At 30.6% G+C, this 72,089-nt stretch overlaps 1 protein-coding gene and 1 long non-coding RNA gene across 2 annotated transcripts; one reads left to right on the top strand and one right to left on the bottom strand.

The window, feature by feature from the left end:
* Positions 1 to 3,780: 3,780 nt before the first annotated feature.
* LOC119603679 lies at positions 3,781 to 5,539 on the bottom strand. Its single transcript, XR_005231417.1, has 3 exons — positions 5,406 to 5,539; positions 5,298 to 5,357; positions 3,781 to 5,239 (listed from the first exon to the last, which is right to left on the bottom strand). It is a non-coding gene; the product is annotated as an uncharacterized LOC119603679 (long non-coding RNA).
* Positions 5,540 to 20,907: 15,368 nt separating this feature from the next.
* LOC119603889 lies at positions 20,908 to 51,777 on the top strand. The gene is made up of 5 exons (XM_037956176.1): positions 20,908 to 21,431; positions 40,369 to 40,579; positions 41,434 to 41,545; positions 48,370 to 48,687; positions 48,745 to 51,777. The coding sequence occupies exons 2-5, from the start codon at positions 40,376 to 40,378 to the stop codon at positions 48,909 to 48,911; spliced, it is 801 nt and encodes a 266-aa protein (XP_037812104.1). The 5' UTR covers positions 20,908 to 21,431; positions 40,369 to 40,375; the 3' UTR covers positions 48,912 to 51,777.
* Positions 51,778 to 72,089: the final 20,312 nt, after the last annotated feature.

The raw sequence follows: 72,089 nt of genomic DNA, 5'->3' as shown, positions 1-72,089 counted from the left end.
AAATTAGTATCAAAAACTAACAATAAGTTGTGTAAGTTACATATCGTCACCTGAAATGCAAAAATGCGTAACAACCAAAGAATTGAAAATCGACTTTTTGATTGAAAACGTTCCACTGCATCAAAATACATGTTATTGCAAATTTTAAGCACCCTATTATCAAAAATAGCGACTTTATTGAAATGAAATTCCAAAGGGCGTAACAACAAATTAGTCAGTTCCACGAATAAGAAAATCCTAAAAAGCGACATAATAGACAATGTCTGGCGGTACAGTTATATTCAAACGTATTTATCGATGTCGGTATACAATACTTGCAAGAAAATGTCGTTTTATTAACAAAACTAGCATTCATTTTATTTAGTTTTTTTTTGCCTCTCCTATAAAATTTTTAAAAGTGTTGTTACTCTTTTTTCCATTTCAGGTGACGATATGTAGAATATAAGTTATGCTTACCTTTGGATACACCTATGTAAATAATTTAACAGTTTTCTATTATACAAGAAAACCAGCGTTACTTAGGACACAAATAATGCTATTAAGGATTTCGACAGTCATTTTGCAATCGTAGTTGTAGATAACTGGTTGCTTTTTTAAGCCATGAACTATAACCCCCTGAACATAATTTGCAGGTTTTCGGATAATGAGTCATACTCGAAGGTTCCTGCTACCTTCATTTCATCGCACTCTATTACACAAATCCTATCTTCAAGGGACATATCGGTAGCTTGGCGCATGAAATTTATTGATGTGGATAAAATGCCTTCAGTTAGGTTTATTTTTCGACACCACCGTTATATAGAAACATTAGGAAGAAGATATCCTCTCTTATAAAGCTGAATGTAGGCTCGTGGCCCAGATTAATGCAAACATATTGCACTAGAAATATCAGCCCACTGGACTCCTCCAGGTTGTTTCAATTTTCTGTAAAAATTTGTCTCATAGCTTCAATAGCTAAATTAGTTTGATTAGTTTTAATTTCAATTCTTTGTTTTCATTTTCTAACTCGCGAATTCTTTAAAATATTTTGTCTTACTGTCTGCAAAATGTACTGGGCTATATGCATGAAAGTAGTTGGAATTTAAAAAATAATGTTCAACACTTTACAAAGTGTGTATTCCCTTACTCTGTTTGTGTTTCCCATTCATTTAAGTATTCCACAATTATAGAAGTTTCTTTCATAGCGGAAGATTTGGGTACAGATAGGTCAATCATTGAGGTATCAATATTGATAATAGAGAGTTGGAGTTCTTTACAAAAAGGGGAGTCAACCTCTGAAACTTGGGGATGTTCTACATCATCAATCACATTTGGAAAGAGTTGATTGGAAATGATGTTCGAAACTTGAGAACATCTTTCATGTTCGAGTGATGCTGTTCTATAGGTAAATAATATCACAAATAACTCTTTAAAAAACATTTCAAATTTAGCGTGTGTGAAGTTAAATTCGAATTTAAAAAGCAGAGACACAAACCACACTTTTTAACATTGCTCATTTTGCAGCTAACGGTGCACTGTTAAGTATTGTCCATATTTGTATAAATTCTACAGAATTTTAAACTTTGCCGGTCCACACTAGGAAACTTTTTTTGGGAAACTTTTGATTTTGCGTGAGAGAGAAAAAGAAAGAATATCATTCATCAAAAGTTGCCTAGTGTGGACCAGGTCAAAGACAGTGGGTTTTGGTCAGCGTTGCCACTAAACAAATTTTAATCCAACAAAATTTTTGTCAAAAAACTACCAAAATCGCTTAAAACCTACCAGCTTTTTAAATAATGAAAATATATATTTTTAGAGAAAAATATGACTTTTTATTAAAAAAGGTATTGGATATAATTGTACATGTATTAATAAGCAACGAAACACAACAATATATAGTATTTAAAATTCAATTCTAATAATATTTTTAAACTAAAAAATATACTAAGTGCCATTTTCTATTTTCAGTAGAACAAAGACAACAAATCATATAATCAATATAACAAAAAAAGTATATAATTCATTTCTATTAACAATTTGAAACTAAATATTTATATTTTCTGTAAAAATTTAACATACAATGTTGCTAATTTCTAATTTGTTTCTTAATTTTGTTTTTATTAAAGGAAGAAACGAAAACTTACGTTCAGCAGCTGCAGAACTACATACAGTGTCTCTCATAAGTATACGAATTTAATGTATTGTGAAAACAGACGTCATTTTATAATAGATTTTGTGAAAAAAAATAAATAAATAAATTTATTTTGTAGTCCAGACAGTCCTTAAATTTTATATCACATTTTAAAAAATGTAAAAAAAATAATTTACTTAAACTAATTTAGCTTTTTTTAAAAAAAGTGCAAAAAATAGCTTCACAAAAGTATTCGAATTTGTTGTATACATCATATTTAGATTAGCATTATGAAGTAAAAATAAATGATTAAAATGAAATTAATATTTTGTATAGTAGCCTTTGTTTTTAAAAACAACTTCCAAGCGACGTGTGACCGTTTCTACCAATTTATGGAATAGTTCTGGCGTTATTATGTCCCATTCTTCATGCAAAGCAACCGTATGGTGGTTTTGGAGGATAATGAGTGATTTTAAAGTTGTTCTTGTAAATATAACCACAAATTTTCAATGGAGTTTAAGTCCAGACATTAACTTCATTGAAAATTTGATGAAAGAAGATACTTAGTGTTGTAAATGATCAACATTTTCACGTACCAGGTCGTGTATTTTGGAACGTTTTTCTGTTGATAATAAATTGAATGGGTTGTAGCCCCATTTTGGTGGTACTAGCATGCAAATTCTGCTCTAAAATTGACAAGTGGGCCTTCTAGTCTATAATTACAATAATAAATTTTAGCAGTCCAACACCGTGGACGGACACAGAACCCCAAAATATGACAGAGCAACTTGGGTCCTTTACAGTTGGATAATTCCAAGGCATCTCAAAGCTTTCGTCATATCATTTGACGACCATCTGAGCCAAAAATATTATATTTGTTCTCATCGTCGAAGATAACCTCCTTCCAGAATCCAATATTCTTACTTATGAGTCTATTTGCGGAGTCAAGACACTTAACATCGATTAACTTCGATATGAGCGGTTTCCACCTTAGTACTTGACCATGCACATTGTTGCCCCCTAGTACTTTGCGCACAATTTCGACACTAATTTTTATTCACAGGACTGTCCTGAGTTCGTTGTTAATTTTTGGAGCTGATAGATGAAGGTTCCTTCGGTATTTCCTCAGTATTTCTATGTCGTCCTGTATTGACAGCAGTTTTGGACGACTTGATAATGGTAAATACTTGATGGAATTCTTTGTTCCATGCGTGGAATGACAAAATATATTGTCGATGGGAATCTATCAAACATTTCCTATATGTATTTAATTGATCGGCCTTGATTATACATATATAAATTTATTTTTTAATTTGAATTGATCAACTATTTTTCTTTTAACATTTTAAGCGCTTACACATGAAAGATTTACAACATAATTATGCAATTTTCCAAAAAATATAATGTTAAATATTCCATATAACCACTACCTGAATAATGGGTTAATTAATGGGCAATAAAACACGTGTTCAAGGATTCTAAAAGAGTTCTTAGAAAAAATTCGAATATTTTTGCGCAGTACCTGAAATGACCCTTTTTGGGTTTTTTCCATTTTTTTGGAAACCATTAATGAGTTTTTATTACTTTTTTCTTGTATTTCGTAAAAATAATAAAATTTAATAAAATTTCATTAACAAATTTTAAGTACTATTATTATTTTTAAAGTAGCATCATAAAATAACACAGTAATTCATAAAAAATAATAAATTCGAATATTTATGTGAGACACTGTATGTGGCAATGAAAGCAAATTAAAAACAAAGTTAGCCAAATTAACATAAGTGCTCTCATTTAAACCATTTTAATTGAATTTATTTGATCCCAAAATAAATCAATATTTAAATCAGTTGAAAGATTGATGTCCGATAATCTTATCAAATTCCACTGAGAAATAATAATATCAGGATCACAATCTATGAGATTCGAAAATTTTAGAACAAGGGACAATATTGGTAAATCTTCTTTAGAGAGTACTTTTGATGAGGTAATTATTTGTAAAAGTTTGATATCTTCACGTTTAAAATCAAATCTGGAATTAATTTGGTTTAATAATTCAATTTAAGTTTTGACTTTATTAGACATACTTTCTGCCAGTTCTGCTGCTCTTATACCATTTACCTCATAAAAACGTGATATAAAATACAATTTTAAACTGTCCCATTGTTCAATAATTCTTGAAATAACACATTCTAAAGATAACCATCTCGTTTGGCAAACACCTAATATTTTATGAGATTTCACAAAACAATATTCTTGAAATTCTTTTAGTTCGTTAATTCTTTTGGGACTATGAGAGAAAAAAGTGTATATATTACGACAAAGAAGCTCAATATTTTTTTGGCAACATTTTACATGCGTAACTAGAGCAGAGGTGGAGTGAGTGACATGTACATTTAATCTAAAACAAGTCAGTTTCATTAGTAAGTAATCTTTTAAGTCCACCAACATCACCAGTTATAACGTTAGCTCCGTCTGTTGCCAACCCGATCAATTTTTTAAAGGAACGTTATGTGCAGAAAAAAAAATCTGTTATAATTTGAAAAATTGAAGTTGCATCTGCCTTAGTGATCTCTAATAAAGCGATAAACCTATCTTGTACAGAACCAACACCGTCGAAGTAACGAGCAACTAAAACAATACATTTCCTCATATATACGTCTGTAGTTTCATCCACAATTAATTAAAACCTTTTACTTTTTAAAATTGACATTTTTTTTCACTTGCCTGTTTAGCAATGTAGTCAGCTAATTGAACAGATTTTGTCCTACCACATTTAATTAGCTTAGATATTGCCGAATCCGGACAACACTCTGTCAATAACAATGGCAAGTAATCCATCAACAAAAATGGTAAGTTATGTGTTAAGGGTAAGTTCAGCATTTCTGACTTGTCGGCTTAGACTTTGTTGATCGTTGTTGTAAAATTTGTATATTGATTTTTCTGGCTTTCATAGTTTTGAAGATGGAAAGTGATTTCTCGTGCGCCTTAAGGTGGCTACAATTGCTCACTATCTGTCTTGAACATGCAATACAATATGCATTACCATTCTTTTCCCGAAGCCAATCGAAAGAATGTAATCATTCTGCCCGAAATTTTCTTTTTATTGATTGATTTTTAGTTTTTTCATTGCTGCAAATAACAAAAACATTTAATAATGTTTTAAATTAATTTATAAACATTTTATTACCTAGTAGAAGCGTCTTCAGTATCATCTGCTTCACTGGGTTTTTGTTTTTTGTTTAAAAATCTGAAAATATTTATTTTTCAATATGAATTTATGTATAAAATATCTTACCTATCCATTTTATATTATTTGAAATATTATTAAGTTATTGTCAGTAAAAATCACACTTATTTAACTTTTACACACGTTTGGCTTTCTTCATTTACTTTTTGTTGCACAAAAGAATTATCAAAAACCGTTATAATTGGTTTGCACATTTTCTTTAATTTGTTGTTTCGTTACCCCGTGTCTATATTAGACAAATATTTATCACGGCACTTGACAAAACGTCGGCAGAAAATTGTCAGTTTTTTGTTTATGTTAATGCATAGGGGTAACAAAATGATGATTTTATCACGACAACTCACAGATAATTTTATTGAAATAATGCTAAATTTTATAAAAACAATTAAAATGAAATGCAAATTTTGTAAATAAAAACTAATTTCACTAAATCTTATGTTAAAAATCTATTTTAATTGCACAAAAACAAAATTCTAAACAAATTTTACAATAAAATGACGTTTGTTATCAAGACAACGTTGTCTAAACAATTGTTTAGAAAACACTGTCATAACGACTTTATAACGCTAATAAATGCCGTCCGTACCTGCTAATTTTTTATCATGATAACAATTTGACGTTTAGCATAATAAATATTTGTCTAATATAGACACGGGGTTAGCGCAGCTTTGACACTGTCAAATTGACAGTTGAATTCACTAAGACCTGGTTCACACTGGTATACTTTTGTTGAGAAACTTTTGATTTTGTGTGTGAGAGAAAGTGATCGTTGATATTTCTTTCTCTCACACACAAAAATCAAAAGTTTCCCAAAAAAAGTTTTCCAGTGTGAACCAGGTCTAAGCAAAAACTCAATTCATGTGGTTTTAGTTGCTGTTGTAAATTTTGTACAACTACACCACCAATTTGAAAAAAAACATTAACAGTGAATCAATTAAGTAATTTGCCTATGTAAAATTTTATAAATTTTAAGAAAAAACTTTATCTGATCAATTATTTTAAGCAAAATTGTTTGTTGTATTTTTTAAAGAATATCTTATATTTGAATTTTCTGCCATAAAAAGTAAAATCGTGATAATAATTAACGAGATTTTTGATAAAATGTGAACGTATTGTTAATTTTTTAGCTCAATAAAGTATTTTGCTATTTTAGGTTTTTTGTTTATTTTTTTAATATTGCTGTATTATTTTATAAAATTTAACATTTTTATTACCCATATATATTAAAATAACAATTTTTAGATATTTTAGTAGTGGTACGACTAAATTTGGACATTTCTTAACTGATTTATTATCCAGTATACCTATAAGAATTTATCAATATTTGACTTAACAGGAAATCTATCGTTTCTTTGATTTTATTTCGAAAATAATAAGTAATTTTGAATTGGATACATGATATACTAGAAAATTAATAGATTTAGACCTAGAAAAAATGTTTAGTGGGGTGTAAAACTATATATTATAACAAACTAATCTGAGTTTTTGGACTTTTTGTATTGATAAACAAAAACTACATTACGGAAACCCCATCTACTTGGGGAGTACTGTGTGAATTTTATTTAGAATTGCATAATATTGATTCTTATTCAATAAAGCTAACAGTACTATCCTAGCCACTCTAAGTATGGGGACATTGCCGTATACCACTATGCAACTATTACATTCTAAAATCTTGATTTTCTACCTCATATTTTGAATGCTTTATTTTATGAATAAAATACAGTAGGCTTATTTGGATCTGGAGTGTTATTCTTGATTTGGGTTCTAAATATATATAAGTGTATGTATTAGCTGAAAAATATTGCTTTTGTGGACCTTAGGTGATGATAGCCACCTCTATTGGTAAATATCTAAATTAGGTATTTTTCTTGTATCACACGACAGTTCACTTTATATTGGTTCCAAGCAACCTAAGATCTATTTGGAGGTCTAAATTTAAACATAGAGTTCTTCATAGTTCGTATATGGACTTTGGAGAAGATAAATGAAGAGTTCAATGGTTTTCCTTGGCTCCCCTTTGGTAGTTAAAAATTTTGAAAGACCACTCAGTGCTTCTTTTCTAATAATTCTTTTGGTCATTTCATCAATTATTCTATTTTACATTTTTTTAATGATATTGATTAAACATCTCATATTTGTATTTCATTGATTTACACTTGTTGTAAAAGCCTAAACAAATTTTTTATATTGGAATTTCCTCATTATTTTCCTTTAAACATTTTTAACGCAAATAATTTCTCAGTTTCACACAATAAGGATATGATTTTTGCAAATTACATTTGAAAAATACTTAACACGTGTCCTTGTAACAATAAAACAATAAATTCCAAAAAGTAATTAAAAAATAATTTGAAAAACCCAACAAAATTACTTGGAATTCTAAAAATGCAAAATACTTAATTGACGTGCAAATTCTGATGAAAAATAACAAAATGCAACAACAAATGCACCAACATTTGTTGTTTAATATTTTTTCACGGTTTTTCCATTTTACACAATCTCTACTTTTAATTGGAAAACAGAAATTTGCTTTTTACTTGTTTTTTCGATTTTTATTTATGAACAAAAAATAAAATTGTCTTAAAAAAGGTATGCAAAAAACTTAGTTGATTCACTGTATGTATTTTTGACTCATTGAACATACCCTTTGTTGACACTTGCTTTGCTTGTTTTTCCTTCGTCTATATGCAAAAAGGTTACAAAGTACTAAAAATTTGTGTTTTGATTTCAGTGGTTTCATTTAATTTGCGTCTTTTATTTAACTTGATAAATGTTTGCAAATACATAATTTTTGATCCAACCTACCAAAAATCAATTTAACCTACTGTACCGTGTGACCATCCTTGGTCAACGAAAAGTTAATTAAATACAACTCTTCAGATCGTTTTGAGGCTGGAAAATACAACACTGGCACAGATGTTAGTGTAAAGTTGCCACATCAGTGATTTACTGAATGTAGTGGTGTATTTTCATGTGTCAGTACTATTTGCATCAACCGATAAAATGAAGTTGGCTGCAGTTGCCCGCGAACATAAAAGGAGCCATTTTCAAAAATGTCGAACTTCCTCCTTTTTCGTTTGGGCGTCGACCGGAGTGGACAGGTGGAGAAATCTCAGCCGAGATAATCCCAAATTATAGAAAACTTAGCGAGGTGTGATCGAAGGATATTGCTTAGTGGAAGAAAAATAAGAAGTTTGTGTACGATTAGTGTCATGTTGGAACTAACATTAAGACACTATCGCACAAAACTCTAAATAGAGACTCCATCGTCCACCGAAGTTCAACTCCGCGGCTTTGGCATAACACCAGCCAACGACAGCTTTGGCATAACACCAGCCAACAACAGCTTGGGCATAACACCAGCCACCCCAAAAGTTTTCCATTTTTTATCTGATATTTTTAATCATCCAATTCGTCCACATCAATAATCAATTCGTCCACATCAATAACCAACTCATCCACATCAATAATCAATTCGTCCACATCAATAACCAATTCGTCCGCATCTATAACAAGTACCCAAGTCATCCACATCTAGAACAATCATCCAAGGCATCCACATCTATAACAGTAATCTGATTCATCCACAACTATAATATCATCCACAACTATAACCATTCAGAAACATATTTTCACATCATCCATAACATCATCCAATAATATGTAACTCATCCATACACCAGCTAGTGACATCTACACACTCAAAAATCAGTAACATCATCACCATACTCATCAATAGATGGCACCATGTAAACACCAACATCAAAAATGTCAGATAAGTAAAAAGTGTAGTAGATATTTGTGCGTCTTATTTAAGATTTTTTTTAATAGTTTTTATCTTGGAAAAAAACTCAATTGTATTTTTTTGTATAACCTATAGTTTTTTTGTCAGTTTTTCTCTTAAAAAAAAAAAAAACCTTTTTTACCACGCATGTTTTGGGCATGCAAAGCCAAACGTGAGTCTGTAGTGGATTTATTGCGACTCTTGGACGAGGGAGGACCTCTTCCTAGGGACGTTTTAATGAAACTACAAGGTAGCTGAGGCATCTAGCAGCTTTTAATTAAGCTAAGCTCGATTTGGAGCTTTTTCGGCCCTTTAAACCCTTCCAAATTTTATTAAATTCCTGACCTACAGATTTTTGAGAACATTTACGAAAAGTTTTTACATCTAACACGTAAATTTTCTCTAAAAATCCATAAAATCTTACAAACATAATTAAAATTTTCCTGATTTACCTTAAAATTTACCGGATTTAACTTAAAATTTACCTGATTTGTCATTACCTGATTTGTCGTAACCTGATTTGTCGTAACCTGATTTTCCACATATATAAATATTTAAGAAATTAATTATTAATAATTAAGAAAATTCCATTATACTAATATTTATCTAAATTTAAACTTGAAAGAACAGAATTTGTTGTCGATTTTTTTTTACACAAATAGTAAAGACAGAATTAAATAGTAAAGACACAAACCAAGATTACTTTCAAGCCTAAAATTAGATAACAATTGTAGTATATTATATTAAAATCCTGAAATATGTCCATTTTGCAAAAATTAAACACTATTAATACTATAATATTATTAACTAACTACTTTTAAGAATATTTAACTATTATAAGCGATCTCATACCACATAAAATGACAGTTTTATCCAATTTTGTAATAGTTCGAACTTAGGGACTAGTTTTTTTGCCAAATGGCTTAAGTCACCAGAATTGTATAATTGTAGAATACATGAAAATAATTGAATATATTGTTGAACTTAATTTGAACCTAAATATGTCTTGCTAAAATCAGGCTAGAAAGGTAGGTATCGAGTGGTGATGCATAAAAGGGGTAGCCTATAGAATTTCAATAGCTACCATGGATTAGGGGAGGGTAAACTAATGGTAGGCAATAACACCTTGTTCTACAGGAAGGAAATGGCAAGTTAATATTTTTGATACACTGGTACAAAAATTTTATATCTAATTGTTTTCACTATTACTCCAACGTACCACCGCCCAAGCCCGACGAGCCTTAGCCGTGCACTAGTGCTTAAGTTGCCAGTGTGGAAGTAATAGGGAAATAACAAAACACGATTTCAAACGGTCTGGCAATCTCCTTTGGTTGCTTGGGGAAATATTAAATTATATTGAACAAATTCTGAAATCTCGGTATGAAACTCGAAATAGATATAGAAATATTACACTACCATCCTACCAAATTAAAAAAATCCCACCAAATTTGGTAAGAAAAGCCCAAAACGGCAACGCTGGTTTTGATATACACGTTTTTAATACATTTTCCTAATATTAGGGTATTTATATAAAATTCGACATAAGACCCGAAAATCATTCTAAAGTTTATATTGACATTGATATATAATCACACAATTACATAAATCTAGTAAATAATTTAACCGTTTGTAATAAATGATGATCCTATCCACTAAGAAATTAACTTCAATATAACTTACACTGGTTTGCGATGAAATGCATAATCAACGACAGGTTCAGCAATTGGCATTAGCATTTTATTTTTACCCGCTTTTATAATATGCTCCGCTTTAAAATGGTCCTCATATATTTTGTCATATTGATTTAATTCTCTTTGGCAAATATTGCTCCACTTCTTTCTCTCTTCTCCTTTTTTGGTATAGCGAAAAAACTACCTTTTCCTCGTTCTAACTTCTTTTTACAAATGCAACAGCTACGCATTTTTCCTATAATGCCGGCCGGATTTTAGATTTTTTAGTGGGATGTTTATTTTTTACGTTAAATTTTATTAATACTCCTGATTATTTTTTTATCTTTTATTTATTATTTTTATTAACTTTGTTTTTAGCAAAATTTTGCTTCAAAAATTTGCTTTACAGAATTAAAAATATTTTAATTTTTGTTAGAATTATAAAATTTTTTATTTTTTTATGACAACACATAATAAATTAACTTTGACAAAACCGTTACCAATGTAAACACAAAGTTTTAGTAATTTTTGCATATTTAGTAAAAAACGGTTTGAAAAATAACAATGGTTTATGCAAAGTTTGTAATGCAAACTTAATTATATAAAATCTTTTTATTTAAAATTATAAATTTTAGATTTTATTTTAAAAGAAATTATAATTAGTTTTCGCTATCAACTTAAAATTGACGAAAAAGCTGAGATCTGAGAAAAAAATGTTAAAAATCAACTTATTGTTGGCTTAAAGTTGGGTTGAGCCTACATTAAAAATCTTATATTTGTCAATGGTTTAATGATGGTATTTTAAGCTATTTCACTTTTATGAATTAATAACATTTTTTAATTTACAAAAATAAATATTGATCAAGGTTTTAAAAATTAAATGACAAAGGATGACATATGTATTATGGACCGGGTGCTCCGTAACTGTTGTTCCAGTTACATGCTAAGGAACAGATGGATAAGCTGCGGGATGTACGATATAACTATCAGGGAAAAGGTATTTCGCGGTATACTACAGGGTGGCATTTTGTCACCTTTATACTGGGTTAACACGATTAATAGCCTCCTAAGGACCCTAACCGAGGAAGGACTTAGACCTGTCTGCTATGCAGACCACTTTACTTACTTGTGTAGAAGAGCTGAGGAGGCTCTGAATACGGCTTTGTGCTGGGCTCAACCGAGACGCCTCAATGTCAACCCGGCGAAGACGAAAATCTGTCTTTTTACAAGAAAGACAAACGTTTCTACGTATACTGAACCATGCTTCCTGGGCAAGAAGTTACCGGTGACAAAGTTAAGTACTTAGTGTAATCTTTTACCGGAAATTAAAATGGAGACACCACATAGAGGATAGGATCAACAAGGCACATCGGTACTGGGCGATATGTAGGAGAACTAGAGGCATGAAATCGGGTCTTAGTCCTACTATGAAAAATTTACTTCAACAAAAAATTTACTGGAAACGCTGCTAGATATTCCACCCATTGAAACATATTTAAGATATGAGGCGGCGCTTATAGCCGAACGGCTCTTTACTTTAGGCGAACTGGCCAAAAGCGGTTATCGGACACGACATCAATGTATACTGGACACATTGGAAGGTTATACACAATCATCGGACGTACCTGATCGCATACCATACACAGAATATGTCGGAAACTTTGAAACGCTGATCCCAGATAGAATATCTTGGTCAAGCGGAACATTAGAGCAAATACCAGTAGGAATCCGTTTTTACATGGATGGCTTTAAATTGGGGGACATAGTGGACCTGGGGTTCTATATTGAAGATCAGAAATATAAGTATACCACTGTTTACCTAAACATAACAAAAGCTTCCAGGCAGAAGTCCGAGCAATAACGGAATATGTTAATTGGATTGGAATAAATATGGCGCCCACAGTGCTTAATATATTTATCGACAGCCAGAAGGCGATATCAGGTGAATTAAATCTAAGACCGTATTGGATTGTAAGAAAGCTTTAACTGATTATTCTCCCAGAGGCAAGGTTTATATCTTATGGGTACCAGGCCACTCGGGAGTAGTCGGCAACGAAAGGGCGAATGTAATAGCTATAAAAGGAAGGGAGCTCGAGGTAGTTAACCTGACGAACGCAAAACCTTTCGACACAACAAAAGTTAAATTAAAATTATGGGTGAGAGAATCCCATAAGGCCCTTTGGAATAATGAAACGGTGGGTAGTGGTAGAACAAAGATCCCATGGAGTGACCCTGACGAGAACAAGACGAGAAATCTCCTCCAAAATTAATTGTTTACATCATTAATTAAAATGGCTAGAGTTAAGATTTAAAACCCAAAATAATTAATGATTTTAATACTTTACCCAATATTTGTTGATCTGTGAAAATATTTAATGAATAAATCAACACTTTCAAAATTATAAAAATATTTCATAAGAAAGATACAGCGAAATCTCAACATAAGGGTTAAAGTCCTAATAAAACAGCTCTAATATAGGATAATTTGATGAAAATGGAATTCGAAAAATTCCAATAAATTACTACTCTAGGGTAGTTATTAATATAATAAACAGTCGTATGGCACTCTTCATTTTTTTAAATGATTCAAAAAACAAGCAAGTCGCATTAGATCAGGGATGTATTTTTATGTAAACGTATACAAAAAGGTAAAACGCTGTTCCCATCTTACTTTGTTATTGTTTAATACAAAACACAAAAAATATAAATCATACTACTCAAAGTAAATTAATAAAGTAGCATCACTTGAACAGCTGACTATTTTTTTTAAACTAGATAAATGAAGCAAATTGTCAAAGTTTGTTTTGAAAATTGTTAACATTGTTTACGTCGCCATTTTTAAATTGTGTTTTGCTATTTGTTAAAATTTGTGAAAAGTTGAAAAAGTGAATTAAAAGTGGTTTTAAAGTAGTTTAAAAGTGTAATAAATTGTATAATATATAATAATATAATTAAATCGTTAATATTTTTAACTTAAAAGTAATATTTTTTATTTATGTTTTGTTCACATTGTTGTTCAAGGAAATTTTATTTTGACACAATCTTAAATTATTCCAAAAACAAAATACATGTGGTTGTTGTAGATGTTGTTGTACAACAAGAGATGTCGCTACTTTATTAATATACTTTGATACTACTTTTATTCTCTTTTTTGTCATACGGATGCAATTTCATTCCACTTTTTCATTAGACTTTACGTACTTTTGAGTTGTAGTCGAGTGGTTAGACTCGAAAGTGATACGTGTATTGAAGTAAAATGTATGTACTGCAACATTTTTAATACAAAACTGGAAATTGTTGATGTATAGCTTTGTCATTGTTTTACCACGGAGAAAACTCAAGGATAGGGGCGGCGGTTACACCCTTTCAAAATTAGCTTCCAAAAATTTATTTTTACTATTAAAAATTCATGAAAATTTGTTTGTGAATGGTTTTATACCCCATTTACACATACACGAAATCTAGTAGAATTCATTTAAAATCTTTTTACAAATCTAGACCGTTTACACTTACTTTTCTTGACATCATTTTTTCTATTATTTCTCGAAAAAGTGTGTGATATGAAAAACTAGAAGGAAAAATGGGATATTTATTAAAATTTTATTTATAATAAAAAAATATTTAAATATAACATTACTTTTTATTTTAGATAAACTTTTCATTCATGTTTTTCAATTTATAAAAATTTTGTCGACATTTAAATTTTTTGTTTGTTTTCTTTTTCTCTTTTTTCTCGTGTAGCGTCGTATTTTTAGTATAAAATAGGGAAAAACAGTTGCATCACTAAAAACTATTAGATTTTGAATAGATTTTAATGAAATCTAGTTACGAAGTAGATTTGGCTCGAAATCTCATTTCTAGGTGAAACATGCGTGTCAATGGCGACCATGGGTTCATATTTAGAAAAATAGTTCGTCATTAAATGAGTGCTTATTAACCAATGAACATTCGATGCTATATTTATTTTAAAATGCATTATTGAACTTACTATAAATTTATTTTTTAGCGTGATATTATTAAAAATTATATATGAAATCAAAATAAAACATAACTTATTTTGAATTAAATTAATATGGAAACAAATTTGTATGGACTCTTATAGATTTTAATAATTTGAGATTGAATGTGTTTAAAATCAGTCCCCATGGCCCTTATACATAATCAGAGTCTTTCAAAAATCTTTAGAGTCCATTTAAATATCATAAGCATTGTACCACAGATTTTGTAAATGATGCATATTAGTTAGTTCTGATTCATATTGACCAGGTTCTTTTTAATAATTTTAGGCTTAATATCTATCTTAAAGCAAAACTAACTCTCTATAGATTCGGTAACAGCACCTAGGAACGAAATCGGTAGTTCGAAATACGAATCCATAAAATAAGCAATGGTGCTTAAACACATTATTGTAAATTAGGATAATACATTATAGTCTTAAGTGTTCATATGTTATTTGTTTAAAATACTTTCATTGTATCAAAAAAGAGTCAATAAATAGAAATAAAGCAACTAGCAAAATCGCGAACTTGAAGCAAAAGCAATGTCGAAAAAAACCCCTCAAATTACGATTCTTGCGTGTCTTGCTACTTCCCTTTCAAACAAAACAAAATTAATTTTTTTTTCATGAGCGTGAGTATTCACTTATCACTCACGCGAATATTTGGAACCGTGATCTTAATGACATCTAAAAATGCGATTACATATTTTTCACTTTTATAAACCAAATATTTCCTTACAAATGGAAACCCAGGCAAAAGTGAGGAAAGAGATGTAGAGAAGTCATTACAAATAATATATTTGAAGTACATCAAAGTTTGGTGAAAAAGCAGTGAAAATTACATAAGCGTATCATTAAGAGAATGTGTTTACTTTTTGACACCCAAATATCGAATTTTTACTGTTTTTAAAAATATTATTAGATGTAGTTCAAAGTTGCCAAAAATGTACAACACCCTCCAATGACACGCTAATGTAAAATTCATAGGTTTTTCACCCGAACTTGAAGCACTTCGGGTTACTAGTTATGATGAAAATACACAGTATGTATGTATGTATGTATGTATGTATGTATGTATGTATGTATGTATGTATGTATGTATGTATGTATGTATGTATGTATGTATGTATGTATGTATGTATGTATGTATGTATGTATGTATGTATGTATGTATGTATGTATGTATGTATGTATGTATGTATGTATGTATGTATGTATGTATGCATGTATGTACGTAGTATGCATTAATATAATTTCTAATCTTAGTTTCAACTAAATTTTTACTCATCTAATATAAGAAAAATCCTGACACCATAAATAATATTCTTTCTTCAAAATATATAAAACCATATGAAATACATTCTTTAAAACGGATCATATTTTTAATACATAGAGCGTGTAGCAAAGTTTTGTAGTGGGAAATTGGTAAGAAAATGTTTCAAATTTGTTGTGCCAAAAGAAATCTTTTAGAACACGATACATTTTGACAACTGTCACCAATAAAACTTTAGAATTCCAATCAAAAATACATATTCTATTTATTTTTTAATTTTTTCACTTTATTTATAAATTTTAAGATTTAAAATCAGTTTTAAATTTATATTATAACATGTTTAATACCCCATTTACACATACACGAAATCTAGTACTTATGAGATTTCGAGCCAAATCTAGTTGATTTTAACTAGATTTCTCTACTCAAAATCTAATAGTTTTAGTGATGCAACTCCTAAATAATACTAAACAAGTAAGAGTGTTATATTCGGCTATGCCGAATCTTATATACCCACCATCAAACCTCGTTTGACTCGAATGAAACTTACTTATGTCGAATTTCATCTATATACTAGTATATTTAGGCCAGTTATTAACGCTTATAATTTTCTGAAGGGGACCATATATAAGGGGGTCGGGTCAATTATGGGTCGATCCTCATAAAATTTGGTAGATAGAATTTGGTTCGTATTAAATTTATTTGTGTCGAATTTCATCGCTACACTCGTATTTTTAAACCTTTAATGAGCGTTGCAGTCATTTTCTGAAGGGGACCTTATATGGGGGGTAGGGTCAATCATGGACCGATCCTCATAAAATTTTTTAGATAGATTTTGACTCGTATGAAACTTACTTATGTCGAATTTCATCTATATACTAGTACTTTTAAGCCAGTAATGAGCGTTAAAGTCATTTTCTGAAGGGGACCTTATATGGGGGGTAGGGTCAATTATGGACCGATCCTCATAAAATTTCGCATATTGATTTTGGGTCATAAGACACTTACTTATATCGAATTTCATCGCTATATTCGTATTTTTAAACAAGTTATGGCTGTTAAAGCTGCTTCTCGAGGGGCCACTTGTATGGGGGCTATCCGAAAACGTGGACCCATATTGCCCATTTTCAATACCAAACAAACCTTACCTATAAGAAATATTTATGTGAAATTTCAACCCTCTAGCTCTTTCCATTCGGACTCTATCGTGCTTTCAACAGACAGACAGACAGACAGACGGACGGACGGACAGACGGACAGACATGGCTAGATCGTCTTAGAATTTAATGAGGACCCAGAATATATATACTTTTGTGGGTCTATGACCAATATTTCTATGTGTTACAAACGGAATGACAAAATCAATATACCCCCCATCTTTTTTGATGGAGGGTATAAAAATACGATGCTACACAAGAAAAACAAAACAAACAAAAAAATTTAAATGTCAACAAAATTTTAATAAATTGAAAACATGAAATAAAAGTTTATTTAAAATATAAGGTAATGTTATATTTAAATATCTAATTTCAAGAAATATTAAAAAAATGAAATCTTCCTAAATGCCAAAAATGGCAAGTGTAAACGGTCTGGATTTTTGAAAAGATTTTAAATGAAATCTACTAGATTTCGTGTATGTGTAAATGGGGTATAATTTTCTTTTAAGGATTTAATTTTATTCGAACTGTATGAATTTATTTTTGATGGATAAATTATTGTTCCCGGCTCGAGTTCAACTACTATCTCCTATTTTCTGTATTTTTCTTTGTTTATTTTATGTTTCTCAAATTTTTAAATTAGTTTATCAAAAATTTGTGTAGTCCTAGGAGTTAGTAAAATTTTATTTACTTTATTTTTGTAAAAAATTTACTTTCCTACGTATTTTTATACACTAAGAGAAAATTCGTGAATTTAACTAATGAATCGCGTTCATCAGATGTTCTTCATCGAATAAATGAAGTATTTTATTTGTATAATGAGCACTTTCTTAAGCGGAATGAAATCTTTCATTATAAATTTTTTTCGAAATCTTCATAATTCACAGTTCATATGAAATTGATATCATTAAAATTACCAAGTTCAAATTATTGCAAATGTTGAGAAAAATAAGTATCACAAATAAATTTGTTTATAAATAATAGCAATTACCTTTCATTACGCGTATAATTAAATATATTTTTATTAATATAATTATTATTTAGTGATCTTTTGAAATTTCCAAAAAATTGATGAAACCGCATTCCAGAATACAATGAATTTTCTTCATTTATATTTTTTAATTTTTCCTCTTTGCCCTTTATTCTTATACACCCCTTGTTCTCATTTTTTATATTTTTACAAATTTTAAATGTGCATGAACATTATTCACACATGCAATGAACATTTTTCATAGATGCAGTGAAACAATCTTCGTTATAGAAATTTGAACACTATATTTGTTTTTGTAGACGCACGCCTTTATATTAATAGTTGTTATACCACTTCTTTTAATTTTTGCTGACCACAAAAAACTGTAAATTTAAAGTGCAAAGAGAGACTAGAAAAATCAATCACCAATTTTATTTAACTTCATTAATTTAAAGTGCATGTGTTTCTAGTTAAAACATATATGCATATTTTAAAAATAAAAAAAAAACAATTTGTATACATATTAATAAAACGTTGTGTATTAATAATTAAAAAAAATTATAGTGAATATAATAGTTGAATATTGTTTTCCAAAGGCGTATCATAATAATAATGGCAAATTGAAAGTGTTCCAAACTGATCAACCATCTTCTAGTAAAGTTCTGGATGCCAACCAAAAATTCGGTAATACTACTTAAGTTACAAACTGATAACTTATAATATATGCATGTATATTTTTCCCTACAGCTCCTGAAGACAACGGTGGAATTTGTTTACAAAGTTTAAAATACGATAACCTCTGTGTCGAAAATTTTAAGGCAACATAGTCTGATTGTGTAAAATTTCATATAAACCAAATACATTATGAATGCAAAAATATTAAGGAAGCTGCTACACAATGGCCACAGTACAGAGGATCGATTGATTCATAATTGGTAAGTATCTACAGTCCAAAAATATACTTACATACATATATGAGAACTTAAATATATATACATTAGACCGAGTCACAAAAAATGGTGCTTGAGTTACCCCCCTCAAAATATTCGCTGTTATGTAATCTGATGTTACCCATAATATTTTTGGTTAAGTGTTGTCCATTCGTGAGCTAGACGGTTTTCAAGAAAATATCGAATGGGGGACACGATTTTTCATGTTAAATTCAATATTTTACCCAGCTTCAAATAATCTTTGTTATGTTTTATAATGGTTCCCAAAATTTTTCTGGTCTATCGAAACCGTTTAAAAAAGTCTCTTTTTAGTTACTTTTTTTAATTTTACAGTATTTCTTAAACAAAATATACTTTTATATATTTATTTATTTGTAAGTATGTAATTGTCTATTTTATTATTAAATTTAATTTTTTTATGTACAGAAATACGTAAAATAAAATCAAAATATATTATTAAAATTAAAAAAAATATGTTTTTATTTAATAGTTTTGAATAGGAAACAATTTCATAACAACAATGAAATATATATCATAATATTATGATATAGTTTGATAAAATGTGAGAAAATTAGTCATTCATAATCATTTTACTAATGCAACTAAGTTGTCAGGTTGGCGCAACAATTACATGATTTTAATGGAATAAGATAATTTTTGCAACGAAATTACTTCATGACGTTTATGAAATATATTCATTAAATTAAATTAAAATATAATTTCATTTTGTCAATGAAATAGTTTCACTATTGAAATGAAAATGCTTCATGGCGTTTATGAAACATATTCATGGAACAAATATCAAATTTAATTTTATCAATGAAATCGTTTCACAGTGAAGTAAAAAATGAACATGCATAATTTTTTTCCATTAATCCAGTGAAGGGCTACGTTAGATCGTAAATAATGAATAATTTCATTGATCAAGTGTTGAAATTCATGTCTGGAGTGAAGCTTTTTCTCTTAGTGTATCGATTGGCACACATCAACAGTTCAATAAGTCCAAGTTATTCCAGTTTTTAGTAAATGGGCGATATTATATACATACCCAGCAGTTAGGTCGGACAGTCCCGAACTCCCTCTTTAAACTACCACATAGGGTTACACCTAGCCACCAACTGTCCAGGTGACCAGCTATTTTAATATGTGCTTGTCCTACGAGGGTGTCAATCGTCACCCCATAGGTTACGAAGAGGTAGACAAGTGCTTTTTAAGTGTCCCCTCTCTCGCTTACAAAGGGGACACTAAAGTGACGATTATCTTCACCCTCGTTTACAAAGAGTATATCCGTGACGAAACACAAATTAAAGCCAACCAGGTGGTTAGACATTACTTCAAATCACACTTTTTCGGATGCATTGACTCTTTGTCGAACTGCAGGGTATATGTATGTATGTATATATACATACATATGAACATAGAATTTCGTGGTAGTTGAATCGAAACCTTAATGGTAGCTTACCCTAATATTTTGTTATTGTGAATTATGCTTGTAGTATGTATTTATGAAAATTGTAACGTATCGATGTAAAATTGTTTACATATGTATGTGACTAAAAGTTTTAGAAGGTTTTTGACCTGACTAAACGAAACTATTTTTATGTACACTGACATGACAAAAAGCTTTTAAACATTATACTTCCAATTGTGACAGCGAACAAGGATAACGAAGGATTTGTGCACCAGCAAAACAAGTCATCATTTACATACAAACACACACATTTTTTTGTCGCAAAAATAAAAATATACTTGCATTTAGTGTTGTGCTAAATATTAAAAAAAAAAACAAATATATATTAACAAATCAATATAAATTTAAATACAATAATAATTAAAAAAAAAAACTATATAAACTCGGTAATAAATAAATCAAAATGAAATTATTATTGCTAAAAAATTAATAAAAACTACTTCGTTTTTACATCTCACAAATTGCCCAGTGTACAAAATCGATACACAGAGTTAATTCTACGCAACTACTCCCTTGTAAACTCATTTCATTTTCGTTGTTGCCGACTGTTGATGCAAAACTATGTGAACATTTACTTATTTATAAATGAAAAACTGGACTCAATTTGACAAATCCTTAAAATTTCAATAAAAATCTTTAAATTACATACACACGCGTACCATATACACATATATGTTCGAGTACATCTGTATGTATAATGAAGTAGTTAAAACAAAAAAACTAGTGAAGAAACAGTAGGTCAGGGCAAAACGTATTATTAATATTTTTTTTTTCGTTTATTATTAGAAGAACTTAATAGGTAAGTAGCACTTCTCTGCATTATATACAATGTATATATTTAATTATTCAGACACACAATATTACTTACTACATATGAATGAATTTATAATAAATAAAAATTATTTAATATAAACATTTATTAGTTTTTATTAGATACATTGTATATGTATGTCATATTCATACATACAGATACGCATGTACATATCTAAATATTGTTGGGACTTATTAGTCATTTCCATACTCTGATTATTAAAAATAAACCTGTTGAGGAAGACATAGAGAAGAAACTCTTAAAAATACAAATTGTTTTTTTTTTTTGTTTTCAGGATATTATTTTTAAATACATTCTATATTTTGTTAATACGAGTTAATAATAGTGTAATAGGGTGTATTCCTTCTTCATTATTAGGTTAATGATGAAGAGGCGTAACAAAATCTGTCATGATGCCATATTCCATTATTTCCCCAACATCAAAAATGGGGTTATATAGATTTTGTCATTCCATTTCTAATTCATCGAAATATTAGTCATAGAACTACAGTATATTTTCTGCATTCTTATTATATTTTAAGATATAAGAAGTATACATCCCGCTAACCTACAATGTAAGAACATAGGTACCCAGCAAAAATAAAACGAAGTACTTCCAAAAGAATAACATTTATCACCACTTCAAAAGTAGCACTAAGTGATTTTTTTTTACTTTCTGAGGAGACTTCCAAAGAAGCGAAAATAATTTTATTTTTTCAATGCTGAAGATATATTTTTAGGTCTTACATTTTTATAAGATAAAAAATGTTTTTTTTGGGCTTTTGTATTTAATATGTCTACTGCCTTATTAATGTTAATATTATTTAAGTAAAATTAGAATAGAATACAGCTCTATATACTACAATTTCACTTCCGAATAACTTCAAAAAAAAAGAGCAGAAAAATTACTTCTTGAGAATGACTTCAGAAGTAGTGAATTTTTAATAAAATAGAAAGAACATCCCTCCTTTGACAACTCTATGTTAAAACCATCATTTCTTCACGTCTTTTTCAGTACTTTCATGGAGTAAATTATACTTATTTTTCGCTTCTTTGGAAGTTCTTTTTTGGTGAGTATATACTCAGCAGTTCGACGGGACAGTCCCGAACTAACCACTTGACATACCACATAGCCACCCGACTACCTAAGGTAGTCAATGGATGGTAATCTTCAAATGGGTCCTTGGGAGTTAGACACATTACTACCTCTTTTACTAGTTACTTTACTAGCTACTGACGTGTCCTAGGGGAAAATCAAGCGTCCTCAAGTATCTTGTCCTATGGACAGGTATTGCAGTAGGGTTAAATAACCAGTCCGTCGAAGTATAACTCTAAAAAGTTATGAAAAATAAAAAAACACTTCGTCCCTGTTATGAATATTAGTAATATGTGGGTTTTAACAAAGTTTTCAGAAAAGCAAACAACAGGTTAAATTAGCTGTATTTTTGTTGTATCGCGTTGCTTTAGAAATGAATTTTGAAAAATAACCGAATTTTTAACGCGTTTTAGTGCAATTCAAAAAAACTCCACATAGGACTTTTTGGAAAACAATTTTTATATTGAAATATTCTTCCCATTTTATGTACAGATTTTAAGAATTCGTTCGAAATTTGGGTTTAGAGACTTTAAGGGGTATATTTGATCAAATGTAATACCATGCAGCAGATGTTAGCATTACATCCATAACATCTGCGATATTTACCTTTGCAAACGTATTCTATCTAAATTAGCGGACAAATTGACCAAATTGTAGAATTTAAGACGTTAATATAAAAACAGGTATACAGCGTCATCTAAACAATCTAAATTAAGACCTAAAAGTCTCGGTCCTAATGAGATAGTGGAAGTCAAAGTCTATGATTGTTCGTCGTACTACTTTTGATGTTATTACAACTTTTGTAAAGAATACAGTTTCCGATATTATGCTTAAAATTATTTTCGCATTTTCTTCAGCAGTGCTATTTAAAAATATCAATTAGATCAACACTAATACAGATATTGTAATTACTATTCTTGCATAAATTATCAGAAAATGCTTATTTAATTCTTAATTAATCATTTATCTTAGAATTTCGACTTATTTGCACAGCATCAGTCTATGCAAAATTGGAAATATGTTTAGAAGTTGCAATTAAACTTTCAATTTGAAATTTTATTCGGTGGACTTAATCTACCAAATACATAGACTAGTCCCACAAAATTTCATAAAAATGGGTATGCGAAATACCGCCTACTTCGTTTTTTCATATAAGTACCACAAATACTTTAAATAAAAAGTTTCATAAAAATATTAACGGAAGGACGGAACAGATTGAATCGACCCATAAAGTGATTTTAAGTTGATGAGTGCACTAAAAGGCAGGTGATGATCGATTATTTACGGTATTATATTAACTAGTTTAAATAAAATATTATTTTGGCGGATTTATGATTTAAATCGATATAATTTGAAACACATAGGACTTTTTGTTGGAGCATTTAATATATGGAAATCATGTATATATGGTACGTGAAAATGTTGATCATTTACAACACTAAGTGTCTTCTTTCATCAAATTTCAATAGAGTTAATGTCTGGACTTAAACTCCATTGAAAATTTGTGGTTATATTTACAAGAACACCTTTTAAATCACTCATTATCCTCCAAAACCACCATGCGGTTGCTTTGCGTGAAGAATGGGACATAATAACACCAGAACTATTTCATAAATTAGTAGAAACGGTCCCACGTCGCTTGGAAGTTGTTTTTAAAAACAAAGGCTACTATACAAAATATTAATTTCATTTTAATAATTTATTTTTACTTCATAATGCTAATCTAAATATGATGTATACAAAAAATTCAAATACTTTTGTGGAGCTATTTTTTGCACTTTTTAAAAAAAAAATATTTTAAAATGTGATATAAAATTTAAGGACTGTCTGGACTACATAATAAATTTATTTATTTACTTTTTCCACAAAATCTATTATAAAATGATGTCTGTTTTCATAATACATTAAATTCGTATACTTATGAGGTGCTTTTGCTAAATCCTAAGATATCGATAAATGCTTTTGTACCATAAGTATAACCAGTAGAGCTACAAACACAGAAAAAAATATTCAATAATTTTTTTCAATAAAGATTTTAATCAGTATTAAATTTTAAATTAATATGATTAATTTTTTTAATTAAATACATTATTTTACAAAAATCTATATATTTTAATCAATAAACCCTTTAATTATTATTAAAATTTAATTATTATACCCACCATCAAAAAAGATGGGGGGTATATTGATTTTGTCATTCCGTTTGTAACACATAGAAATATTGGTCATAGACCCACAAAAGTATATATATTCTGGGTCCTCATTAAATTCTAAGACGATCTAGCCATGTCTGTCCGTCTGTCCGTCTGTCCGTCCGTCCGTCTGTCTGTCTGTCTGTCTGTTGAAAGCACGATAGAGTCCGAATGGAAAGAGCTAGAGGGTTGAAATTTCACATAAATATTTCTTATAGGTAAGGTTTGTTTGGTATTGAAAATGGGCAATATGGGTCCACGTTTTCGGATAGCCCCCATACAAGTGGCCCCTCGAGAAGCAGCTTTAACAGCCATAACTTGTTTAAAAATACGAATATAGCGATGAAATTCGATATAAGTAAGTTTCTTATGATCCAAAATCAATATGCGAAATTTTATGAGGATCGGTCCATAATTGACCCTACCCCCCATATAAGGTCCCCTTCAGAAAATGACTTTAACGCTCATTACTGGCTTAAAAGTACTAGTATATAGATGAAATTCGACATAAGTAAGTTTCATACGAGTCAAAATCTATCTAAAAAATTTTATGAGGATCGGTCCATGATTGACCCTACCCCCCATATAAGGTCCCCTTCAGAAAATGACTGCAACGCTCATTAAAGGTTTAAAAATACGAGTGTAGCGATGAAATTCGACACAAATAAATTTAATACGAACCAAATTCTATCTACCAAATTTTATGAGGATCGACCCATAATTGACCCGACCCCCTTATATATGGTCCCCTTCAGAAAATTATAAGCGTTAATAACTGGCCTAAATATACTAGTATATAGATGAAATTCGACATAAGTAAGTTTCATTCGAGTCAAACGAGGTTTGATGGTGGGTATATAAGATTCGGCATAGCCGAATATAACACTCTTACTTGTTATAATTAGTTTTTGTAATTGAATATTAAACTTTTTGAAATTTGGAAAATTCTGACATTTGTAAAAAATTAAGTAAGAAAGAAGAAAATGTTTTTAAACTAACGAAATTTTTTAATTATTTTATCTAAGAACCTCTCACTTCAGAGAGAGAACTTCCCTGAAGTGAGAGGTCTACTAAATCAGGACTAGTCTCCTGTCGGGCATAGGAGTTTTTCCATATCGTTCAACAACTTACATCAGTTCCATTCTCAGGTCATAAAGAACAATCTACGGAATGACAGGTTGACCAAGTGTCAACCTGGTACGGGCGCCCTACTACGCGAAGAGTAAGAAATACTCAAAGGCTTCAGAAATACAGCATAAGTTGCTCTGTCCCATCACCCTGTTGAGATGGCGACAGCACCCGAGAGAGGGTTTAAACCACAGACAATACGTGGATCCCGAAAGAACCTCAACCAACTGACCAGCCAGAACAAGTCCTGCGGGCAACTGGCCACCCGTAGTGCCAGATTATATGGTGCTCTAGTTCGACCCCATGTCAAATATTTCCAAGGAAATGCCGATGATAAATTTCATCATCACCAGTTTCTAGTCCCGGCAGACTATTGGTAGCACCTCTTATCCCCGGAATATTTTGTTGTTTCTTTCAGGTTATTATTTCTTGGTACATGTCCCTAAATTCTCCGGTAAATTCTAGGAGTTTTCATCATCAGTGTATCTGAAAATATTGTGGAGTTTTATTTATATTACTTATAATTTGAAAGTTATATTCAATAAAAACATTATAATTAGGGAAATTTAGTTAAATCATGTATTGGGATAATTAATTTTTTAGTGGATATTTGAAATTAAAATAATTACAAAATTAATCAAATACATTAAAAATTTTTTTGAAATATGCTACCGAATCCAATTACATTAATTACAATAATACTGCTTAAATTGAATTTTTTGCCACTTATTTTCCAATTAACATTTTTAATTTTCAGTTAATCAATAGTATCATTTTGATATTTTCCACAAAAATATCGTATAGGTTAGGTTTGTTTGGTATCGCAAATGTGAAATATCGATCCACGTTTTCGGATAGACCCCCGAAGTATAAATAAAACCGTCATAAAAATATTAGTTAGGTAACAAATGACAAAAATTAGTTTTATGTACTCAGAAATTATTCTGTAAAGTATTGCGGATATTATTCGATGATTGATCCTACCCCCAATGAAGATCCCCTTTAGAAAATAACTAGCTTATAAAAACCTGTATAGCAATTAAGAAAGTTTCATTTGAACATTAATCAACTTACCTAATTTAGCTGAGTTTTATGTACATAAATATATATGTATGTATCTCAATATTTAATTTTATGAGGATAGGACCATATTGGATCCAAATCAACATATAAGGTCCACTTCAGAAACGCTCATAACTTGCTTATAAATACAAGTATGTCAATGAATTTCGAAATAAACAAGTCTTACAAGAACAAACATCTTCCTACTTAAGGATCGGTTCATAATTGACTTTTTCCCCTATATAAGATCCCCTGTAGAAAATTACTTTAAAGCTTATAACTAATTTAAAAATAGCATTACAGCAATGAAATTCGACACAAACAAGTTGTATAGGATCTTTAAACTTTCTAATCAATTTTATTATGATCGGCCCATAATTCACCCTATACCCCCTATAAGATCCTCTTCGGAAAATGGCTTTAAACCAGTAGTGGGAAGACAAATACTATCAAGTATTTATTGTGTGTATTAAGCAGCAGAGAACCGTATTCAAGTCAACATTTAGTATTAGTACACTGTAAAAAGTTGTTCATAAACAAAATAAAATATTTTGCGTGCAAATACACCTTTAATGTACATAAACATACATAAATAAATTATTTCAATAATTTTTTTCAATAAAGCGTGGAAAATACTTTTATAAATAATGAATATTATCTATAAAAATTTATAATTCTTTCATTACAATTACAATTATTTTTGACCATCCATATTTTTTATAAAAAAACAATTTTCCCAATTAACATCAAACATTTTGCTATGTGTATTAAAAGAGAACATAACATGCATTAAAAATAACCCAGCAGTTCGACGGGACAGTTCCGAACTAACCACTTGACATACCACTTATGGTGGCCCCTAGCCACCCGACTACCCAGGTGACCAACCATTTTAACTTGGGCTTGTCTTACGAGGAAGTCAATCGTCACTCTACAATCTACAATGAGACTGTCAAGGGGTAGTCAAAAGTAGTCAATGGATGGTAATCTCCAAATAGGTTCCTGGGAGTCAGTCACATTACTGGCTCTTTTACTATTTACTTTACTATCTATTGACGTGTCCTAGGAGAAAGTAAAGTGTCCCCAAGTAGCTTGTCCAATACGGTAGGGTTAAATAAATCGGCAGAGAGTAAAAAATAAGTTCTCTTACAGGTTTTTATCGTTTTTTATACATGTCTAAGCATACAAGCATGTGAAATTAAGAGTGCAAGAAGGCTCTTAACAAAGCTCTTTTCGATTAGGACTCTAAAAACTTATGACTTTTAAACTTTGGAATTCATTAATACACATAAATGACTCTGAAAGAATAGAATTTGTTATATCAAGAAAAGATTAATTTTTTCCGTAATCTCTGTTAAAAATGTTTCTTTTAATTCACCTTTAATAAATTTACTTTTCCAAATTGTAAATATTTCTTATTTAAATTTCATTACTTTTACTATTTTTTAATTTACTTAAAAACATTTCCTTATTTTAAAATTCAAAATTTTTCGCGAAAACTACCTTAAACAACTTCTTAAAGTCAACTAACATAAAAATCAAATAACTTAAAAAGTGATGAAATAGTATAATTGTTCATTGTCTTTGCACTATGACAAAACTGATAATGATTTTTCTTTTTCTCTTCACATTCAATTCTTAAGTTTTTTTCAAGTGTCCTCTCTCTCGTTTATTCGGGGGACAGTTAAGTGACGACTGCCACTCTCTTGCTTACTTGGTGTACAGTAAAGTGGGGACTGTCTTCGCTCTCGATTACGAAGAGTACATTCGTGATGAATGACCAAAAACATTCAAATAGGGTACAACCAGCAGGTTAGACTTTAGTGGAAAATAACAATTGTGTCTCCAATAGATGTGTAAAATATTTACATTCTGAAGTAGTGTGAATTACTGTCTTTTACATATGCATTGACACTTTGTCAAACTGCTAGGCGCTTACAACTGGCTTAATAATACAAGTATAGCAATAAAGTTCGACCTAAACAAGTTATATAAAAACCTAAATCTCTCTTGCAAATTTTATAAGACTGAGTCCATATTGGATCTAAGACCCATAGATGGGATCGTCTAACGCAATATGTAATGAAACCATCACACATTGAGAGAAAATACGGAAAAAAAGAAGTGAAATAGTTGTTTCCATCTTACTATGTTATTGTTTTATACCAATCATGTAAACACAAAAATAAATAAATTATACGAATTTTATTTTCTTTTTTTTTCATACGGATGGAATATCATTTTACTTTTTCATTAGACTTTACGTACGTAAAGTGTCATTTTTAAAGAGATTTTTCCATTTTTATAAGCTCCGAAGATCGCAAAATGTATTGTTAATTTCCCGCTTTTCCCCTTGTTGATACTTTTTCTCCCCCATTTATTTCATATTCTTTAAAAAAAAACTACCATTTATTTTATTGGTTCATATAGTCATATGAAATCCAAAAAGCCCTAAGTTACATTGAACAAATTTTTCAGGAGAAGCAAGCAAACAACCTTTTAAAATGATAAATCAAACAATTTTCAATATTTTCTCAAGTTAAACTTATTTTTTATTGACAAATTAGTATTTGAAGAAAATTTTGCGGTTTTGTTTTAATTGCGGATATACTTATGAAACTTACGCCCTTGAGAATTTGTTTCTTCTGAAACCCATAAGGGGGTAAGTTACATTAAACAAGTAAGAGTGCTATATTCGGCTGTGTCGAATCTTATATACCCTTCACCATACTATTGTGTATTTAAAAAATATCAATTTTATAAAATTTTAATTTATTTCATTTTCCTGACTATATCATAATTATATCAATAGCAACACATAATGAACAACGCTAAACGAAATAAACATACAAGAAACAAAATACACAAGGCAACAGACATCCAAACATACGAAACTGAATATACCATGAAACAAAAACAATACACACGAGGCAATGAAAAACTAATAAAAGTACTAAAAACAAGTAAGAGTGCTATATTCGGCTGTGCCGAATCTTATATACCCTTCACCATAGAGTATTTAAAAATTCATTTTCCCGACTATATCATTATTATAGCAATAGCAAAACATAATAAACAACAACAACGCTAAACGAAATAAACACGCAAAAAACAAAATACACAAGGCAGCAAAACCAACAGACATCCAAACATACGAAACGAAATACTGAAAAAAACAAAATACAAAGGCAATGAATAAGCAGTGTTGTTGTTGTTTATTTTTTATGAAATTTTCAGAGGTTGTCTCGGATTTTGGCTTATATCTCCGTTGTTTATGAACGGATTTTGCTGATTTTAAATAGGAAACTTCTCGAAAGCATGTCTGATAGAATTATTGAAAATTTGGATCCCGAAGATATCTGGGGTCTTCAGAAAACTGATTTCAACAGACAGACAGACAGACTGACGGACATGGCTTAATCGACTTAATCGACGCTATCTATAAGGATTCAGAATATATATACTTTATGGGGTCGGAAAATTATATTTTGGAAATTACAAACGGAATGACAAACTTATATATACCCTTCTCACGAAGGTGAAGGGTAGAAAAGTATGTTTAAAAAACAAGTAAGAGTGCTATATTCGGCTGTGCCGAATCTTATATACCCTTCACCATAGTGTATTTAAAAAATATCAATTTTATAAAATTTTAATTTACATATGTATTTCATTTTCCCGACTATATCATTATTATAGCAAAAGCAAAACATAATGAACAACAGCAATGCTAAACGAAATAAACACACAACAAGTTAGATTGCTATATTCGGCTGAGCCGAATCTTAAATACCCTCCATCAGCTACTTTTATATTAATACTTTTCTAATTGATCAAAGATTTGTAGAAATAAGTCTTCTCATCTATTACAATTCCAAGATTTATTGAACATTATAAACGCCATTTTCATTTATATTTTTATAGTGCTTAGCAATATTTAATAATTTGCATGTATGCATGTGTGTGAAAGATTTAAGGATTTTGAAAATACATACATATATATAATTTTGTTCTACACAAATTGATAATGCAAATAGTTAAATAATGTTAAAGCGCTTTTAGGGGCTGTTCCTAGTATGGGAGATAAGATCAATTATAGACCGATCGTAAAAAATTCTTTAAGCAAAATTTCTGTACATAAAAGCTATATTTCATTCAAATTTTGTATCTATATCGTAATTTAGTATAGCTTTATTTGGTAATGAGTAATATGCGTTTAAGAGATTTTCGTAAAAGGACCTTGTATGGGAGCTATGACCAATTATGTATACATATAAAGACAAAATTTCAAAATTCTGTATCTATATCATTATTTGGTAATGAATATTGTTCATCTAAGTGATTTTCTGGAGGGGACCTAGTATGAGAGCTATGACCAAATATGGAGCGATCGGGAAAAAATTTCATAGTAATATTTCTGTGCATATCAGTAATACTTATACCAAATTTTATATGGATATCTTAATTTAGTAATGAGTTATGCGCGTTTAAGTGATTTTCGGGAGGGGACTTTGTATGGGAGCTATGACAAATTATGGACCGATCGGAAAAAACTTTCAGAGTAATATTTCTATGCATATGGGCAATACTTATACCAAATTTTATATGGATATCTTAATTTAGTAATGAGTTATGCGCGTTTAAGTGATTTTCGGGAGGGGACCTTGTATGGGAGCTATGACCAATTATGGACCGATCGGGAAAAAATTTCACAGTAACATTTCTGTGCATATAAACAATACTTGTATAAAATTTTATATGGATATCTTAATTTAGTAATGAGTTATGCGCGTTTAAGTGATTTTCGGGAGGGGACCTTGTATGGGAGCTATGACCAGTTATGGACCGATCGGAAAAAACTTTCAGAGTAATATTTCTATGCATATGGGCAATACTTATACCAAATTTTATATGGATATCTTAATTTAGTAATGGGTTATGCGCGTTTAAGTGATTTTCGGGAGGGGACCTTGTATGGGAGCTATGTCCAATTATGGACCGATCCAGAAAATTTTTTCTCTGGATGAATTCTATTGACATAAGATTTTAATTTGTAACATTTTGTGAAGATATCAACATTCTGACGGAAGTTATTAACAAAAAACCCATTTTCCGGGAATATGTACTTTTGTATGGGAGGTATATGAAATTGTGGACCGATTCTGGCAATTTTCAGCAGGGATCAAGCTCTTGTGTAGAAACGAATGTATGGTGATTTTCATGGAATTACCTTGCATAGTTTTCGAGAAAATTACATCAGATTGTGTAAAAAATGCTTATTTTTTTCGAGGTTGTTTTAAATTTTGATTCATAACTTTTCCCGGCGTGAACCGATTTTGCCCATTTCCAATACCAAACAACTTAGGAAAATGAAGAACATTTTGGGTGAATTTGGTTAAACTCTATTGCTTCGTTTTATCGTGAGCGTGTTTTACACAGACAGACGGACATAGCTAAATCGACTCAGAATTTGATAAGGACAAAGAATATATATACTTTGTTGGGTCTCAGATGAATATTTCTTGGTGTTACACACGGAAGGACAAAGTTATATATACCCTCTATCACCACTTATGGTGGTGGAGGGTATAAAAACCAAAATACACAAGGCAGGCAAACCAACAGCCATCCAAACAAACGAAACGAAATACACAAAAAACAAAAACAAAATACACAACGCAATGAAACCAACAGACATCCAAACATACCGAACTGAATTCACCTAGAAACAAAAACAATATACACAAGGCAATGAAACACACAGCCATCCAAACATACGAAACTGAATACACTAAGAAACAAAAACAACATACACAAGGCAATGAAACACACACTGTGTGTCACACAGCCATCCAAACATATGAAACGAAATACTCAAAAAAAAAAAAAACAAAATACACAACGCAATGAATAAGCAGTGTTGTTGTTGCTTATTTTTTATGAAAATTTCAGAGGTTGTCTCGGATTTTTGCTTATATCTCCGTTGTTTATGGACGGATTTGGCTGATTTTAATAGGAAACTTCTCGAAAGCATGTCTGATAGAATTATTGAAGACTTGGATCCCCAAGATATCTGGGGTCGTCAGAAAACTGATTTCAACAGACAGACAGACGAACAGACATACAGACAGACGGACATGGCTTAATCGACTCCGCTATCTATAAGGATTCAGAATATATATACTTTATAGGGTCGGAAAATTATATTTTGGAAATTATAAACGGAATGACAAACTTATATATACCCTTCTCACGAAGGTGAAGGGTATAAAAACAAAAACGAAATACACAACGCAATGAATAAGAGGTTGTCTCGGACTTTGGCTTATATCTCCGTTATTTATGGACGAATTATACCCATGCTCGAAAGCATGTCTGATAGAATTATTTTAGGTTTGGATCCCGAAGATATCTGGGGTCTTCAGAAAACTGATTTCAACAGACAGACGGACATGGCTTAATCGACTCCGCTATCTATAAGGATTCAGAATATATATACTTTATAGGGTCGGAAAATTATATTTTGGAAATTACAAACGGGATGACAAACTTATATATACCCTTCCCACGAAGATGAAGGGTATAAAAATAGTAAGTTTCAACATTTTTAACTAAATTAAAATCGGGTTTTGTTGGTCAAATAGGCCCTAAACATGGAAAGCACAAGGCTTCATAAAGATTTTCGGAAATTGAAATTTCTTTTTTGAAAAGAAATTTTTGTTTTATTTGATGCCAACTTATAACATTTTACAATTTCGAAGTTAAAAACTAAAAAGAATTTTAAAATTTTTATGAATTTTAAGGTATTTTTAAAACATAATCTTTTAAAATTTCGAAGATAGCGTCGTTGATTTTGATTGTAGGAGTGTAATATTTAACAGGAACATGTGTTTTAATACGGTGCATTATAATCAATCAAAAAGTCGATTTTGATTTTTTTGTAACTTAGGGGCTTTTGGATTTCATATGACGATATGTTTCTTAACAAATTAAAACTTTTTTCAAACAAAGCTGAATATTTTCTTATGATTTAAATTTTTGAAGTTCGTTATAAAAAGGAACATTTTATAAAATAGTACTCGTTATAACCGAGTTATTTGTAAGAAATGTTTTTATATGAAAATAGTTACCACTATGTCCGTTCGTCGTCGTCTCCATTTGTCGTGTTTGGAAAATCTCGATTTTTGTCAGTTTGGCGACTTCGGCGAACCATATCTCTAGAATTCTAAAGCTATTTGCCCGTGTCATACATAAAATTAAAGACCATACTGTTTATAATATGTATTTTATGTTCTACACAGAGGAAAAAAATATACACGCCTGTTACCAAATTGACACCAAATTTTTAATGCCAAGTATATACATACATACATACAACAACAACATGTAATGTAGACCACGCAACTTTGTCAACATTGCAGCAATTCCTTATCGCAATCTAAACTTGGTAAGCTCACTATTTACAACGCATTTTGAGCTTACCACGTTTGTTACGTCCCTAAAACGTCGCAAGGTCAAGAGCTTGCCGAGAGGGGTTTTTGCCTGCCGTATTTAAGAACAAGAACAGAACACAACTTTTTAACTTTTATTTTTACAAATTTGGCTTAGCAAAGTTTTACGAAAATAAAAATCATACAGTAGTTTTCCGATTTAACGAACCCATATGTTGCACAGTGGTATAGGAAAAAAAAAAGAGGGAAATAATTCGGTAACTTCTAAACGGTTAATCCGATTTTAATGAAATTTGGTATGCACAAAGAGGAGGTGTTGTCGAGTTTAGGTTTTGAATTTGGACCTTATAGGCCAACCAGGGGCCCGCGGGGGGTCCTCAAATTAGGACACCTCGGCAATGTTAAATTTTTAAAACGATCCTATTTCTTCATTTGAGTTCCGATTTAAAAAATTTCGTATATAGAATCTCCTCATCGAGCACTATAAAAAATGTAGCAGTAAATTATCTCTTATAGTTTAGGAGATATTCGCATTTGAAAATTAAAATTTTAAAATTTTTACCGTCCTTACTTTAGTTTTTTGATAATAGCGGGTCCAAATATTCCCGATTTTCGCCATTTTTTTTTATTCGCTGAACAACAAGTTTATATATCAAGCAGTGAAAGAATTATGTAAAAATCATGACTGAGTCCAAAGTTATAAGCATTTTAATTTAAAAAATAAAAAAAAAGGCGATTTTTTGTCATTTTTTTTGGGAAAAAAGTATCTTTTTCTTTTTAAGTTATCTAAAAAGTTTCTAAGAAGATGTATATAGAATTTATACTTTTTAGAAAGCTGACTTTACATAAAATTCGATAAATGAAACAAAACCTAAAAATTTTTGATACCGAGGGGACCAGGTCCATCCAAAAAAACCCTATTTTTTATGGAAAATTCAATTTTGAGCAAAAATTCTCAAATCGCATAGTCGATATCGAATTATAGTGACCTGTTTTATATGACCCAATATGTTCTTAATCATTTTGTAACGGGTTTCGATAACCCCGCCCCTGGTATGGATATAATAGGCAAAAAACCAAAAAATCCCATTTTTGGGATTTTTTTAAACTTTTTTGGGAATTCTAATAATTTGGGAATTCTAAGAATTTCTAATAAGAAAATTCGAAATTTTTATTTAATTTTGGATTTTGAGTAAAAATCTAAAAAATCTAATCTACCTAACTGTAAAGTTTCATCAAAAAATATTCATAAATAAAATTTTTATTGCAATTTGAAAAATTTGTATCTTCGCAAAAACTGAATAAAAAACATTTTTTAATTTTTTTTAAAAAAAGTATTCCGCGAATTTTTTAATTTTCAAAAATTATATACAGTTTTGAAAAATAGACAAAATTACCTTTCCATTGATATATAACATGCCTACCTAATGTTTTTTAAGTGACAAATTAATTAGGGAAAACTCAACATCTTTTAGAGAATTTACCTAGTACTATTATTTTCATCCATAAGGTTAACTCTTAAGTTTGTTACATATATTAAAAAAATATATTGAAAATCGGGAATATTTGGACCCGCTATTATCAAAAAACTAAAGTAAGGACGGTAAAAATTTTGATTTTCAAATGCGAATATCTCCTAAACTATAAGAGATAATTTACTCGGAACTCAAATGAAGAAATAGGATCGTTTTAAAAATTTAACATAGCCGAGGTGTCCTAATATGAGGACCCCCCGCTGGGCCCCTGGTTGGCCTATAAGGTCCAAATTCAAAACCTAAACTCGACAACACCTCCTCTTTGTGCATACCAAATTTCATTAAAATCGGATTAACCGTTTAGAAGTTACCGAATTATTTCCCTCTTTTTTTTCCGATACCACTGTGTGTTGTCAGGCCTGTTCGTAAAACTGAAAAGTTCGTTATATGCAGTACTAACTAAAACGTGGGTTTTTGGTAGGAAAGTAATTAAAAATAGGTACATAAAATAATTTTTAAATGTATTTTATAAAAATTAATTCTTTTTTTTTATAAAAATAGCACAAAACACAAAATTCCGAATCTTATATACCAACCCACAGTGGTATAGGAAAAAAAAAAGAGGGAAATAATTCGGTAACTTCTAAACGGTTAATCCGATTTTAATGAAATTTGGTATGCACAAAGAGGAGGTGTTGTCGAGTTTAGGTTTTGAATTTGGACCTTATAGGCCAACCAGGGGCCCGGCTGGGGGTCCTCAAATTAGGACACCTCGGCTATGTTAAATTTTTAAAACGATCCTATTTCTTCATTTGAGTTCCGATTTAAAAAAAATTTCGTATATAGAATCTCCTCATCGAGCACTATAAAAAATGTCGTCGTAGCAGTAAATTATCTCTTATAGTTTAGGAGATATTCGCATTTGAATATTAAAATTTTAAAATTTTTACCGTCCTTACTTTAGTTTTTTTGATAATAGCAGGTCCAAATATTTCCGATTTTCGCCATTTTTTTTTATTTGCTTAACAACAAGTTTATATACCAAGCAGTGAAAGAATTATGTAAAAATCATGACTGAGTCCAAAGTTATAGGCATTTAAATTTAAAAAATTAAAAAAAGGCGATTTTTTGTCATTTTTTTGGGAAAAAAGTATCTTTTTCTTTTTAAGTTATCTAAAAAGTTTCTAAGAAGATGTATATAGAATTTATACTTTTTGGAAAGCTGACTTTACATAAAATACGATAAATGAAACAAAACCTAAAAATTGTTGATACCGAGGGGACCAGGTCCATCCAAAAAAACCCTATTTTTTATGGAAAATTAAATTTTGAGCAAAAATTCTCAAATCGCATAGTCGATATCAAATTATAGTGACCTGTTTTATATGACCCAATAAGTTCTTAATCATTTTGTAACGGGTTTCGATAACCCCGCCCCTGGTATGGATATAATAGGCAAAAAACCAAAAAATCCCATTTTTGGGATTTTTTAAAACTTTTTTGGGAATTCCGGGATTTCTAATAAGAAAATTCGAAATTTTTATTTAATTTTGGATTTTGAGTAAAAAAATCTACCTAACTGTAAAATTTCATCAAAAAATATTCATAAATAAAATTTTTATTGCAATTTGAAAAATTTGTATCTTCGCAAAAACTGAATAAAAAACATTTTTTAATTTTTTTTAAAAAAAGTATTCCGCGAATTTTTTAATTTTCAAAAATTATATACAGTTTTGAAAAATAGACAAAATTACCTTTCCATTGATATATAACATGCCTACCTAATGTTTTTTAAGTGACAAATTAATTAGGGAAAACTCAACATCTTTTAGAAAATTTACCTAGCACTATTATTTTCATCCATATATGTAACAAATTTAAGAGTTAACCTTATGGATGAAAATAATAGTGCTAGGCAAATTTTCTAAAAGATGTTGAGTTTTCCCTAATTAATTTGTCACTTAAAAAACATTAGGTAGGCATGTTATATATCAATGGAAAGGTAATTTTGTCTATTTTTCAAAACTGTATATAATTTTTGAAAATTAAAAAATTCGCGGAATACTTTTTTTAAAAAAAATTAAAAAATGTTTTTTATTCAGTTTTTGCGAAGATACAAATTTTTCAAATTGCAATAAAAATTTTATTTATGAATATTTTTTGATGAAATTTTACAGTTAGGTAGATTTTTTTACTCAAAATCCAAAATTAAAAAAATTTCGAATTTTCTTATTAGAAATCCCGGAATTCCCAAAAAAGTTTTAAAAAATCCCAAAAATGGGATTTTTTGGTTTTTTGCCTATTATATCCATACCAGGGGCGGGGTTATCGAAACCCGTTACAAAATGATTAAGAACTTATTGGGTCATATAAAACAGGTCACTATAATTTGATATCGACTATGCGATTTGAGAATTTTTGCTCAAAATTTAATTTTCCATAAAAAATAGGGTTTTTTTGGATGGACCTGGTCCCCTCGGTATCAAAAATTTTTAGGTTTTGTTTCATTTATCGTATTTTATGTAAAGTCAGCTTTCCAAAAAGTATAAATTCTATATACATCTTCTTAGAAACTTTTTAGATAACTTAAAAAGAAAAAGATACTTTTTTCCCAAAAAAAATGACAAAAAATCGCCTTTTTTTAATTTTTTAAATTAAAATGCCTATAACTTTGGACTCAGTCATGATTTTTACATAATTCTTTCACTGCTTGATATATAAACTTGTTGTTAAGCGAATAAAACAAAATGGCGAAAATCGGGAATATTTGGACCTGCTATTATCAAAAAAAACTAAAGTAAGGACGGTAAAAATTTTAAAATTTTAATTTTCAAATGCGAATATCTCCTAAACTATAAGAGATAATTTACAACATTTTTTATAGTGCTCGATGAGGAGATTCTATATACGAAATTTTTTTTAAATCGGAACTCAAATGAAGAAATAGGATCGTTTTAAAAATTTAACATAGCCGAGGTGTCCTAATTTGATGACCCCCCGCCGGGCCCCTGGTTGGCCTATAAGGTCCAAATTCAAAACCTAAACTCGACAACACCTCCTCTTTGTGCACACCAAATTTCATTAAAATCGGATTAACCGTTTAGAAGTTACCGAATTATTTCCCTCTTTTTTTTTTCCTATACCACTGTGCAACCTTCAAACCATATTTGTGTCGAATTTAATCGCTGTATTTTTAATTCAGTCATGAGCGTTAAAGTTATTTCTCGAAGTTCATCGCTATACTCGTATTTTTAAGCGAGTAATGAGTGTTGAAGTAATTTTCTTAAGGGGGCCTGATATGGAGGGTAAGGTCAATTATGGACCGATTCCCATAAAATTTGTTAGAGATTTCGGTTAGTATAGAACATGTTTGTATCGAATTTCATCGGCGTACTCGTATTGTTAAGCGAGTATTGAGCGTTAAAGTCATTATCTGAAGGACGGACGGACATAGCTACATCGAACTAAAATTTAATAAGAACCCAGAATGTGTTACAGTTTTGGGTATAAAAGCACCGCTTAAAACAACGGTATAGTTTTTTGCTACAACTTAGGTTATTTGTTATTTTTGATAAATGTCATTTTATCTTCATTTAAATAATAATATTTTTATTAGTTCGTTAAACAGAGTACAAAAAACAAGTTTTGTTCGTTATTTAAGGTAGTCAATAGGAAAAATTAGCTTGTTCGTTAAATGCGATGTTCGTAGAATTGAATGGTCGTTAAATCGGAAAACTACTGTACTGCCTATTTTGGAATACTAAATATTAATGTCCCTGTGAAATTATGCATAAACCAGTTTTATATTAACATATGTAAGTCCATTGGTAAAATTTTATGCGTATATGTATGTCAATATTTGAAAACATCAAAGTCCCTTTTAGATAGTAAGTTTGAGTGTGTGCCAATCGATAGCAATTTACTGGTAAAAGTAAATTTTTGATAGCTATGAGGTGAATAAAATTTGACTGCTCATTGGCCTACATAAATTTCTGACAAATGAAGATAAAAAATTGACAAAACAAAAAATAAATAAATGAAAAACAAAAACTTAAAAATTTAATTTCAAAATCCATTTCATATTAAAAAGATTTATTTATAAAATTCATAAAGCATATAAAAACTGATTATTTTTATTGAAAGTGTCAAATTTCTGAGATTAATCAGTGACAATTTTCAAAATTTATCACAGCCAGAAAAGATATCGTTTGACACAGCAAAATGTAAACATTTTCCCACCATAGGAACATTTTCCACCATAGAACTTTGCTATCATTTGGCACACACTCTTTGTAGTAAATAAAAATCATAAATACATACATACATATGTATATTGGAATTAAGCTAAAATTCGAAATAAATGATAATCGATGAAAACGTTGTATAATCCTTACTGGTATACGATATCATACGGTCGGATTTGGTCGACAATACTTTCTTGTTCATTTTTTACTTGTATTAACTAGATCAACAACCTGTTTATAAATTTATTACTTAATTATTTTTATTTATTTTATTTAGCTTAAAAATGCATGCAGTTGGTATACATTCCGCCATGGCAATAAAACGCCAACGTAAGAGGCGTGATGAACAGAAACGTGCTAGAGAAAGACGTTACAGTACTCAGAGTTCCGAAAGTGGAGAAACATTTCATTCTCCGAGTGGATCATTTCGACGTAAATTTCATCAAGCCCATAATACAGTTAAGCCTGGGCCAGGTCTGGATAGTCAGGTAAATGTTTCTAGCTTTAAAAAGTTTTTAATAATAATGTACGTATGTAGTATGTAGATCTTATCTGATAGACACCGTGACAGGTTTCCTAAATGAAATGACTCCCAATAAATTTAATTAATTTCTTCTTTGAAATATCTTCCAATGTGTAATTTATAATTCCGTTTGGTAAACTCTTGATTTTGTTGTAAAAAATTGTTTGTTAATGGGTCAGAAAGGTTTTTTATGTTCCGGAAAAGTTACATACTTATCCTTCTCATAATTTTAGTTACTACAAATTTCGGATCCATAAAAAATATTTTGAAACATGCATTGGTTATTTTGACACTGATAGATCCTTTCCATTCAAAATGTTTCACTATTTCCTAGTATCATACCTCCGTAGACTGAAATGCGTTTCTTTATATTTGAAAACATTTAAAACTGATTTCCAAAATGAATGGATTTTTTCTAACTGTCTTGTTCATCAAATAATCTTTTTCGAACTATTTTCGGTAGTTGTGTTATAAGTCGGCTTGGCTATGTCACGCATTGCAGATGCATTTAGACTTTGGCATTTTTTCGTGGAGTGTAGTTAATGACAACAATTATGAAACGATCCGCAAGGATCGGTTAATATCGACCTTGCCACTCGTGACATATAACCAGAAACTAACAACAATGTCTTGGATAATTGAATAAACAGGATAAGCTGCTACTGAAGCCAGTCGGGACATATAAATTTCTTGGGAATATTATTAGAAGAGTTTTCTTTCATAATTAGCCAATTAGCACGTAGTGATAGGACCTAATCTTGATTATAAATAGGACCTAATCTTGATTATAAATATTTATAATATTATTTTATTTAAAAGGTTGTAACGAGTATTGGAATGCTGCACATTGGTATTGTGTTTATTGTATTCGGTTTATTTTTGTGTGGTGCTGGAATTATACCTGATGAAACGATGTCCTGGAATGTTTTCAGTAAGTGATTTTCTTATTATGAATTCTAGTTATAAAATTATACACACACAACATAGCTACACTTATTCATACATAATTTTTGTAAACAGTATTTTATGGTCGCCATTTTAAAATAAGAATCAAGTTTTTGCTTTTTTCCAAGTGCGAGATTATTTGAATATAGATTCAATCTAGGTTTTAATAACAATTTAATAAAATTTAAAGGTCCGCCCAATTTCTGGGTCGTATTTAACCATTTGCTGTACATACATTAGAGCCCTGCATAACTCTATTTGCTACACACAATGAGTGACCCATTGCTTCGCACTCAACTCATTGTTTGTTTAGAATAGTATTTGTTTAGAATAGTATTTACAAAGGCACTGTGCAAATACATTCAAATCGAGTGAGTAAACAATATGTCTGTTAAATAACAAAAAGTTGTTACTAATTTTCACAAAAATATTTGAAATTTATATTGAAATACAAAAACAATTTGTGATAATTTATAACAACTTTTTGTTAATGAACAGACATAATTGTTCAATTCACTATCGATGTTGTAGCGTTGTATGTCAGCAGCTGCTACAATAGTCATAACAATGTTGTTGGTATTTTCTATGCAAAAGCTCTATACAACTCATACGACAATTTTTCATATGTTTTTCGAATGTTGTAAAAAATTTTAGTGTTGCCAATTGTTTATTTCAACATATAAATAAAAAATTCAAACGATTTTAGCATAAAAAACGATAAAGTGGTAACACTGAAATCAAAAACAAACAGCTGTTTACCAAAACAAAAAAATCTTAAATTTTATTAAAAACTGTTTATTTATTAGTTTAAAATGTGGAATAAAGAAAATAAAAGAGTTGAAAATTCAAAGAAATTAATTTGGCTTACTTCGCATGTTTAATTAATTTAATATTTTTGATTTTTTTATCTTTTGACATTGTTATGTATATTTGTTTTGATTGTTTTTTTTTATTGAGAACATAAACTTATGACTTGCTGCAAATATCTGTTCACAATCACTGTTACTACACTTCAGTAGGTACAATATACAACTTGTGAATTGAACAAATAACATAATATTATATTCGAATAAAAATTTTTTATTTTTTTAAATTATTCTTTGGGCTTAAAAAACTAAAATAAAAAATTTCGAAAATTCGAACTCATGTTTGAAAAAATTTAATGCTGATAAAACCAGTCTCGGGGGACCAAATTTGCAGAGTGTTAAGTACAGTTGATGACGTTACTATATTATCTTCGACTATTCGAAATTAAATTTGAAAATTCGAAGTAATATTCGAAAAATCTGTTAATTTGTCGAACTTATTTTTTTTTTTGCTTTCACTCGATTCATTCTCTGTATAGTACTTGACTTGAATCACACAAACACTCATTACTTGTATCGTACAGGGCTCTAACATATGTACATACATACATATTAATTAATAGGAACATATACGATTTTTATATTTTTTTATGAACAAAAAAGTTGAAATATTTTAATAATAATTGTCCAATTCACAATTTAAATTTTTTATTGTTTTGTTTTTGTTCTAAAAAAGTTTATTTGAAAAATTTTTATGACACACTTTGTACGATACAACATCGATTGTGAATTGTACAAAATTCACCAAAACAATTCAGTCTAGATTAATCATGACTTAAAAAGAAGTAATGGGTTAAAATGCTAAAATTTACATTTACACATAGCATTTTAAGTAAGTATTTTAAAATTTTGGTGACATTGGAGATTAATACATACCACGCGTGGAATTATGTAAGTACCTAGTAAAAACTTACATTGCAAATTCTAAAATTTACATGGCTAAAAAGTAAGTACTTACATATAATATTATTTGTAAGACATTAGTAGACTACTTCTAAGTAATGCAGCCGGTATGTGGTAGTCATTGAAAAGAAAGTAGTTAAGTGAGTACAAGTTGTTGCCATCTTTTGCTGAGTACTTCATTAAAACTTAAATATTTATTCAATAGCACAGGTCTACGACGAAAAAACTTTTGAAATTTTAGTTTATGTATTGACATCGAGTCGCCTTCAATAACGTGCACACTGATACTCTTATCCATTCTTTAGACCAGTTTTATGTTGACCGGGTGTTCCGTAACTGGATCAACTACATGCTATGGAACAGATGGATAAGCTGCGAGATGTACGATATAACTATCAGTAAATGAGTATTTCGCGGTACACCACAGGCTGGCATTTTATCTTCTTTACTCTGGGTTACCTCGATTAAAAGCCTTCTAAGGACCCTAACCGAGAAAGAACATAGACCTGTCTACTAGGCAGACGATGTCGTAATACTTCTAAGGGGAAAGGATCCAAATTACTTGTGTAGAAGAGCTCAGGATGCTCTGAATACGGCCTTGAGCTGGGCTCAACGTTAACCCGTCGAAGACGGAAATCTGTCTTTTCATCTTCATCTTTGACCGGAATTTAAAATGGAGACACCACTTAGAGGAGAGGATCAATAAGGCACATCAGTGCTGGGCGATATTTAGGAGAACTATACACAGAAAAAATTAATTTTAAACAATTTTCAATTAAACGATTAATCGAAAATTTTAAAAGGGTTCAATTCATTTTGTATTTGAATCATAAAAATGTATAATCAAATACTACGTATTTAACAACAACAAAAATATAAAAAAATAAAAATTTTTTATACGAAATCAATTATAAGTAGTAATTGAATATAGGCGCAATTTACATGAAGACTTTTCAGACGTCTGTTTTTTCCAATTCTCTTTTGAGAATCTTCTAAAAAATCATGAACATTTATACGGCGATTTTTTACATGCAACTATGCATGTCTTTTTTTATGTTTAATTGTATAATCCTTGTTAATTACTTATTCGTAATAAAACTAAAATGAAGTTTTTAACATAAAAACCATTTAATTTGATTTAAAAAAAAATTAATAACACGCTATAGTATTTTTTTAATGCAAATTTTAGTGTTTTCATGTAAAAAAAGACATAATTATTTTTTTACATGAGCATAATATCAACAGTACGAATGAGTTTAAAGAGGAATGTCAAAAACAATCATGAAAATCCCAAATCATGTTTGTTTTCTTACCCCCCATTCTTCTCTACCCCGCTCACCACCAATCATCGACAAACATGAAAACAGACGTCTGGGCAAACATGAAAAAAAATCATCGTGTAAATTGGGTGATACAATTTTTGTTATAGGTTGAACTTCAATAAATAAAATAATTGAAAACGAGGTTTTGGTAATTGAAATCGTTTTTCAGTTTTTTCTGTGTAGGCATGAAATGGGGTCTTAGTCCTACTATGACACATTGGCTTTATAAAAGTGTAATACCAAACTACTAGAGACAGTTCATCGCACATGCTACTTGGGTATAAGTAGTGCCATGAGTACTACGTCAACCAAGGCTCTGGAAACTTTGCTAGATATTCCACACATTGAAACATATTTAAGCCGAACATCTCATAACTTTAGGCGAACTGGCCAAAAGCTGTTAAAGGACACGTCATTAATGTATACTGGACACATTGGAATGCTATACACAATCATCGGACGTATCCGATCGGATTCCAGACACAGAATATGTCGGAAACTTAGACAGAATGTCTTGGTCAAGCGGAACATTTAGAGCAAATACCAGTAGGAATTCGTTTCTACACGGATGGCTCTAATTTGAGGGACAAAGTGGGCCTGGAGTTCTATATTGAAGACCCAGAAACAGAAATGTAACTGTGGGTAGAACCACAAGATTCTATGGGGTATCCTTAATGAGAAAAAGAGTAGAAATCTCCTTAATTATTAATATTCTAAGTGTGCACACAGGATTACGGGCACAGCTATACAAAATTGGAAGTGCGGATTCAGACGAATGTAGCGCATGTGGAGAGGACAGTTAAACTCTGGAGCACTTTCTTTGCCACTGTCAGGCATTCGTCGAAGTTAGATCCAAATAACTTGGGAGTTATATAACGTTCCTCATATAACATTCCTCGCGAACACTGATTGGAAAATTATTGGGAATTACGTCCAGTTTAATTACATTCAGTTAACACAATGTTTATTTTTTTACCCATAAACATTTCTCTTCTATGAAAAAGAGCGCAAAACAGGCCCTATAGTGGCCTAGGTATATTTCTTCGGATTTGATGTAATATACCCAGCAGTTCGGCGGGACAGTCCAGAACTATCCAATGAACACACCACTTATGGTGACCCCTAGCCACCAGACTACCCAGGTGACTAACCATTTTAACATGGGCTTGTCAATCGTCACTCTGTAGCCTACAATGAGACTGCCCAGACCTAGTCAAAAGTAGTCAATGGGTGGTAATGCCCAAATGAGTTCTTAAGAGTCACAAATTACTAGCTCTTTTACTAGTTACTTTGCTAGCTGTTGACGTATCCTAAGAGAAAGTCAAGTGTCCTTTAAGTAAGTAAAAAAAAAATAAAAAAAACTTTTAAATAAAATTATTTTTATTTATAGTTTAAATAAGTAAGTAAGTAAAAAAAAAATAAAAAAAAACTTTTAAATAAAATTATTTTTATTTATAGTTTAAATAAATATTGAAATAAATAATTTTAATATTGCTGCTCATTAGCATCTTCAGTAAAATCCGATTTTTTGGAATTTATTGTTACACATACATAAATGACTCTGAATAGAACTTTTTTATATCAAGGAAAGACTAAATTTTTCCGTAATCTCTCGGCTAAACATTTTTGTTTTAACTCATCTTTATTAAATTCAAATTATAAATACATATTAATTATTTAAATGTCATTACTTTTACTATTTTTTAATTTATTTAAAAAACATTTCCTTATTCTAAAATTCAATAACTTAAAAAGCGATGAAATAGTATAATTGTTTATTGTCTTTGCGCTCTGTTTATTGTATTTTTCTCATCATTCATAAGTTTTTTTAAGTGTCCCCTCTCTCATTTACTCGGGGGATAGTAAAGTGACGACTGTCCACTCTCTTGCTTACTTGGTGCACACTAAAGAGGTAACTGTCTTCGCTCTCGGTTACGAAGAGTACGTTCGTGATAAATGACCAAAAACATATAACCAGCTGGTTAAAATTAAGTGGAAAATAACAATTGTGGCTCCAATAGATATGTAAAATATCTACATTCTGAAGTACAATTGAAAAAAAATTTTAGTGTCCCCTCACTTGTTTACGAAGAGTACGTTGGTGACAAATAACTCAATATATGTATGTATACAAATTAGGGTCAATTATCTGCTTTAACACAAGTGTTATTGACTGTCTTTTACGGATGCATTGCCTTTTTGTCGAACTGCTGGGAATACTTATTCACATTAACTTAAATATGAGTTTTTATCTTCATTCGACGTAATTCTTATTTTTGGGTAAAGTATATGTATAATTTATGGACAATAAATAAGGGACTAAAATAATAAAAAATCGTTTCAATATCTCTCACAGATTAGAGGTACCTGTGATTTGAATTTTGAGGATTTCGGAAAAAAACTATTTTTGAAAAATTCGTTACTGTTTTCCATTTTATATTAAACCTTCCCAGAATATAAAATTCCAGGTAATACAAAATATTCAATTCTAGATAATAGGAAACATATGTACATCAGTTTTAGTAAAACAGAATAATTACACTGTACGTAAACTTTCAACTTTCAAAAAGACACAGAAAAACGCCGAAACACGTGATCTTAATTTTCGGTCGTAGAATCGGGAGATATTGCATTTTAAAGTTTATACTGTTTCTGAGGTGATTTTTGATTATTTAAATTTAAAAAACAAAACTCACATGCATAGAAAAGTAAATAAATACATGAACCTAGAGTCCATTTGAATTATTATGCATATATATTTAATTTTTCATAATTAGATCGTATGTCTATGCGTGAAAACATTTTTAAAAATTTAAAAAATTAAATATCACCTCATAAAAGTTGATACTTTAAAACGCAATATCTCCCGATTTTGATCCAACTTTTCAAAACGGAGAATGCCACTAGATTCTACGACCCAAAATTAAATTTAGTCTCGGCGTTTTTCTGTGCCTTTTTGACATACTTACAGTGTTATTAATGTTAGCCCGTAAACAGTGAAGGTCAAAGTCAAACTCTGCAATATTGGTAAACTTTATTGAAACCGCAGTGAAATATTATTTAGTTTTCAACTAATTTAAATGAAACTTGGGAACACCCATATTTATAACGACATTAAAAAAATTGGAATTAATATATTTTTGTAATTATATAAAATGTCCGTAATATAGGAACTAAAACTGATATCTGATTCACTTTCAGCATCTAAAAATACATGGAATCTTGTCAGATTGGTTTCAAAAGGTTTTCCAAACCTTCATTTCGTTGGCCTGTTTGTAATCTGACGAAATCATAAAGTAGTAGTAATTGTACATATATCAATGAAAAGCTTATTATTTTTCTGAAATATCACAGTTTTTAATACTTTTGTAATCGCACATAAATATTTGACACTTATACATGGCTTCTTGCATATGATACCAAAATTGGGTATAGTTTCTTGGTAAGAAATATGAAAAAAATCATAAAATCCTCAAAAAATACCCTTTCATTCTTTGACCTAGATCACCAAATATTGACGCCAGCACAAACAATTTGGGAAATGATATATTAGAATGAAATCAATTTTAATTAGGTAAACCAAAGTCGGTCAAATCATTAGCAGAATAATTTAAAAGCGTATTCTTTTCGAATTGAACGAATTTATAAGATTACTGAATACTAAAATGAATATATGAAGTAAAAGTAAAATTTAAAAAATATTTTTTATTCAATTTCAGGCTCAAGTTCGGCATGGTGGAATGAAGTAACATGCACAGGATTGTTTTCTTTGGGTTTGGGTTTGTTCTTGCTGATATTAAACTGTTTGATAAGTCGAAAAGAGGAAGAAGATTTAGAAGACTACGTACAGCGTCAACTTACTAGATCACGATCAGGACATCGTTTGGAACGGGACGTCGAAACTGGAGTCTTAACAACACGCCATGCTCGAAAAGCAGTCGCCTTGCAGAAGAATGTACGAAATGGTTCAACTACTGATGTGGCATTAGTAAATAGTTCAGCAACTGACAATGTACCAAATGGATCCATAGTTGGACGTAATATGAATAATTATAAATCAACTATTTTGACAACCTAATGTTTTATTTTTACAGGTTTAAATACTTCCGGTGATATTTTATTAGAAAAAATAGTGGAAGAAGACAACTCATATCTAAATAATGGTAGTGTTGGCGTTTCGCCAATTGAAATAGAAAACGATACCAAACAGCTCCTACGAAGCGAATCAATAAATGAAACAATCAATATTACGAGAATATAAAATTACGTACTCACCTAATCTAATATTTAATATTACGAGTATTCTTAATGCAATTTATTAGGTAATAATTATAATTATTTATTTATCTTTATATCTCTTTTCCTCCTCTCTATCTCTCTTTCCCTTTTTTATGCAAAACTTTAATAATAATTGTAGTTTAAAGTGAATAATATAAAAGACAAAAATATATACAATGTATTTTTAGGATAAGGACCATTTTCTTGATTTCTTAAATAATAGATACAAAAATTAGAAACAAACGACCATTACATTATTAAAATTATTATATAATCCTTATACAACGATGAAATACCATACGTTTTTATTCACGTTAAATGCATCTTATTTAAAAACGTCGACAAAAGAATATTCACCTAAATATTACAATGCAGCGTAATAATTAAAACACACATCCTAATCTACATTAAAAATATGTACGAGAAATTCAAACTAAATACATACATATGTGTATATTGGTTTTTGAATTTGAACTTCAAGGAGTGTGAATAATATATTGATAGCTTCCGTTAAGCAGTCTTATTTTTATTTTTTATGTATGAGGCATCGGCTCTAGTTTTTAAGTTTTTAAAAATGTCTACAACAAATTTCCTCCTCAAGGATAAATTCTGTAAAACAGGCAGTTTTTAGTTTAAAAATCTTGATTTCATAACAATATGTTAAAAAAAATTTCTGCAATCTCTTCGAAATGGGTCTCAAAAATTCGGTAATTTTGTTCTGATTACGAGAATTATATTTTTAAAATTTGTTTAGAGTATTTTTGGTAGCATATTATTTTTACTTTTATCGAAATAGGTCCGTCCGTTTGTGTGACCATTAGAGGTGCCCACCAAATGTCGATTTTGTTTGGATGGGTCTTATTTTGTTCTTTAGTGTCTAAAACTGGTGTTAAACCTTTTTGTCCTTTGATATAATTGTTTTATAACTAGTTGGGTGGATCATTTTTTATTAGAAGATTAGATTTGTTAGTCCACGTGGTCCACGAGATACCCTAATGCATGTATAAGTGGACATAAGTATATTACACCGTATGAATTTATAGTCGGGCATGGAAGACCATATGATACCTTACACCACTGAGTATGTTAAAAATTTGGATTATTTTTTAATTAATAAAGCATTTAATTTGATTTTTACCTTACTTCTGGAATATTTTTACTTATTGTTGCCAAAAAATAGATTTTCTACAAGAGAGCTTATACGGGGGTGAGGGTAAATATGGGTCTATACTTATAAATGTTGGTAGAGCAATTTACGTCTACATCAAAGTTACTTATGTAGAATTTCATCGTGATATTAGTGTTTATAAGTGAGTTTTGACCTTATAAGTGAATTTTGACCTTCACACTATCAAATTATCTTGAAAATTGCGATCTTTAGCGAGCGCACAAACTTTAGATACTTGGAGACACAGACAGACGGATAAAGTTAAATCGACTCTGAAAGTAATTCTGAGCCGATTGGTATACTTTAAGGTGTAGGACCAATATTTGTGGGTGTTACAAACATCAGCACAAACGAATAATACCCTTCCCACTATAGCGGTGTTAATCTATGTGTACGCGATGGTTAGATCAGACAGTATTGATATATAAGGTAAAGGTAAAATCCTGTTCGAAAATTTTTGAAATTCCCCTATAGAAAAACTGTAAATATTTCATTAAAGTTATTCAAACAGTTAAGGCTCAGTTAGTTTTTACGTTCCGTCCCGTGATGAATCAGCTGATTCGTTTTGGATTACGGAAACCTATGTAAATCATTAGTTCTACAATGAGGTTGCCATTGGGTTTTTGTATGAATCCCTGGTAAACAATTCGTATTTTTGACAAAATTTTAATGGTTTCAGAATTTTCTTCAAATCTCGGTTATATATAGACCGATTTCCAATAACAAACTTCTCGAAAGCATGTCTTATAGAATTATTGAAGATTGGGATCTCGAGGATATCTGGCGTCCTTATACATACATACACAAATTTTAATTCTACAGACAGACGTACATACATTAGGGTATAACTTTATTGAGGCGGCAAAATAACACTCTCTTATAGCCAATTCTGTCCTGATAATAAAAAGCTATTTTTTATGTCAATATGGTTAAAAAGCTTTCCGCATGGAAACCAATTTCTAAAATGATTTTGCTAGTTTATGTACACATTTCTATTAAGATAAAGGGTTAATATTTAAAATGTCACCTCCGTAGATAATGGTTAACCGAATCTAAAAATGAGGCGGTATTTTAAAATTAAAAAAATATATGTACATATATAAAGTCTGCCGAGTTTTCTTTCGCTGCAATTAGATCTATTTTGATACATTAACGTCATTCATAGCTTTATAAAACTACATTAAGGAAAAGATATGTATGCAGTTTTTTTTTAACGTTTTTGTGTAAAACTATTGCTAGCAAGTTTTAATAAAGAGCAAGTTTTGTTTTAAAATTAAAAATTTATCAACCTGCCTTTATGAGTGTAATCGTAAACATAAAAAAAATAATTTAAAAAAATAAGATTATATTTACTACAAAATAAATAAATTGCACATTTATAAAAACATAACTATGTACTGTTTACATACATATAAATTTAACTGCATAAAAAATAAAAATAATTCAAATAAAACATATAATAAACATAAACAAATAATATTAAATTAAAAATATGTATAATAAAAATGTAAGACTTTTCCTCGAAATAAAAAAGAAATCAAACTTATTTTATGTAAATGTACAAAATACTATGTATTTAACCTTTTTATATTATCGTTATTATTATGTAAAACAGAAATTGATAATTTCTATAATAAAAACAAAAGACTTTTCTGTATGTAATCCGCAAATACGAGTACTCAAATGCTTATTTAATGTACTTTTTATAATTTTGAATTTTCTTATTTTATTTCTTTTAAAAAAAATCATTTTTAATCGCAGAAAACTATAATATAATTGAATTAAACATTCTTCAAAAATGATAAATATAAGATTATTTTCTACGTTGCACAGTTAAAACTAATTTAAATGTAAATAACCCATAATTCAAGTTTTGTCAATAAAAAGTTAATTTTTTTCTTAACTAAAATGTTGTTAGTTCTTATTTATTTTCATATAAAAATTCACTTGATCCGCAGCCGCTGTTCTTTCTTTTCCTCCTTCCCTATAAACTAGACTAGTCTATGGTCTAGTCTATAGCCTAGTATATAGTCTAGTCTATAGTCTAGTCTATAGTCTAGTCAATAGTCTAGTCTATAGACTAGTCTATACTCTAGTCTAGTCTAGTCTATAGATTACTCTGTATTCTAGTCTATAGTCTAGTCTATTGGAAAATTACTTTAATTTAAAACATAAAAAGTACTACTATAATTGTTATAAGGTCAATAAAAAGTAAATTTTTTCACTTGCTCACATCAGATGATAAGCGGATTCCAAAATATCTCTACTTGAATTCATAAATTAAAACTATGCCAATAATGTTCTAATAACGAAAAGCTTTTTATCTGGTCATTTTGCTGCAAAAACCTTGTCTATAGACTAGACTATAGACAAGACTACAGACTATAGTCTAGTCTAGTCAATAGTTTAGTCTAGTCTATAGTCTAGTCTATATAGTCTAGTCTAGTCTATAGTCTAGTCTATAGTCTATAAACTAAATTGTTGTTAGTTCTTATTTATTTTCATATAAAAATTCACTTGATCACATCAGGGGATTCCAAAATATCTCTACTTGAATTCATAAATTAAAACTGTGCCAGTACTGTTCTAATAACGAAAAGCTTTTTATCGGGTCATTTTGGTGCAAAAACCGCAGCCCCTGTTCTTTCTTTTCCTCCTTCCCTATAGACTAGACTAGTCTATGGTCTAGTCTATAGACTACTCTGTATTCTAGTCTATAGTCTAGTTTGCAGTCTAGTCTATTGGAAAATTACTTTAGTACTTTAAAACATAAAAAGTACTACTATAATTGTTATAAGGTCAATAAAAAGTAAATTTTTTCACTTGTTCACATCAGATGATGTGGATTCCAAAATATCTCTACTTGAATTCATAAATTAAAACTGTGCCAATACTGTTCTATCTGGTCATTTTGCTGCAAAAACCGCAGCCCCTGTTCTTTCTTTTTCTCCTTGTCTATAGACTAGACTATAGACTAGACTATAGACTAGACTATAGACTAGACTATAGACTAGACTATAGACTAGACTATAGACTAGACTATAGACTAGACTACAGACTAGACTATAGACTAGACTACAGACTATAGTCTAGTCAATAGTCTATAGTCTAGTCAATAGTCTATAGTCTAGTCAATAGTCTAGTCTATAGTCTAGTCAATAGTCTAGTCAGTAGTCTAGTCTATAGTCTAGTCTATCTAGTCTAGTCAATAGTCTAGTCTATAATCTATAATCTAGTCTATAGTCTAGTCACTAGTCTAGTTTATAGTCTAGTCTATACTCTAGTCTATAGACTATTCTGTATTCTAGTCTATAGTCTAGTCTATAGTCTAGTCAATAGTCTAGTTTATAGTCTAGTCAATAGTCTAGTCTAGCCTATAGTCTAGTCTATAGTCTAGTCTAGCCTATAGTCTAGTCTATAGTCTAGTCTATAGTCTAGTCTATAGACTAGTCTATAGTCTAGTCTATAGTCTATTCTATAGTCTAGTCTATAGTCTAGTCTAGTAGTCTAGTCTATAGTCTAGTCTATAGTCTAGTCTATAGTCTAGTCTATAGTCTAGTCTATAGTCTAGTCTATAGTCTAGTCTATAGTCTAGTCTATAGTCTAGTCTATAGACTAGTCTATAGTCTAGTCTAGTTTATAGTCTAGTATATAGTCTAGTCTATAGCCTAGTCTATAGTCTAGTCTATACTCTAGTCTAGTCTATAGACTATTCTATATTCTAGTCTATAGTCTAGTTTGCACTCTAGTCTATAGTCTATTGGAAAATTACTTTGGTACTTTAAAACATAACAAGTACTATATTTGTTATAAGGTCAATAAAAAGTTAATTTTTTCTTAACTAAATTGTTGTTCTTATTTATTTTATTTTTATATAAAAATTCATTTGATCACATCAGAGGATAAAGGGATTCCAAAATATCTCTACTGGAATTCATAAATTAAAACTGTGCCAGAACTGTTCTAATAACGAAAAGCTTTTCACCTGGTCATTTTGGTGCAACAACCGCAGCCCCTGTTCTTTCTTTTTCTCCTTGTCTATAGACTAGACTATAAACTAGACTGGTCTATAGACTAGTCTACAGTCTAGTCTGTAGTCTAGTCTATAGTCCATTCTATAGTCTAGTCAATAGTCTAGACTATCTAGTCTAGTCAATAGTCTAATCTATAGTCTAATCTATAGTCTAGTCTATCTATTCTAGACTATATAGTCTAGTCAATAGTCTAATCTATAGTCTAGTCTGTGGTCTAGTCTATAGTCTAGTCTATATTCATAGTCTAGTCTATAGTCTAGTCTATAGTCTAGTCTAGTCTAGTCTATAGTCTAGTCTATAGTCTAGTCTATAGTCTAGTCTATAGTCTAGTCTAGTCTATAGTCCTAGTCTATAGTCTAGTCTATAGTCTAGTCTATAGTCTAGTCTATAGTCTAGTCTATAGTCTAGTCTATAGTCTAGTCTATAGTCTAGTCTATAGTCTAGTCTATAGTAGTCTAAGTCTAGTAAGTCTAGTCTATAGTCTAGTCTATAGTCTAGTCTATGTCTAGTATAGTCTATAGTCTAGTCTATAGTCTAGTCTATAGTCTAGTCTATAGTCTAGTCTATAGTCTAGTCTATAGTCTAGTCTATGTCTAGTCTATAGTCCAGTCTAGTCTAGTCTAGTCTATAGTCTAGTCTATAGTCTAGTCTATACTCTAGTCTATAGTCTAGTCTATAGTCTAGTCTATAGTCTAGTCTATAGTCTAGTCTATAGTCTAGTCTATAGTCTAGTCTATCGTCTAGTCTAGTCTATAGTCTAGTCTATAGTCTAGTCTATAGTCTAGTCATAGTTAGTCTAGTCTAGTCTAGTCTATAGTCTAGTCTATAGTCTAGTCTAGTCTATAGTCTAGTCTATAGTCTAGTCTATAGTCTAGTCCTATAGTCTAGTCTGTAGTCTAGTCTATAGTCTAGTCTATAGTCTAGTCTAGTCTAGTATAGTCTAGTCTATAGTCTAGTCTATAGTCTAGTCTATAGTCTAGTCTATAGTCTAGTCTATAGTCTAGTCTATAGTCTAGTCTATAGTCTAGTCTATAGTCTAGTCTATAGTCTAGTCTATAGTCTAGTCTATAGTCTAGTCTATAGTCTAGTCTATAGTCTAGTCTATAGTCTAGTCTATAGTCTAGTCTATAGTCTAGTCTATAGTCTAGTCTATAGTCTAGTCTATAGTCTAGTCTATAGTCTAGTCTATAGTCTAGTCTATAGTCTAGTCTATAGTCTAGTCTAGTCTATAGTCTAGTCTATAGTCTATAGTCTAGTCTAGTCTAGTCTAGTCTATAGTCTAGTCTAGTCTAGTCTATAGTCTAGTCTAGTCTAGTCTAGTCTATAGTCTAGTCTAGTCTATAGTCTAGTCTAGTCTATAGTCTAGTCTAGTCTATAGTCTAGTCTAGTCTAGTCTAGTCTAGTCTATAGTCTAGTCTATAGTCTAGTCTATAGTCTAGTCTATAGTCTAGTCTATAGTCTATAGTCTAGTCTATAGTCTAGTCTATAGTCTAGTCTATAGTCTAGTCTATAGTCTAGTCTATAGTCTAGTCTATAGTCTAGTCTATAGTCTAGTCTATAGTCTAGTCTATAGTCTAGTCTATAGTCTAGTCTATAGTCTAGTCTATAGTCTAGTCTATAGTCTAGTCTATAGTCTAGTCTATAGTCTTTTTTTTTTTTTTTTTTTTTTTTTTTTTTTTTGTATAGTGGAGGAGGAAACCTTACATAGGTCCCATAAAGGGTATGTCGGATTCCTACCGACTAAAACCACCTCCATCGTCAACACCACACTCCGCGGAACTGCCACCAGGTACTACTTCGCGGGGTGGTCAGCTTTGACGCTGAACTTCCTTAACTCTCAGAGTTCGTCTCCTAGGCCACGTTCTGGGCCTTGCGAATAATCTCTGCATCTCGCAGAGCTATATTTATTGAAGTTATGTACATGTTCACCAATGACCAGTTATGTTCTGATTTTAGAATTGCTTCTATTATATTGTCTGTCCTTATTTGTTCGCCAATGCACGATTCCAACCTGCTTCGTAGTCCAGAGAATTGTGGGCAATTAAAAACGACATGTTCTACTGTTTCATCTAGATCTGGGCATTTCGGGCATCTTGGTGAGTTGTCATGGCCAAACCGGTATAAATAGCTCCTATAGATACCATGTCCTGTAAGGAATTGCGTAAAATGGTAGTTCAGCTCACCATGGCGTCTATTTATCCATATATTGATGTCTGGGATTAGTTGAAAGGTCCATCGGCCCTTACTTGTACTTTCCCATCTCCTCTGCCATTCCCTCATAGTTTTCTCCCTTTCTATCCGGCTTATTTCCACCTTTGGGATATGTGGGTTTCTAGATTTCTCTTCGTGGACAGCCGATAGTTCTTTGGCTGCTAAGTCCACAGGTATTATGCCCGCTACTACATTTGCTGCTTCTGCAGAAATTGTTCTGTAACCACTACATACTCTTAGGCAGCTTCTTCTATGTATTGCAGAAATGTTTTTTCTAGATGCTTCAGATATTGCGCATTCCCAAATTGGTGCTCCATAAAGAATAACTGAGTTCGTTACCCTTGAAATTAAAATTCTTCTACTCTGTCGTGGGCCACCGATGTTTGGCATCATTCTTGCTAAGGCATTTGATACAGCTGTTGCTTTCTCACATGTATATTCTATGTGTTTCTTAAAGTTTAGGCGATCGTCAACCATTATACCTAAGTATTTAATAGATTCAGACGATTTGATTTCAGTTGTCCCCACAGTAAATGAAAGAGTCTCTCTCTTCCTCTTTCCGCTTATAAGCACTGCCTCCGTTTTATGCTCTGCAAGTTTCAGATTCATATCTTTCATCCAATTTCTAATAATTGCAATTGATTCGTTCGCATATAACTGGACTTCATTCAGGTGACGTGCTCTGACAAGGATTGCGACGTCGTCTGCGAATCCTACAACGGTCGCTTCTTCTGGGATTCTTAAGTCAAATATGCCATTGTACATAATATTCCACAGGAGTGGTCCTAGGACTGATCCTTGTGGGACACCTGATGTAATATTATACGATTCCGTACCATTGTCAGTTTCGAACCACAGTGTTCTGTTTGAGAAGTAATCCTTTATTATTGCAATAAGGTATTCGGGGACATTAAGAGATCTTAACGAGGAAATAATGTGTTTCCATCCCGCAGAATTAAAAGCATTTTTAACGTCTAGTGTAATTATGGCACAGTAATATCTATTCTTGCCTTTTCCATTGATTGCATTCTTAGCTGTTTCAGTTACGAAATTCACTGCATCAATTGTTGATCTAGCCTTTCTAAATCCATATTGCCTATCCGATAGTCCACAGGTTTCTTCTACTGCCTTTAACAGTCTCGTATAGACAATTCTTTCCAAGCATTTGCCTAAGGTGTCAAGTAGACAAATTGGTCGGTATGATTGTGGTTCACTTAATGTTTTTCCTGGTTTTGGTATCAGAATTAGTTTTTGTTTCTTCCAGATCTCGGGGAATTTCCCCTCTCTGAGACTTCTGCTGAACAGCCTGGTAAAAATCTCTGGTCTTGATTTTAGAGCGATCTTTAAAGCCCTATTCGGAATGAAGTCAAGGCCTGGTGCTTTGTTATCGCCAATCCTTGCACAGAGGTTTATTATTTCCTCCTCTGTCACTTCTATCTCGCCTTGTTGCACGATTGAATACGGCTCTGAGTACGGTTCTCCTTCCGGGAATAGAACTGATACTATTTCTCTAATAAGGTTAGGGCATGTTATTTGGGCTGACCTCTTCCCCTTTAGCTTTGACATTACAACTCGATATGCGTTACCCCAGGGATTTGCATCGGCTTCGTTGCATAGTTCTTTAAAGCACTCGGATTTACTACGTCTAATGGCTTCTTGTAGGCCTTTCCTGGCTTCGTGATATATTTCCCTTTTAGCTATGAAGTCTGGTCTGCCTCTGCTTCTTTGGTATTTTCTTCTACTTCTCAAGCATTCGCTTCTAAGGGCTGATATATTATCATTCCACCAGTAGTTTTCTTTCCTTCTATGGTTTGATCTCTTTCTTGGCATGGACGCATCACAAGCCATCTTTAGTGCTGCTAAGACTTTTTCTGCCATATCGGATACCGGGCCATTTTCAATTTGCTGGTATGAAAAGGTTTCGGTAAAGGCTTCTTCATCGATCTTATCTTTCGCCCATCCTTGAAATTTAAATTTGTCTGATACTATACTCAATGATGTATTAGGATTAATTGTGAAAATTACAGCCTGATGGTCACTGTGAGTATAGTGTTCGCTAGCATACCAATCCATTTCTTTTGATAAACTAGAGCTCACGAAGGTTATGTCGACTACTGACCCATAACCAGCTCTGCGAAAAGTGTGTGCCTGTCCTTTGTTTGCTAGAATCACGTCAAGTCTAGAAAACGCGTCCAGAAGTATTTTGCCTCTTTTGTTTGTTCTTTGGCTACCCCAATCTATTGCCCATGCATTAAAATCACCTCCTATGACAATTGGATTATGCCTATTTGCGTCGTTCACTAGGTTGTCTATTATTTGCTCGAATTCATGTTGTGGTATATTAGGTGATATATAGCAGCTATATACGAATATTCCACCGATCTTAATTCTTACGAAGCCTTCTTGTAAATGGTGCATACCTTTCTCTATTGCTTTGTTGCCGCAGGCCCACACTGCTGCTTTACCTGTTGAATCACTTTCCCAAACATTTCTCTCAAGTCTATAGTCTAGTCTATAGTCTAGTCTATAGTCTAGTCTATAGTCTAGTCTATAGTCTAGTCTATAGTCTAGTCTATAGTCTAGTCTATAGTCTAGTGTCTAGTCTATAGTCTAGTCTATAGTCTAGTCTATAGTCTAGTCTATAGTCTAGTCTATAGTCTAGTCTATAGTCTAGTCTATAGTCTAGTCTATAGTCTAGTCTATAGTCTAGTCTATAGTCTAGTCTATAGTCTAGTCTATAGTCTAGTCTATAGTCTAGTCTATAGGTCTAGTCTATCGTCTAGTCTATAGTCTAGTCTATAGTCTAGTATTATAGTCTAGTCTCTAGTCTAGTCTATGTCTAGTCTAGTCTATAGTCCTAGTCTATAGTGTAGTCTATAGTCTAGTCTATAGTCTAGTCTATAGTCTAGTCTATAGTCTCCGTCTATAGTTAGCTTGTCTAGTCTATAGTCTAGTCTATAGTCTAGTCTATAGTCTAGTCTATAGTTCTAGTCTATAGTCTAGTCTATAGTCTAGTCTATAGTCTAGTCTATAGTCTAGTCTATAGTTCTAGTCTTAGTCTAGTCTATAGGTCTAGTCTCTAGTCTAGTCTATAAGTCCTAGTCTAGTCTATAGTCTAGTCTATAGTCTAGTCTATAGTTGTCTAGTCTAGTCTATAGTCTAGTCTATAGTCTAGTCTGTAGTCTAGTCTATAGTCTAGTCTATAGTCTAGTGTATAGTCTAGTCTGTAGTCTAGTCTATAGTCTAGTCTATAGTCAAGTCTATAGTCAGTTCTATAGTCTAGTCTACAGTCTATTCTATAGTCTAGTCAATAATCTGGTTTATAGTCTAGTCTATAGTTTAGTCTATAGCCTAGTCTATAGTCTAGTCTATAGTCTGGTCTATTGGAAAATTACTTTAGTACTTTAAAACATAAAAAGTACTATTTTTGTTATAAAGTAGTACTATTTCGAAATTTAAATTTTCCATGCCTGGTAAATGCCGCTTCCTTGTGCTACGTAACCTTTTATACTCCACGTGGAATAGAAGTCATAACCCTAACGTACATACATACATAGGGTAGAAGGGGGACCATACGCCACTTTTTTTTTGAGGCGGCCTCAAATTAAAACCACAATACATAGAAGGGGGACCATACGCCACTTTTTTTTTTAAAGCGGCCTCAAATTAAAACCACAATACATATTCTTAATTTTTTTCTTGGTTCGGATACTTAGATATGTTGGTTTTAGTTTTATCCCTTTCAATCTTTCCTAAGTCATCCTCATATACATATTTTTTTAACTTTTCCGTACTGACCAAAAACGGCGATACCGCCCCATCCATGGGGTAAATACGCCAAGGGGATGGGGCAGATTTGCCATTAGTAAAATAAGCCAAAAAAATTAAAAAGTAAAAACTTATTTTGCTGTTTTATATTTTAATTCACTAAACAAAGTATAATATACTAGATATTTATTGTTTATGTCACATAACTAAAAAAAAAAAAAAATTAAAACAAACTATTAATGATTTTTTCTATATTTTAACCAAATTTTGTTCTACATCACAAGCATTACATATATTTGGCGAATGTGCCCCACGGGCAGTTCTGGGGTTTAGTTTAAATTTTTTTCGGGTTTCAAATTATAGTATCGAAAATATTATTATGTCTTATTATTCACTATTATTGACGTTCTATCACTGACCAATATATTTTTTCTATCACAAAAACTAAAACAGTTAGCACAAAAAATTCACACAGTGAAATATTTTCACAGCCCTTTGAAAAACAATTAATCACGTCTGCCTCCCATCATATGTAAAGTTAATCTTTCAAACTTTCAGGGATGATAGATAATCGATAAACGAAAATAAAATTTGATAGAGCGATAAAATCGATTACTCGGTTTTCAAGTTATTCGCTTTGGCAGATGTGCCCCTATGGCGAATGATCCCCCTTCTACCCTACTTATGTATCTATCTATGTATTACATCCCTGCAAAAATTACAATGTGTGACACTCAAAAACACTCATTACGTGATATAGTGTTTTTTATAGACCTAGATGAGTAGATCATTTTACCATTTTCTTCAATGTACCCTAAAAATCGGAAGATATTTGAAAGAAACGCTTTTTGTTGGCTAGACAGACCAAAAAAATTATATCTCAAAATTTTCTTAACCGATTTAATATTTTCAACTGTTTTGAAAAGAGTTTCTTTTCTTTAAAATATTTAGATCTAAATACACATTTTTATACATATTTTTCATTTTTTTACAATTCACGATCATTTTTGACCCACACTTTATTTGAAAACATATTTTTTAAATATTTTTTTATTTTAGCCCATATCTTTATGAATAAAATAAGATATGAAACGTTGAAATCTGATAAAAAATGACAAAAATAGAATTTTTTCGTAAAATCAAAAGTTTACCAAATCTCTCATTTCTAAAGTAAATTACACTATGCGACAAAAATAAATACCTGGGAAGTGATACTATTTTTCTGAAAGATGAATCCGAGTAGAACAAGAATATGTTTTTGAAATTTGCCAAACACCTCCAAAATCTTGAGTTACGGGTACAAAACCGGTTTTTCGTACCTTTAGTCACTTATAAGTCTGTAACTTAGTTAAATCTGAACCGATTTTAAGTTTCTCGTCGTCAATTGCTAGTGGATTTTTAAAAACAAAGTTGCGTTTTTCTCATGAATAGACATGGGTTTCTAATCAATTAGTAAACAGTACGGATCCTATATAAAATACTTTCAAAAAACATCTCCAAACTTGGACAACGGTGCAAAACTAAAATAAAAAATATGTTTGCTGATGAAATTCACACATATCTCTCCAGGTTACTTAAACGTTATATATGTCATTATAAAGGCCTCAGCTTCTGCTTTCTAAATCCGTAGAGAAACTTAAAATCGGTTCAAATTTAACTATGTTACTGATTAATAAGTGCCTAAAGGTACGAAAAACCGGTTTTTTACCCGTAACTCAAGATTTTGGAGGTGTTTGGCAAATTTCAAAAATATATTATTATTCTTCTCGGATCCACCTTTCAGAAAAATAGTGTCACTTCCCAGGTATTTCAATTTTCGTTTATTTTGTCTTACTGTGTTATCAATTTGTATAATAAAGCTTATATTTGTGTTGCATATCTTAAGTTGATATTTTACTTCAGCAAAGAAAGATTTGGTAATTTTTTGTTTTTACGAAAAAAAAAAATCTATTTCTGTCAGTTTTTATCTGATTTCAACGTTGATATCTTATTTTATTCATAAAAATATGGGCTAAAATAAAAAAATATAAAAAATATGTTTTCTAATAAAGTGTGGGTCAAAAATTATCGTGAATCGTAAAATAATTTGTATTTAGATCTAATATTTTACACATTTCCTTAAAAATATAAAAGTGTGTGTACTTTTTGAAAAGTACAAAGGAAACTCTTTTCAATTTTTTTTGGTCTGTCTAGTCAAAAAAAGGGTTTTTTTTTTTTTGCAATATCTTCCGATTTTTAGGGTATATTGAAGATTCTAAAAATGGTACTGCAATCTACTCTACTAGACCTACCAACTTAACTAGGTCTCGCGATTAGTGTATTGATTTTTTGTAATTTTGTCACACCGTGTTATTGGAGTACATAATCCATTTAGGTAATCCAAAAGCTACTCGACTGTAAACATTATAGGAGTACGTTTAGTAGTCCTATGTAGTGCAGGCATGGATTATGTTTATTATTTTTGAAAACAACATGGTTCATAGCCAGCATTACATAAGACCATATTGCGGAGTATGTGCTAGGACATTACAACGTTAAATGGAGTTTATTTTTCCCATATATTTGGATTAGTTTTGGACCAGTCACAGAGTCCTTTGAGGAGTACTATTTAAATTTGTAGGGATTGGCTATAGTAAACAAATAGAAACAAGTATGTACTTATGTACATATGTATTTGAACTGTTAATCCAATTTGAATGAAATTTTTTATAATATGTAAGTATGAACGAGAATTTGGTCCTCAGGGGCTACCTACTAAAATATTTTTATTGCTAATAATTATATAAACAATTCTCCTTTATGATCATGTTGATTTTAGTTTTGCATTAAATTACATTTACATATACATATTTTTTGGATCAAGGAATCCAATTTCATTAAGTTAAAATGGGTTCATGATTTATCATAGGTCTTATACAAATATTAACCCGATATTTATCGCAATCATGATAAAATTTAACGTATTTCGATATATCGGGTCTCTACCCAATTGTTTAATAAAAAAGCAGGCCATAGGCATGAAATGGAATCCTACTATGACACATTGGATTTTTAAAAGCTAATTTCAATCGCTAATTTCAATTTTGAAGATTAAACCGGACATAAAAATTATAATATCTTCACATAGAAATAAAATTGTACAAAGCGGGCCTAGGGTTCTATATTGAAGACGCTGAAACAGAAATGTACTAATATTTACCTAACCACTAAAGTAGTGTGAATTAAGAATTTAAATAAGAATTTTAAATTACATACCTACGAATTATTTTATTCTGTGGTTTTGAGTATTTGATAAAATCAAGTTAAAATTTATTTATCACATGGAATAGAATATTCATAGTTAAAATTAATATGATCATCTCTGTTTTATATACATACATATGTATATATGTATGTATATTATTTAATTGTGCAACAGCACATTACACAGGCCAATAAAATTTAAAAAAAGTCAAGACCCAAGTTTATTTTCCCTAATTCATCACTCAAACAAATTTAAGTGGCTCACGCGGTTCCGCGGTGTCCTATTGGTCATAGGAATCCTTTTCTATAAAAACTACTCACTACTTCCAGTGTTAAACCAACCGGTTCGATTCACGAAATTTGGGATATTCTTTAGATTTATCCCATATAAGAGATTATATCCTCCATACAAGAGAGAACAGCAGATCCAAAATATAGTTCTCTGTTCCTATTAAATGTCGTACAGTAACAGAGGAGATGAGATATAGTCTCCTCCTCATTGTGACAACTTATACAGTAGTCATTGTACTGGAGACCCATTCTTCTGGCATGATTGCCAATAACACATCGTCCCGTTATTACCAATAGCAGTGTTCTTATTTGCTGCCTACAATAAGCTAGACTTAGGAGCATCATATAGAGGCCAGGTTGACCTAGAAGTTGAACAGGTGGTTCACTAAACCATCCGATCTGTACCAATTAATATATGTAGTAAGGGAAATACCAGTGAAAACCTCGATTTCATCCTCCCTCCCATCGCATCGTTCCTGGCAAGTTCGTCAGGAACACAGTTTCCCAGACGATTACTATGTGCATGGACCCATATAAGAGTTATCCTGGAATATCTCGTTACCTCATTAAGAGATAGCCGGCATTCTTCGGTTAACCTAGATCTGGTAAAGACAACCGCTAAGTTTTTGATTGCAGCATTACTGTCCTAATATACGTATATCCCCCGATATTCGATAATACTTCAGCCAATATATCGCTCGTTTTATAGCAGATAACTCCGCCTGTAGAATGCTACAAAAGTTAGGTAGCCTGAAGGATGATTTGGTTCCAAATCTTTCAATGTAGAAGCCACCACCCTACCGCTTCTTTTAGAGCCATCAGCGCAATCATTCGTTACATTATTGGGTGAGTGTATCTCAGATTAATGGAAGCGAGGTTTCAATGTTTCTACCACCAGACTATGATACACATGCGTTAAGTCTGATTGCGGAATTAAGGGCTAGTTGACTCGCCGTCGCACAGTCGGAAATTTTTGTCGTTTTCTGATCATAAATCTGTAACTTTTTATCTGTTAGAGATAAATGCATAAAATTTTACACTAACAATTTTGACAACATTTATGATCATATATATTAATGTGAGTTTCGAAAATTCAATGGTTACTTGGTAATATATTTTTGAAATTGAATATTTTTATTGCAACAGTTTGAACAAAAGTTTTGTGGTAATATTTCTTTTCGAATGTAATGCATTAATGAACAATTGAAATTATTAACCCCTTATATAGAAATAAGTTTTAACTAAATGACATTTATACATATAAATGAATTGTGAATAAATAAAAACCTACCATTACCCAGAAAAAACTTATATTGAAAAGTAATGACTTAAGAGCTTTTCACTAATTATTCAATAGCATTTTAACTCATTATTTTAACACGGTCATGACATTGGAGGCAAGTATTTACCACGCTCTCTTACAAATCACTACTTATATAAGTACTTATAAATAAGGAGTTAAAAAGTTGTTTTGTTTTGTTCTTATTGTTGTTTAATTCGCTATCTTACAACAGCACTGCTTACTTATTTTATTGCATGTCCAATAATCGTTTTCACGGAAAAGATTTCTGTGTGTGTGTGAAAAACTCAAAATAAAGTACTTACTTATCTGACCATATGTAAGTAATTTTAATAATGAGCTTTAAAGTCATTTTTTTTTTGTAGGAGACCTTATATGGGTGGTAGGGCCAGTTATGTGGTGATCTTCGTAAAATTTTGTAGAACGATTTCGGTTCATACAAATCTTGTTTCATCGCTATACTCGTAATTTTAAGCCTTAATTTAACGCTAATTACACATTTTTTTAAGGAGGCCTTATATGGGGGTATGGTCAATTATATACCGACCTTCATAAATTTGTAGAGAAATTTTAACTTGTACAAAACTTCTTTAAGTCGAATTTCGTCGCTGTACTCCTATTTTTAAGTCAATAATGAGAGTAAAAGTCATTTTATAAAGGGGACTTTTATGGGAGTAGGATCAATTATGGCGTGATCCTCGTAAAATTTGGTAGAGAGATTTTGCTTCATATAAAACTTGTTTATGTGGAATTTCAAAGCTATACTGGTATTTTTAAACCAGTTATGGCTGTTAAAACTGTTTTCCAGGGAGGCACTAGCTTGAGGGCTATGAGAAAACGTGGACCGAAATTGCACATTTGTATATTATACAAACATTCTCTTCAATTGGCTTTATTAAATGGGACTAAAATACCATAGATATCGATATATAAAATACAATTGTTCAATTCACAATCAAGTTGTACATTGTACCTACTAAAGGGTAGTAACAGTGATTGTGAACAGATCTTTGCAGCAAGTCATAAGTTTATGTTTTCAATGAAAAAAAAAAAAAAACAATCAAAACAAATATACATAACAATGTCAAAAGATAAAAAAATCAAAAAAATATTCAATTAATTAAACATGCGAAATAAACCAAATTAATTTCTTTGAATTTTCAATGCTTTTATATTCTTTATTCCACATTTTAAACTAATAAATAAACAGTTTTTAATAAAATTTTAGTTTTTTTGTTTTGGTAAACAGCTGTTTGTTTTTGATTTCAGTGTTACCACTTTATCGTTTTTTATGCTAAAATCGTTTGAATTTTTTGTTTATATGTCGAAATAAACAATTGGCAACACTAAACTTTCTTACAACATTCGAAAAACATATGAAAAATTGTCGTAGGAGTTGTATAGTGCTTTTGCATAGAAAATACCAACAACATTGTTATGACTATTGTAGCAGCTGCTGACATACAATGCATACAACGCTACAACATCGATTGTGAATTGTACAAATATATATTCAATTTTAAAAATAAATTTTTGACTTCTAAAGGGTTTTTATTTCCCCTGACTGCAGCCGCAGACCGCCGCAAATTTAATTTTTTAAATTTAATACACAATACATTAATGTCCCGATTATCGTTTACAACACAAAAATGTTGTGTTGTCTCGGATACAACACAACATAAATCTTTTTTACAATTATGGTTTACAACATCTAGTTGTTGAGTATGTCACAGAGTTGTATTTTAATTGTAGTACACATTTCCGTAAAATTACATACCTGCAAGCAAAAACTATCAAGTAAAAAAAAAAACGATTGGAAAAATAAAATCAAAGGATATTAACGTCGATTTATTTTTTGAGGATGATGATGAGGACAGCAAGAAAACACACATGGCACGTATTCGGAAAAGTATTCGAGACAGTTCCAATCCAATGGAACTAGCAAACAATGAGTATGTACTATTTTTAAAAATTAAGCATGGAATTGCAAGCATTTATATTTGAATAGAAAAGGATATTACAGCTTGAATGTCATGATCGTAAGTATGTTATGTTTTCAATTAAGTGCTATAATTATATTCTCGGTATCCCTGTTCTAACCACGACTCCTTTGTGTGGAATATGGGTGAGCTGAAACAATATTTACAACATTATTTGAAAGATAATACCTGGATTTTAGGTAGGAAGTGTACTGCTTCTTAGATGTCTTTATACTAAATATGTTATATATATTTTTATATGTTTAGGTGATGCTGGTTATCCGTTGGAACCATTTTTAATAACGCCATTTGAAGTGCTGCAGAAGGATCACGAGAAAGACGTTTTAATACTGTTCACGCAAAAGCAAGAAACATTATTGAAAGAACAATTGTGGTGCTTAAAAGCAGATTTCGATGTTTGCTTTCTGCAAGAGGTTTGCACTATGCTCCCGAAAAAGTGACTCAAATTACAAATGTGTGTTGTGCATTACACAATTTAAGCCAACATTTTAAAACAGAACATCATGAAGAATTGCCTTTTCCTTTAGACTCGGAAATAGAAGTTGGAGATGATACAGCAACAAACATAGAAGAGTCTGCACAACAAATTAGAAATAATTTAATGCTTGCAATTTTAAATGAATAAACATTTCGTATCTTGAATCATATTCAATTTTTTATTTCACTTCAAAAATAGTTTACATTAAAAAAAGAAAAAAGGACAACTTAAAAATATCACAAAAAAAAAAATAATCATGTGATCTAAATGATCATGTAGATACTTAAACATATCAAAATAAAATTTGTATATCACATCTCCTGAATTCTCTTATTTGTCAATTCGATTTTGGCTTTAATCAGTTTCATTTGCAAATCAGCCTTTTTCTTTTTTTTTAACTCAAACGTTTTTTTGTTTATTTCATAATTCTTGTATGAATTCTTTTCCAAACGTTTTAATGTCCGCAAGATCTCTTCCTGATTTTTTGCTTGATTTTTTAACACTTTCAAACGATCGTCCTCCAGCTTATTTTTTGATTGCCTGCGACTTTTTGGTAATTGCTGTTCGGTACTGTGCTCTTCAGCAATCGGTGAAGGTTCCTCAGGTTAAATACTGCTTCCCCCTCATCGGAATCTCCTTGTATTTCCAAACCCATTGCAGATCCATTAGGGTTGACTTGTGACTGCATTGAAACAAGTTCTACAGTGCTATGCTCTAACGGGCTCAAGCTTACTTCCGTGGACGGACCACCACCAGTGGCTTGAAAGGTTCTCTTGTTTGAAGCTAATTTTCTTTTTAAATTAGCTTTATGGTGAGTCCACACCTAAATTAAAAAAAAAAATAATTTGTAATATCTTATAAATTTATTAATCCATCTCCATATATAGTCTAATACGAACTCTTTGCCATTCTTTTGTATTTCGAATCGGTGGTCCCAAGGCATTTAATTGCACCGTAAACTGATCCCATTTATCTTTGAGCTGCATTTTATTAAAACCAAATGGTAACTTTCCGCGGGCAATTTCTGGATTTTGAGTCATCACCTCCACCAATTTTTCCATCTGCTTTTTATTAGTTATTTTTCTAATTAATATTTAAAATTATATTTAAAGCTGTTTTGCAAAAAATCGTATATGATACTTACAAATTCTTCTCCATTTTATTTTTCAAAATTTTAATTTTTAAAAATATTTATTTTTTAACTTATAAAGTCAATAATACAACAGCTTATGAGCAGTTGTAAGTTTTTGACACTTCTAACAACACATAGAAAAACATGTTGTAAACGATAATCGGAGTAAATTCACATAAGCTTTGTTCCAGAACTTTTCTGGCTAAAGAGAATTAATGAATTTTCTCTTCGTACTTATAAAAAGTACGGGAACAGAAAAAACTAAATTTCTCTTTCAATAAATTTGTATTGAAGTTTATTCATAAAAATTTCTATTGAAATTAAAATAAAATTGAAAAACTACAATCACACATACTTATTTATGAAAATAAATCAAAAATATCAAACATTTTTTATTTTCAATGTATTTTTTTAAACAAATAATTTATTTGACAATTTTTTTTCTATTTGCCAGGAAAAAATTTTCTGGCTAAAACCTGCAAGTTCTGGCAAAGAGAAAATAATTTTAATTGCTCAAATTTGTTCTCTTTTACAATTTCTGGTAAAAACCTGCAAACTTGACAAGTAAAGGAACAAAGCTATAGACAACACAAATACAACACTACACATAAATGTTGTCAATCATAATCGCAATTTACAACATACAACATTAGAATAACAAATGTTGTGAACGATAATCGGAGCATATGCTTTCATTTTACGTTAATTTTAACGCGGAGGCAAGGGGAGCTTAAAACGTATACTCCACCAAAAACTTAATACTTCATAAATAGAACATTAAATACAAAATATCCAAATATTAAGATATTAAAGATTATGACTTAATAAATATCTAAACAAAATACTCTATCTAATATTAATAAAAATATTTTCCGGCAAATTCTATATCATCGAAAATAACGACCTTAAAAGTAGCTATTTCAAAGCACAAAAATATTGTATTTGAAATCCTTCACATTTGAGCAATATTTTAGGATAGTTATGCCAGTTGGATTTCTCCAATATTTTTATATTATATTACACAATGTCTTAGCTTTACCATGAAAAAAAAAAAATATGTCAAAATTTAGCATTTTATAAAAAGTATTTATGATCAGCTTCTATTCTACCATTTCCTACTGTGCATCGGGTCGGCTGATAACCAATTCAATATATTTAACAGAGCCTTCGTTGGTGTCGTCTTCATTGGCTTAACAACCGCTTTAAAGATCAAGTTGATAACTTTAGGGTTAATACCCCAACTGCTCTCCTGCAAGTATAGATAGCTATATTTGCCATATTTATCCTATTTTTAATGTTCATATTCCGGGATAGTTTACTGTCCAAGATTACTCCAAGGTACTTCTCATGGTCAGTAGTTTTAAGCCTTATTCCCAAAGAATATAAAGAAGTTGGACTGCGACATTGTTTTACAACAATAACAATTCCCTCTCTTCACAGACGAGTTCTGTGTAAATTCAACACACTTGAGAGAACTCAATTCTCGCACAATGCTTCAAAACTTTTCCGCGAAAATACCGGGATAATAGGACATGAAATACATTTTTTCACAAACACGTTTTTTTTTATTTATTTACACAATTTTATCGCATTTAAAAACCCGGAATATTTTTGTTTTTCACAAACTAAAAAAATATTTAAAATTTTTTTTTTGACAATTAATTTTTGTGTGTTGAAATTAAAATTGATAAAACAAAGTTGTAAATGTTGGTATTGAAAATGAAAAAGGTTATTTAAAATAAACTTATTTTTTCCAAAAAGAGATTTAGTCCCATTATTATAACTTGCCAATAACTAAAGTTAGGAAGATATCGTACAGATAATGTGTTTTTCGTTATTACAAGTCAACTTTAGCTAAAAGTGTCCGATAGGCTAACGGGAAGATCACCTTACCTTTATCTTTTAACGTAAGCTTTAGCATTTTGAAATTGAAAAATCTGCGAATGTAAAAATTTAAATTTTATTTATTTTCCTAAAATTTTTATGTACGATTTCATGCAAGTATGTATATTCGGAAAGAGTGGTGGAAGTGGTTGGAGCTCCAATACTTATACAAAAATTCTACCAATACATTCTTAGAGTTAGGTACCGAATGACAACTCCTTTAGGTACCAACTGACAAGCCCCAATTTCTTTATATTCTTTGCTTATTCCGTTCAACCTTGAAGGCAAAAAGTTTTCGACCATATATCTCCTAGTGAAAGAACAACCTCGGTTTTCAACTGATTCACACTAAGTCCGCAAGAAACGCTACACTTACTGGATGTGGTATCAAGAAATTTACTCGATATCACTACAGCAACGTCGTCAACATAAGCGACAGTCTTAATTCTCCTTTTATCTAATTCAGTTAGCAAGGAATTCATAGCCACATTCGAGAGAAGGGGAGGCAGATCCATCAAAACACTAATGACCCTATTAAGGTACTGAGTTGGTTGATTGCCACCCCTTTTGGAGTGTTTTTTGTGCCGAGTCGTTGGTTGTTGTTTGCCGGACTGGACAGGGGGTGGTACATCCCCAGGACAGGAAGACTATCACTGAAATAGGTGAACCAACCGTTTCGAAATACCAGAATAGTTTCTTAAAATTTCCCATTGTGAATAATGAAGAACATTTTATAGTTCTCTGCGAAACTACATGGAAAAAGTGTTTCATACTTGAGTGTTTCATACTTTAGGTTTTATAATGACTTAATTATGCTATATTTCCACTGATGCGTTTTAGATTTCCCATACATTATTGGCAGATTCAAATCTACTTAATCTACTAGATTTTATTTAAAACCAGGGACCGTAACAGTTATAAGTTATATTAAAAAAATTAATTTATAACAGTTATTTTGTGACTTTAAAAATAAAAATACATCTGAAAAAGTTATTTTTCAACCTAAAAATAAAAATTCAAATGAAACTTTTAAAAAAAGAGTCATAAAATAAAAATTATTTGAGGAGTTTTATTTTTTCCGTCAGAAAATAAAACTCATTTTCAATAATAATGCCTTCCGAAGAAATTAACAAAGCTTGTGTTCAGTCATAACAGAAAATTACCATTTGCCGTTTTAGATTCAGATGTTTTCAACGTCAGCTTAAATCAACTATTTAATGGACTTGGTCAGATAAACACAATAAAATAAGAGACTGATAAAACATATAAAAATATTGTTTGATTTTTTGACGGGGAAAACAAAACTCCCCAAATGAGTTTTATATTCTGATGGAAAAAATAAAACTCCTCAAATAATTCTTATTTTACGACGGAAAAATAAAACTAATTTTTTAACTGTTTCAATCAGACTTTTATTTTTCCGTTAAAAAATAACTGTTATTTGTGGAGCTAAGATCGTATATTCTGAAAAAGCACATCAATACGAGTATATTGGTATATAATAGTATAGGTCTACGTTGTCTCCAAAAAAGAGATTTTTTGGGTTAAAAATTTCAGAATAACAGTTATTTACAGTCCCTGTTTAAAACATGTCGAAAATGTATTTTTTCGAATAAAATTTATACATTTGTAAATGTATTTTTTATTTTTAA

Source organism: Lucilia sericata, unplaced genomic scaffold (assembly GCF_015586225.1).
Source record: "Lucilia sericata isolate MDLA Ls3-8-SP2 unplaced genomic scaffold, ASM1558622v1 Contig000010F_arrow, whole genome shotgun sequence".
Classification (NCBI taxonomy): Eukaryota; Metazoa; Arthropoda; class Insecta; order Diptera; family Calliphoridae; genus Lucilia; species Lucilia sericata.
The sequence above is the reverse complement of the archived record's forward strand: the minus strand, read 5'-3'. Positions and strand labels throughout refer to the sequence as shown.

What these genes read in the sequence shown, in the direction of transcription:
- LOC119603889 (XM_037956176.1), top strand. Translation starts at nt 40,376, where the DNA reads ATGCATGCAGTTGGTATACATTCCGCCATGGCAATAAAACGCCAACGT. An exon ending in GGCCAGGTCTGGATAGTCAG is followed by an intron (nt 40,580 to 41,433) that starts GTAAATGTTTCT and finishes TTTATTTAAAAG; the next exon opens with GTTGTAACGAGTATTGGAAT. An exon ending in AAATGGATCCATAGTTGGAC is followed by an intron (nt 48,688 to 48,744) that starts GTAATATGAATA and finishes TTATTTTTACAG; the next exon opens with GTTTAAATACTTCCGGTGAT.